Source organism: Rhineura floridana, chromosome 1 (assembly GCF_030035675.1).
Source record: "Rhineura floridana isolate rRhiFlo1 chromosome 1, rRhiFlo1.hap2, whole genome shotgun sequence".
In the NCBI taxonomy this organism is placed as follows: Eukaryota; Metazoa; Chordata; class Lepidosauria; order Squamata; family Rhineuridae; genus Rhineura; species Rhineura floridana.
The window spans coordinates 281,526,118-281,598,206 of NC_084480.1; the positions used below are offsets into that span (position 1 = coordinate 281,526,118).

At 42.1% G+C, this 72,089-nt stretch overlaps 2 long non-coding RNA genes across 2 annotated transcripts; both read left to right on the plus strand.

Moving 5' to 3' along the window:
• Positions 1–3,022: 3,022 nt before the first annotated feature.
• LOC133375547 (uncharacterized) lies at positions 3,023–11,083 on the plus strand. The gene is made up of 3 exons (XR_009760248.1): positions 3,023–3,106; positions 8,468–8,571; positions 11,028–11,083. It is a non-coding gene; the product is annotated as an uncharacterized LOC133375547 (long non-coding RNA).
• Positions 11,084–11,180: 97 nt separating this feature from the next.
• Positions 11,181–14,944, plus strand: LOC133375552 (uncharacterized). Its single transcript, XR_009760249.1, has 2 exons — positions 11,181–11,280; positions 14,300–14,944. It is a non-coding gene; the product is annotated as an uncharacterized LOC133375552 (long non-coding RNA).
• The last annotated feature ends 57,145 nt before the right edge of the window (positions 14,945–72,089 follow it).

The window sequence follows — 72,089 nt, forward strand, 5'->3', positions numbered from 1 at the left end:
GGAAATAGGATTCTGAACCTTTAGGGTAATCCAGCAGGACTCTTATGTTCCTACGTTACAGAGGCAAAGATATGGATGAAGGAAGCAGCCAAACTTATTTTATGACCTAAATAACATGGCTTTAGAGTGTATTTTCCTGCTACTGCAGTTTTTATATTTTGTTATCCGGTTGGTCGATTGCTCACGCAATTGTGGTTTGTCAGTGCATGAGTAAAGCTTGAATGTCCCCTGAGCTCATGCATGTTTTCTTCCAACTCCTTCCCATCACATCCTCCCTAGTTTGAGGCAAACCATAATTTGCCGTTTCTTCCAAACTGATAAACTATGGATTGCATGAACCCAGGATTATAAACCAGGGTAAAAATGCCATTTCTAGAGCAAATAAACAACCCTCCGTGTCACAGAGTGGTAAGCGGCGGTAATGCAGCCAAAGCTCTGCTCACGGCCGGAGTTTGATTCCAACGGAAGGAGGAAGTCGAATCTCTGGTAAAAGGGGTTGAGGTCCTCAGCCTTCCATCCATCCGTGGTCAGTAAAACGAGTACCCGGCATATGCTGGGGGGTAAAGAAAGGCCGGGGAAGGAACTGGCAATCCCACTAAATATATACGGTCTGCCTAGTAAATGTCGCAAGACGTCACCCTAAGAGTTGAAAACGACTCCCCCTGTAAGTGCGGGGACACCTTTACCTTTACCTTTAGAGCAAATAAAACACATTTTGCCTCCAAGGAGCAACCGTTGTAAGGAATCACAGCATGCAAGGCTCATTCACACAGAACTGTATGATAATTTGGCATTACATTTGAACTACCCAGATATGTTTACCTATAAAGAATTGTTTGTCCTGGAGAAAAACACTTTTCAGATCAGAGTTAAAATTAATCAACTTTTTTCATTCCTATTACTGCTGGCAAACAAATCAGATAGAAGTTGTTAAGCTTTTATGTTTGTTTTCAGTATTGCTACCAACAAATACTCACAAATGAAAGGGAAACATAGGACTTTCATATCCTTATAATTAATTTGGGGTTACCTTTGCACCCCCAGGGTAATCTTATCCATGTGGTAAGCATTCCAGCAGTATTAGAGCATTTTCCCTAGCACTCTCACTAGCCCTTTAGTCCAAATTCTTCCCCACTCTTCCAAGAAGCATAAAAAAACCAACTGCTGAAAGTGGATAGTTGCACTGTCTTCAAGTCAATCCTGACTTATGGCTACCCTATGAATAGGGTTTTCATGGTAAGCGGTATTCAGAGGGGGGTTACCATTGCCTCCATCTGAGGCTAGTCTTCCCCAGCTGCCTAGGAACTGCTCAGCTTGCCACAGCTGCACAAGCCAGCCCCTTCCTTGCCCGCAACTGCCAGTGTCTTATTTATATAGGAGCTTATTTAGAGTGAAGCAAAAATGGCCTCCTTGCAATTTATGGGTGACAAAATTGGAGAAGACTTTGCCAAATACTCTGGAGTGGCAGTTAACACGTTCCAGCAGTTTTCCCTCAGAGTTTTGATTCACTTAATGTTGAATGAAACTCTGGGTCATATTAGTGGATGAAGGAAGCAACAGGCTAAAAGGGCACTGGAAGGAGTAGGGATCAAGCCCATGGTTTCCTTCAACAATATTAAAACAATATTAAACAATATTGAAACTGGACCTCAGTTGGAGCCAAAAATCACAGGTTATGAAATTCGGGGGACTTTTCATCAAATATTTTCCAGAGTGGTAGTGGTGAGAAATGACTAAAATTCTCCCAACAATTCAGAAGGAGCTTAAAATTTTCTGAGGAATTTAGGATCAACCCTAGGTTTATTGTGATATTGTGTGATTTTTTGAATGTTATTTGGTTATTTTCTATTATTAGCTAGGGACGGAAGGCTCTGTCAGTTTCACCTCTCTCAGTTTCCCATTTTTCCAGTCTTAAATTCAGTTCTCCACATTTCTGAAGCAGTTTGTAGGTTGTTGTTTTTTAAAAATCCTTACATAAATTCTCTAGCATTTTAGTGTGAATTTCTCCTAATAAACGCCGTTCTATGCAGCTTTGACTAATTTACACATTTTTGCAAGCAATTTCTCCTAATATAATGCAACTTTGTATGTTGTTTTCACAAATATATTCATTTTTATGCACATTTTCCCCTAATATATGCATTTTTGTGAACATTGGTTGGAGAACTACATCATAAAATTCGGATATGTGCAAACTTTGAAGGATGGCTGTGTTTCAGTTCTCATATTGTTTTGGAAAGTGCAAATTTGATAGATTTGGTTTTAAATGCAAACTGAACCAAACTTTCCTCCATACCTACAGAAAGATTAGGTGTAAATGTAATAAGTAAATAAAATAATAAACTTGCTGATAAATTGTTTGTCTTTGTTTAATCTTTTTATTATGCATACATTGTTATGTTATTACTACTGAGTAGGGATGGGATTCGCTGCATGGTTCTGATCTGCTTGCATTCCGACAGTCTGTCGTTTGATCCCAATCTGCCCTTCCCCCCCTTGCTCTCACACTTGCTAGTTCGATCTGTTGTGTGTATTTTTGGGTGATTCGATCTACAGTTTATTTTTTTCAGTGGCCAACATTTCGTAGTTATCAACATAGATACTTATGTAAATGACGACAGTATTTGACGTGGGTTTTTGGCAGTGGGAAAAACGGCATAATTTTTAGGTAGCTTATGTGAATGATCACAGTGTTCCATGTGGTTTTTTGGTGGCAGAAAAAACATTGCATAATTTTTAGGTAGCTTATGTGAATGATCACAGTAAAATGGGGGAGAAGTTAAAAAATTAATTTTTGCCAATTTGCAGCTGTGGCTGTGCTGATTACAGCCACGGCCTGCCACATGAAATTGATGCCGGTCTGAAAGGATGGTGAACTAGTGAATTCAGCTGGAATCTGGTGCCAGTGATTTAGTGGATATTCTCTCCCATCCCTCCTACTGAGGCCAGACCTTCTGAAAGGTCTGTAGCTGGCTCATAATGAAGCACTGAGTCTCCAGTTATGGCAGAATGACAAGATACAATTCTTTCATCACTCTATTTTTCTTTTTGTTTCAGTATGAACAGAACACACTACTCAGTCCGTTATCCAATGGAAACTGTCATGGTGAGTTTACCATTTAAGACATAAATACTAGATGGGCACTCAGATTTTCCATTTCATATTCCAGGAGCAGTATCAGCTGTTAAAGCTTGATCAAGGATATAATCTAACTCCCTGGTCCACATAGCTTCTCTTTGGCATGGTGGTGCATGAAGGGAGTGAAGTGTATGAGTGTATTGGAAGAAAGAAGGATGGAAACTTGCCTTTACTTCATTTAAAGTCTAAAATATGTTTTAAAAGTAATGCGTGGGAAAGTTGCCAAACATAGACGGACTAAATTTCCAGGTGTGCAAAACTTTGGAAATTACAGGAATGCATATATATGGCTCTGAGTAATTTACCTGCAGTTATGACACCTTTGTACTACCCAAGCTCCACATTGTGGCATTCTGCCTTCTTTGAGACCTTCGTGCTCACTCTTCAGCACACCAGTAGCAGAGGGCCACATTGCAGCTGAGGGTGTGTGCTGTGAATACATGACCCAGCATAGAAGTAAGAGCTTCCCATTACATGCAGGGTTTCTCATGACAGCAAGTGGAGATGCTAGATACTCGTGAATGGAGAGATAGTAATGGAAAAGGCAGCATGCTTGTGCCTGATGTGAACACATCCAGGCAAGGAGTTGATGGGATGTCACTTAGAGTCACCCAGAAAGCCAGAGAGGGAAATGCGTGAGTTCTATAGGAGGTACCTAAATCCCTGCCAATGAGGGGATAAAGGAGAAGCTTTCCTTATGCTTAGGTCAGCCACAGTGAACAAGATCAAAGGTGCTTTGACTGAAGCCCCAAATGCGCTAGAATCGACTCGTTTAGTTTGGCAGAACAGGTTGCCTCATAATGCTACCATGTTTGTTTGTACTAGGGATGGATGAATCTGTCAGTTTTTCATTTTTACAGTCTTCAGTTCTCTACATTTCGGCATCAAGTTGCATTTTTTTTTAAAAAAAGGCTCTTGCTAAATTTCATCAGCATTTTACTGCTTGCTTTTCCTGATATAACCATTTTTGCAACCACTTTCTCCTAAAATGGTGTGTTCCTTATGCTGTTTTCACCAGTATGTACATTTTTATGAATATTTATCCTAATACATTTTTGTACGCATTATTTGGCTGGAGAACTGACTTAAGAAGTGTGGAGTTTAAAGCTGTATTTCACTTTGTATATTGTTTTGGGAAGTGCAAATTAGATGGGTTAAAATGCGAACTGAACAGAATTCCCCCCCCCCAACCCTAGTTTGTGGCAACATTAATCTAGTCTATGTCTTCATTTAACTGAGATTCCAAATGTTTTGTTTTGTTGCGTGTGTGTCAGAAACAAAGAGGGGAAAAAGCACCAAGTGGTAGCTGAAACAGAAGGAGACAAGCTCTGGTGCTGTGTGGAAGATTTATTGCATGTTCTACACGTTTTGGAGAATATACCTCCTTCCTCAGGAGCTAAAAACAAACACATTTAATTGGACAGAATTAATATAGACACAACACTGCAGTCATTGCTCTGAACATACTTTTACAACAAACCAAAGATTACCTTTTTTATTACTTTTTTTTTATTACAAATGGTTGCTTCTGCAATCACATAGCATAAAATATTACTATGCCCTGACCTTTAGCTGGGTAAATAATCTAAGAATTGCCATGTTTCACAACTACATAGCCATTAGACACTCCTCCCCCCCCCAAAGAAGCCAAACATCACCCTGTCCTGACCTGTGGAGCTATATGGTTTCTTTACTCTGCCAAATTACCAATCAAAACATTGAAACATGTAGCAATCCTTTGCCAAAGCTCCACACAAAACACAATTATTAGGACATCAGACTCTTATACAAAATGCCAGATCTAAGCAGCTGGTACTTATCTCAGATATCTCCACCGTAGCTCCTGCAGTAGTGAAGTCCACTACTCCTGCTAACAGAGTCAATTACTGACATGTACTGTTATCAGAGACAGTAAGTAAATTCTCATACAATGCCTCATACTCCGTGTATTTATGTATACCGAGAGGAATATAAACCCCAATTTAACCCTGAGGGTGCCAAGCTTTTCAAAGAGATGATCTAAAACAACTCCCTCTTACTCAGCAGTTTGTCATTATCACCAGTCTTTTAATTGGCCCAAAATATGCTATCATTTGATTTGTGTTGTTCTTCTATAAAATGTTGGGGGGGAATTTAAAATATAAAGAATTTCTTAACTCACTAACAAAAGAAGCCATAGACATCCATGTCCAAAGATTGTATTTTGGGACAAACAAATATTGTGAACCCTGTATGATACTGGGTGGAAGGCCTGGATATAAATTTAATAAATATAAAAACCAATAAAAATATTAGGGGCTTTGTGACAACCTAGAGGCCTTGAAATGTCAACAGTGACCCACCCCCCCATTTAAGTAAATCAATTAACTACAAGGAAAAACAAATACCGGATAATTTTCTAAGCTTCTGATGTCCTCTCCCATAATTGCTGGTTTTTCATTATCTCTCTGTGGAAAAGATTTTCTTTTTCTCTTTGACATTTGTGAATTGTCTGTAGAGAGAATTCCATTAAAAAGCCTATCAGTTCTCTTAGGTCTATTTTTACTGCCTGGCTAGAGTTTACTTTCTTTCATATTAATTTCTTTTTGTCCCTTTGCATAACATTATGCATATACAATTAAATAAGCCAATAAGCCTCAAGAGCGGCAAACTTATAAAAGCACTGAATCTTTGACTATTTTTGAGAAAGTTTTAGTGCCAATGTAAACCCATACATTGTCAGCACCTAAGTCCCCTGAAGAATTTAAAATCTCTTTTAAATAGTCAAAATTATTTTGTTTAAACCATTTCATTTTGAATCTCCATCCTTTTATTCAATGCTTTGTAGTTTATAACTTTAAAGGTTAGTTCATATATATGTCCTTGATTTCTGACCTTCCTAAGAAGGCCAAAACCCATGTCTGATAGATCATTTCATAAGTGCACCTTCCAATATTTAACAGTAGAAAGCAAAATATGCTTGTGTTGCATAAGTCCCCATATTGGATTAGAGAGCAGATGCTGTGAATGTTTTTTTTGTTTTTTTTAGGTTTACAGGTTGCTAGCCTCTTCTGTGGAACATTTTTAGAAGCTGTGACTTCAATGTACATTTTTAGAAAACTTAAATTTTTATTAGGACCATCAACTTTTTAATGGTTACCCATCTGCTAATTGAATTGAGCAACTACTCAATTAAGTCTACATATTGGAAAGCATCTATGAAGGCATGTGTGTGTGTGTACACACACGCACAATCCTAGAAGGGATAGTTTCCATTAACAATGCAGTCACTTTCTTTAACTCAGATGGTAAGCGGTGACAGAAATTGAGTCAAAATGGGTCCACTGAGAAAAGGGAAGTATCAGCATGGCCTGGGGAAACCTGAGGTTTTCAGAAGTACTTGTTTGTTAAGGAACCTGCGTGTTGCAGAGGATTCTGAGTCATGCTGTATGCCAAGTGTGGGGTACCTTTGGTCCTCCAGAAGTTGCTGAACTACAACTTCCATCATCCTTGCTTTTGGCCATGTTTGCTGGGGCTGATGGAAATGGTAGTTCTAGAGGGCCAAATGTTCTCCATACCTGCTGTATATATTCAGTTCATGTGTGCCACTGGCCCATTGTCTGGTGAGAACTGAGAGGGAGTCCTAGGGCACATCCAGCATTCTTCTACAGCTGCAGATTGCAGGAGAAGACCAAAGGTGGTGGGCAAGTGGTCTTTTTTGATGTTCTTATTAAGGAACTCCATATAATGTTGGCATTAGAGGCTCCAGCAGCCTTGATGGTGTAGAGTGCCTAGCACCTTTTGGCAGTTTAGACTGGTATCCCAGTTGCAACCTTTTCTGGAGGTAGAAAAACTAGCTGCAGTGATCCATGCTTTGATAATCCTCCAAGCTGCCTTTGAAGATAGACCAGAAATTTCAGCTGGTAGCAAGAGTGTTAGCCAGGTTTTCTGAGCATATCACACTGGTCCTTTCACACATGCACTGGCTTCCTATTCATTTCCAAGCCTAATTTAAGGCAGTGCTATACTGAAGATTTCTCCCACTTTCTTTTTTTAAACCATTCCCTATCAATTAATGAAAGAAAAAAAGTGTATTTCAAATTTATCAAAGGGGAAAGGGAATTTCAATGACATTGTCGTGGGTGGGTGCAGGAGTTCTCCCCCCCATTCTTACCTTATTTTTAAGTTGGTTCAGGAGTGTCTGTGACTGTCTTTATTCTACAAATCATCTGGCCAGTAGTCAGTACTCTGCAGCCTTCCCAGCTGCTTGCACTTCAATTAAAGCCCAGAGGAAGGATCCATCATGAGATTACTCCTCCTATAGGGATTTTTCAGAACAGGAAGTGCAGACAGCCAGGGAGGCTGCAGAGTGCTGGAGAAATGTTTACTGGAAATTTTAAAAATGCACACAACAGCCTTTACCACCAAGCAACAATAATGCAACCTCAAAACCCTGACCGACTGAAATTCTAAAGTACCAAGAAAATAGAAAAATTGAAGGCTCTTTTGCAGAAAAAGAATACTTTGGAGGACAGATTTCAGCACAGCAATAATTCAAGGTGCTGGTTTTGACCTATAAAGCCTGGCACCTTATTACCTAATGTAGCACCTCCTCCTATGTGTACCTACCCTTATCCTAAGATCATACACAGAGGCCCTTCTCCATGTGCTCCCTCATTCAGAAGCTTGGAGAGTGGCCACAAGAGAGAGGGCCTTTTTGGTAATGGCCTCCTGGCTGTGGAATCTTCTCTCTAGAGAAGCCCACTAGGAACCCACATTGCGGTCTTTTTGGTGCCAGATTAAGACCTTTTGGTTCTCCTAGACCTCTAAAGATCTGTTTTTAAATCCTTGTGGTGCAGTTTGTGGTTTTAATGTATGTATCTGATGGTTGCTTGCACTTCAATTGGTTGCTTTAGTTCTGTGTTGTATACACCATTTTATTATACTGTTTTTTATTTAGGGTTTTATACTGGTTGCCTCCAGTTTATTGGTTTCTATTTTAGTATGCGGTTTATTTTTATGCTTGTATTCTCTTTTTATTGTATGGCGTCTAGAGATTTTATTTTATGAAGCATCTCATTAAAAAAAAGCTTCCAAGGATCCTCAGGATCTGCCCCACCCCTCCAAAAAAACCCACAGTTTGAAAACCACTGCAATATAACCAAGTGTGGCACTCATTGTTTGAAGGAAACACCCATCATAGTGATCCCCACTGTAAACATGGTCTGGTCGTATGGAAATTTCCACCTATTTTAGATGGATACTGCATCAGTGCCTGGAGATCTCAGAAGCCCATCTTGCTTTAATGAAAAAAATAATAACAAAACACCTTTTAACTTAACCATATAGGCGAACCATCGTTACAGCAACGGCCCAATGAAAGGCATTCCCTAATATTCGACTGCAGTGGCCTGACTTTCTTTGACTACACTGGCATCTCTATGCTTACTCAGGTATTTATGACTCACCACTTTCATTTTATTTTATCCACCCACCTATGTGTGAGCTCTGTGGATGAAACTCATGCTTGTTTCACAGTAAGTTCTAGCACGGAGACGGTTGGCATAAACAGTCCTTTACTTATCTAGGATAGCAGGTTTCTAGCAACTGGTATTGAGAAGCATACTGCTTCTGACGGTGGAGGCACAACATAACCATCATGGCTAATAGCCATTGATATAGCCTCCATGAATTTGGCTAAACCTCTTTTAAATCCATCCAAGTTGGTGACCATCGTTGACTCTTGTGGGAGCAAATGTGCTCTGTGAAGAAGTACTTTCTTTTGTCTCTCCAGAATCTTCCAACATTCAGCTTCATTGGATGTCCACAAGTTCAAGTGTTATGAGAGAGGGAGAAAAAATTCTGTCTATCTACTGGCTCCATGCTGTGCAGAATTTTATACACTCCTGTCATGTCTCCTCTTACTCACCTTTTCTCTAAAGTAAAAACTCCCAAATGCTGCAACGTTTCCTCATAAGAATCAATATGAATATTTACTGTGGATATTCCATGGACCACCTAAATGAAGCATATGGACCAACAACCGTTTGGGAACCCTGCAATAACTCATTTCGCCTTCCTTTCCAAGATTCATCAGAAGAAAGCAAATATACTGGTTTTGTATTAGATGAGTGAGATCTTTGCAGTGGGATAGGGACTGAACACTCAAACAAGCTGCTTCCTTGGGATCGAGTGGCAAGCAGCCTGTGTTAAAGAATTTTAGAAACGTTAACCTCTAATTCAGGGGTAACTGATGTGGTGTCCTCTAGATGTTGTTGGACTACAATTCTCATCATCTTTCTGTTGATGGTGGTGGTTCTTGCGTGACACAGCATACGTTACTTTGGAGTTAAGTTGAGCAAGAAACTTCTCAGATGCATTAGATCAGGTTAAGAGTCTTTATTAAGACATTAGGGCCAACAAGCTTAAGAGTAAATACATGTACAGTTTCTTCAGTCACCCCCCCCTTCTGGTACATCTCTCTCCAAAGGTAAACACAGAAGACAACCTCTCAGTTCAGAGGCAATATACAGAAGACACCCTCTCAGTTCAGAGGCAAAATACAGAAGACACAACTTACAGACTCTGTTAGAACTTTCCCAGTTGCTATCTAACGTTACCATGACTACCGCTGGCCTTGGATGTCTGCTCTCTCTCAGGCCAGGAGATAACAGTTACTTCTCCAAACTTGCAGGCTTTATGGAAAACAACTAGAGACAGTAATGCCTATGGGTCAACAGCCCAACACTTTCTTCATTGGCTGTGCTGCTGAGGCTGTTGGGAGATGGAGGTCAGCAACATCTGGGGCAGCAACACCTTGGTTGGTCCTGCTCTATCTCAGCCAGTGTGGTGTAGTGGTTATAGTGTTGGACTAGGACCTGGGAGACCAGGGTTCAAATCCTCAATCAGCCATGGTCACTGGGTGACCTTGGGCTCGTCACTGCCTAATTAACCTGACAGGGTTGTTGTGGGGATTAAATGAAGATGGGGAGAACCGTGTACACCACCTTGAGCTCCTTGGAGAAAAGGTGGGATAGAAAGTCAATAAATAAATAATAAATAATCACTTTCTGCTGGTTAGAAAATACACATTTGTATTTGGAAAAAATGCAGAATTTGGCCAATATAAGTTTAATACTTTGAAACCAAATTAATATTTTGACCAGCGTAGATTTAATATCTGAGTTAGCAAAAACTGATTAAGCCTCACGTGAAAACATTGTTAGCATTAAGACCCTTTCTTCACCATGTGACATAGTGAAGTGTATTTGAGCTTGGCTTATGATATATGTGCCACATCCTAAGGACAGAGTACAGGAAACAAATCAAACATATATTCTAGTCCATGTACTATTTGCGTTCGTGTTATTGGCCAAAATAAGTACAGACTAGATGAAGCCACGTAAACACTGAATACCAGTTGCAAGAGCTTCAACAGTTGTGCCTTTGCCTGCTCCCTTCCTGGAGGCATCTGGCTGGCCTTTGAGGGCAACAGGAGGCTGGACTAGATGGACCTTAAGATAAGAAGAACCCGCCTGGATCAGACCAGTGCTCACCCTTATAATGTGGTATTGAGCTTTACCATTCCATACCACAAAACCTTAATAGTGCTCCGCTTTGACGGATGTTTATATTGTGGAACAGTGCCCTCTGCTGGCCTCTTGCAACACAGCATGTACATTTTTTTGCTAAATATTACTTACTGTTTCTTACTGAATGGCATCTTTCCTGAGGTTGGGGGGAGCAATGGCAGTAGGCCTTGATTATTTGGACAGGTTAATTCATGTGAAATAAAAACACCAACAACAACCAGGTGTAAAAATCTAAATGAGAGAAGAGGGTGGGGGAATAGCGAATGTGATCATTCAAGCTCTTTAGTAAGGTATTTTAAACATTTGCACTCTTTTAGATCTACATGGAATCTAAAAAAAGAAATATTGATGTTTTGCTGGCAAATTGCAAAGGCAAGTATCTTTTCAGTGAGTATAACTTTTAAATGCTAACATTTCTAGATGTCATGCTCCCTTTTAAAATGCACACGTGCATGTCTTATTGCAGCTTCTTTGATAAAGGCGTTGAAGCTCAGTGGAAAGCTAGAATCTGAAAGTTCCATCTTTTTTGAGTCGGTGTCTTCAGCTGTTGGTGCCATTCAATTTAACAGGGTGAGTCTCACTGCATGAGGACAGGAGAAGATAAGAGAGCTGTCATTTTTTTTCTGTCTCTCTCCAAAGAGGCCAATCAGATGTCTGAGGGAAATTCACAAACAGGAAGAGATGGTTGTGTCTGTACCTCGTTCTTCAGCATCCAGCAGTCAGGAATTTTACTCAGTCTCAATACAGAGGCCATATTTCTGGCACTTGCTGTTCATCACCTCTGGTGGTTATTCTCTTTCTATGTGTTATAAATGGCCAATCACAATGACCTATAGCAATGAAGTTCATAGGTGAATTATGGGTTATGTGATAAAGTATTTCCTTTTGTTTTTCTTACCTGCTAATTTCACTGGATGACCTGAGATCTTATGTGCTGAGAAAGGTGAGTCATGTTTTTCCTATTCATGCTGTGCATGGCAGTCATAGTCTTATAAACCATACTAGGGGGTAGCCAAGGTGCCCTCCAGATGTTGCTGGACTGCAATTCCCATCATTCCTGACCTTTGGTAATACTGGCTGGGGCTCATGGGAGTTGCAGTCAACAAACATCTACAGGGCACAATGTTGGCTAACCCTACCCTATATCATACAGCCCTTAAAGACATATGGTAAGCGCTTTAGCTCAGTGGTAGAGCATCAGCCTTGCATGCAGAAGGTCCCAGGGTCAATCCCTGGCATCTCCAGGTAGGAATGGGAATGCCCTCTGCCTGAAACCCTGGAGAGCCACTGCTAATCAGTGTAAACAACACTGAGCTAGATGGCCGATGGCCTGACTTGATCTATAAGGCAGCTTCCTAGGTTCTTTCCCCCCCTCTAAGCTAAACAACCCCATGATATGCTTATTTACTTATGGTAGCCATTTTGTTACAAAAATCAGGGCACACATGTGTTTGTGTAATAATAATAGCGGCAACAACAGAAAAAGCCACAACAGTTTGGACATCTGGGCTGATGGGTAGTTGGGAGCAACAATATTCTGCAGCAGTGATGGCCACCTGCTGTGGTGGCATTGTCCATCCCTGCTGCTGTTCATTAATGGCTGCATACACCTGCCTAACATTAAGTCCAGCCTTACCCTTGCAGCCTCTGTTAGGATGGGATTACACAGTACAACTCAGGGGTATTTGGGCAGGAACCAATTTTATTATATAAACTGTGTTTCCACATTCCTACTTTCAAAGGGCACAGACTGCGTTATAATGTAAGGTCCAGTAAGCCTCTTCACTGTAACTGTTATTAAACCCAATATACAGGCAGCTCATGGACTTTGGGCTCTTGATTGTTTTGTGCATGACTACAGCGTTAGCCAGGGCCCAAGACAGAGTCACCTCCATGACATGATAAAGTTAAACTAGTCAATCAGCTGTTGTTTTCTGTTTCTTCCCCCTTCTCCGTTATCATGAACAGGCCCATTCTGCTAATTGAATTCAAACAGAAAAGCCACCTTTTCCACCAAGATTGCTTTAGGCTGATTGACTTGAACTAAGGAAAACTGGTGGTATTAGTTGAGCTAGAATGCCAAATGGAAGAAATACAGTGAATTTATTTATTTACTCACCCTTCATCATAAGATCCTAGAATGGTTTTTCATGGAATACACAATGATAGAAACAGATACAACCAGAACAATTATAAAACATGGAAAACCATTGCAAATGGATCAGATTTACCTACTGGAAACTTAAGGCACTTTGATTCTGTTTTTACGTATTTACAGGACTACCAGGTTTTTGTTGGGGGGGGGGATACCTCACTCCCAGCTGGAGCTGATGGGAGTCCAACAACATCTGAAGGGCCTGTTGGCTACATCAGGCTACTGTGTTTAATGTCGATTTTATGAGATAAATGAAAACATCTCCACAGGCCTGGCACCAGAGGGCACTGGCCAAGGGCCTTTGTGGCCCTAAAGGGGCCCTCCTTAGCTCCTTAGGCTGGGAGGGTGGAGCTCCTGCTCCACAATCCGCGACAGCATCGGGTTGTGAGGCGAATCATAGCTAGTGACCCGACACTGCCACAGACCATAGAGTGGGAGCTCCACCCTCCCAGGCAACACTCCACCAATACAGGTGGTACATAATTAGGCCTGCCTGCCCCACCTACCTCCCACGTTGCTGCATCAGTGTGTTGTATGCACATGCCTCCCATCACCAAAGATGGCAGTGGGGGCATCCCTAAGGACTTGATGTCCCTGACGCCATCTTGGGTGATGGTAGGCATGCACACACAGCATGCTGACACAGCAACATGTGAGGTGGGGCGGTGGGTCTATTTAAGCCCATGTTGCCTGCATCAGGCTGGAGTGCTGTGGAGCATGGCGACTTGGGCCCGGGACAGTCTAGTGCCCGAGAGCCTGTGTGGGCTGCTCCTCTCCTTGTTAACCCTTAACAAGCCCAATCATACTTGGCGCCAGCCCTGCATCTTCTTCACCATGAAGCCCTCTGGGTGACCTTAAAGAAGTTAGTACCTCTCAGCTTAACACTCCCATAAGGTAACTCCAGATGTGCATTGTTACTAGATTGAACTTATAGCATACTTACTACTTCTTGCTTTTATCCAAAAAAGGGGGCATAACACAGAGGTGGAGCACATGTTTTGCATGTGGATGGTTCCAAGTTCAACCCTTAGCATCCCCAGCATGTAGCAAGGCTCAAGATGGCCTTTACCTGAGATCCTTGAGAGCCACAGCCAACCAGAAAGTACAACACTGGACTAGATGGATCAGTGGTTTGGCTCAGGGTACAGCATCTTCATATATGCCCCCTCCTGATTTACCAGAAGTGGTGGTCCTGTGCATTTTGGTGCTTTTGTTATACTATGATAATCTGCTTATTACAGCAGTATATGTGCCTCCATATCATTGTTTTGGATCACGACCAAGGAGCTTTAGTTCTGGATGTCTTCATGGGTCTATTTTTAATGTTAAATGCTTGGGTTTTTGATGACTTGCATGCTAATGCAATTACTCTATGAAACATGTTCTTGAAATAGATACCTGTAAGGTAAAATGCCTTTGTTTCTTCAATTTTAGAATTTCTGCAAGCTTAATGAACTCACTGAGGTCTGATGCTAGCCTGATATGGATATATCGAACTGCGCACCTGCAGAAGGAACTATACCAGTGTTTCTTCAGTTCTTCAAACATGGGATTTTGTCAGCGATAATTTGTATGCCAAATCTATTTAACAAACCCAACAGCAACAGTGCTTACTGTCAATTGTTCCTGAAGGTTTCTCTCTGAGTTGCCATCAATGACAGATTTTTCAAAAAAAATTAACCTGGACTGTTCTTTGATGGCTACATATTTTTGTATGCATTTAGATAAAAAAATATTAGAAAGCAATTTAGGATACTACAGTAATGTATATTGTTTTAACTCATGTCTATTGTAACTTAGTTGTATCATTTTGTGCACAAGAAAGTACAGTGTTACAGAATTTTTGTAGTGTAATTGATGGTATCTAATCCAGGATCTATAGCTTGTTACATGGAACCACAAACTGTGATATAATACAATTTTTGTTAACTATCCAGGGCACCCAGTAGAACAATCATACCATGCCCCCTTCATGTTCTGTCAAAACCACCAAGGTCAATGGTTGTTTCGAGTGGTCCTTATGCTCTGCACTGTCTTATATAGCTTCCTATGAATTTAAAAGATTGTTTCCAGTCATGATCATAGCCTTTTGCTTCCTCTTCCATTATGAAAAGGATTAGCATTTGTTACTAAAATCCTCAGGTTTGACCTAGGCTGATGTGTATGTAAACAGATAGCTCCAATGAATTCAGCTGAATGGTGCTCCTAATGTACAGTGGTCTGGAGGGTCTTGTAAGAGAGCCTTCGTGTCACATTTTACAGGGAAGAACTTGCGTTCACATGCAAATATGACTATATTTGCATAAAGAGAAGCCCAGCGTGCAGCTGCAGATCTACTGTAAGTGTTCAGACACATTCTGCATATACAAAGGAAAGTGTTGACGGTAATGCTAAACCATAATTCTGTTACAAGACCATAATTTAGCATTACGCACACAAGCCTCAGGCTCATGCCCTCCACCATCTTCCTTCAGTGCAACAACAAGAGATCGGAAGCATCCGCATCTGTTTTAAATTAACTGCACTTTATCATTTTGTCCAAATTGGGACAAACTGCAGTTAGTGTAAACTATGGCTTGTCTAAGCAAGCAAGAATCAAACAGTAGTTTCTGATCCTAGCTTCTTTGGATGAACCATAGTTAAAACTAACCACAGTTCATAGTTCAGACAAAGCAACAAACTGTGGATAGTTTTAAACCATTGGTCTTCTCCTCATGGCCATGTTGAAGAGGGAGAAGGGAGATTAATGCAGGTTTCATGTATATAATGCTAAATTATGATTTCACATTACATCAGAACCGTCAAAAGAAGATTCTGCATAGAGAAGCAGATATGCACATTCAAGTGCAGCAGTATAACCATGGCTTAGACCAGACTTCTCCTATCTAGTGCCCTCCAGATGTTCCTGGAATACAACTCCCATCATCCATGACCATTGGCCATGCTGGCTGAGACTGATGTGGGGTGGAGTCCAACAATGTTTGGAAGGCATCAAGTTGAGGAAGGCTGCTTTATACATTTTGACCAATTTCATTATTATAAATACTGGATTTTGATCTACACCGTCACACATAAAACTGAACTTTATTTCTTCATACTAGTAAGGGAGGTGAGAATTAATTAGTAAACCAAAAGTGCGCAATACTATCTCCCCCCTGCCCCTGCTGCCAGGTTTCTTGCATATCTGCTTACATGTTTTCTAATGATACTAGGGGGAGAAAATGCAACATAACATTTTCTGCAACTTTTTTGCCATCACTGAGCAATGATTTAAAAATTGCATCCACTTGTATCTTCATTCAGCCAAATCTGATTGGCTGAATCCTGGCTGAGGGGGATCACTCATGTGACTCTCTGAACAGGAAGAGAGTGGGGGAGAAATGAAAACCAAAGAGGCTGCAGGCACCTAGCAAATTCAATACTTTGAGGATTTTCACCAAAATCGCTAGTTTCACATCTAAAAATCAAAGATGAATATGAGGCACCACCTAAAAGTTGATGTTCAGCAGCAATGTACCTAAAATCTGTATTCCCTGGTTTGGTGGAAATATGATTTGGATGACTCAGTGCTGACCTCTAAACCAAGTCTGGCATTGCAGGCCTGGTTAAAATGTGAAGCCCCCCTCCCATAAAAGCTTAAATCCTCCTTTTCTGGTTCCTCCCATCCACCCTCCTCCCAACTCCTTCACTTACCTTACTCTGGTGGTAGAGGAATGGAGGGTAATCTCTGTCTCTCCCTTCTATGACACCAGCTGCACTGGTATGGCACTGCACCAGGTGCGAGAATACTACACTGGAAATGTAGCTTCCCTAGTAATGTGTCAGCAATGAAGCTAGATGGGTGGGAGACAGGAAGGTAACGTGGGAAACCATGTGGTTCAGTGGAAGGAGGGAGGAGAGGCTGGATGGCTTATTGAAGGGAATGGGGTAATGGGCTGTGAACACACTAGTGTTTTCATTAGCCACACTTGGAGGGGAAATGGGTTGATCCGCCAATCAGTTGTGAAATCTCTTTGAAGCCAAATTTAAACAAAAAACAAGCTGCTCCCACCAGGTTTTACAGCAAAAAGGGGCGGTGTTTGACTAGTGTCATGTGCCCCATTTTCAGAAGACAGCGGTGGGGATGCGCTGGAACTGGCAGAATTGTGAGTGTGTTTCTATGCATGATCTAGCGCTGTAATGCCCCTGATGTGACATAGTGGGTTATGACAGGGTTGAAATAGGGCTCAGAATAAACTGAGCTATATTAAGTTTGAAAACTAATTCGGTTTCCTTCCCATCTCCCGCAATCCAAGTCCAGTTCAAAGGATAGACTTGAGGAGTGCTTCCTATCCCTACTATTTGCGGGTTGTATTCAGTGGTTGCTTTGGACTTCTGGGAAGAGCGTCCACTTGTGCAAATGGAGGCACCCTGATTTTTTTGCCAATCCCCCTACTGCAGCCACCTATGCCATGTCCCGGACAATTCCAACGGTTCCCTCAAGCATCAGGAATAGCATTTTGAAGGGCTGCAATGGATAAGAGGGATCAGCAAAAATGGTGTGCCTTGTCTGGCACAAGCAGAAGTACTTTACACTACCACAGAGTCACCAGTGAATACAGCCTTGTGTCATTAAGTTCAAATGCCAAAATGATTATCTGTAAGTAAGCACACTGAAAACAATTGTGGTTTTCTTCTGAGTGAACATGCATAGGATTAGCAAAGTGATGGTAACTGGAAAGATTGGCACCTTAGTGTTAAAAGATTTTTACCATGTAGCCACTGTAACAGCAGGTTTTGCAGTGGAGCACAAGCATAAGTTTTAGTTTGTCACAATCTCCTAAACCTTAGAATATTGTAACCAACCAAAGCTCCCCCCCCACGCTCCGCTGTAGGACTGCAGTTATTTGAAAACTATTTTTACCCTGGATTTCTTTCCCTGGTGTCACGAAAGGAGAGCAGAATTGCCATTGTTTTGAATACATTTTGATTATTAATGTTTTGCACATCTCTAGTTTGAGCAGAGTTTTTCCAACCAGGTGAATAACAGTTTATTGAAACTGTTTCTAATCCAATGCATGTAAGTCAGACAATTGTTATATTAAGTGGGGTTGCCATCTTTTTAGCTTGCTAATTACAGACAATTGAAACAACAACAAAGTTTTGGCAAAGTAAGGAGATTAAGAAATTTATTGCCACCTAAGGATGGAAGGATCTGTCAGTGTAGGTCCTCTCGGCCTCTCATTTTTCCAATCTTAAACTCACTTTGCATTTCTGCAGCAATTTGCATTTTTTTTAAAAAAAAATCCTCATGAATATTCTTCAGCATTTTAGTGCAAATTGCTCCTACTAAACAAGTTTTATGTAATCTGACTACACCTTTTTGCTAACAATATCTCCTAATATACTACATTTGTGTATGTTATTTTCACTAATATATTCATTTTTATGCACTTTCCCCTCTCATATACGCATTTTTGTAAACGTTGGTTGGTTGGAGAACTGCACTGCAAAATTTGGATATGTGTGAATTTTGAAGGATGGCTGCATTTTGGTTCTAACACTGTTTCGGAAAGTGGAAATTTGACAGATTCGATTTTAAATGCGAACTGAGTGGAATTTTCTTCCATCCCTATTGCCACCATAATATAATTAATATCTAGCCACATTGTTTTAATTACTCCACTTATTAAATATAAAGATACATTTTTCTGTTTGGTACATTGAATTGTAGTGATATGAGGTCAATAGAGATGTAGATTGTACTGTATAGATAGGAGATATATTGAAAGTGTAGGATATTCAAAACCTGACACTCGTTTGTAGTGGATATTTCAACCCTTCTGCATGCTGGCATTGCAAGTCTGGGACATGTATCCACAAAATGGGTATTTTTTTAAATTGCAAAACTGACATAAATCATTGTAGGGCATTGCATTCCCCTCATTATCAGTAGTTGTTTTCTAAGTACTGTACTAAAGATCAGAATAATTCTTGCATGTCACATTTCATAATTTCCTTAACTGTGCATCATCTGCATTCAAAAGCCATATAAAATTAATGCAGATCTGAACCACTATTACACATTGCATGGACAACTGGCTTTTCATAAAACAGATGTGCAGTGGACACTTGTCTGAAACAGCCAATACACAATTTTAGCTTCAAGGGCTGATATTCATAGCATCTCTTTCAAAGTGGTGAATTCAGCACTCATGCAAAATTTATTCCCTCCTCACCCCCAAAAAGGAATGAAATGCATCTATAACAATATTTTTACTCATTATGGATTTAGGTCTCAAAAAAGAAGAAGAAACAATCCATAGCAATTCTGAACGGCTGGCAATCCTTTATTAAAATTACACCGTTCCCAAACTTTTGTAGAATATAAAAACATGTTAGATGGATAATTCTGCAATGTGCAGTGTTGCCATTTTCTGCTGCTTGCACTTATTGTGGTTACGATTTGTTTGTTTGCAAAGAATGCCGGAGACCTGCTCTCTGCCCAGACAGCTCCAAGCAATCACACTTAAATAATTGCCTCATGTTATGTTGGATTATTCCGGTTGTTTACTATGATGTCTGCAGAACATTGGGTTCATTTTCTAAATTGGCGTATCTATGAAGCAATAAGTTTGAAGCAGTCAATTAAATTACACATTTATAATATATATATATTAAAAAACAGGACAATTGTTGGGTCTCAATCTGTGACAACTTTTCTTCTTTGACTCTGTGGAGAAGAGGACCTTAATTGGAGTAGAAGATAACATGTGAAAGGGGCTAAGGCGGGGGGGGCTAACCCGTAGCCCTCCTGATGGTGCTGAACTACAACTCCCACCATCTGTTGCAATTGGCCATGTTGGTTAGGGATGAAGGGAGTTAGAAGTCCAAAAACAACTGAAGGGGCAAAGGGCTAAAGCAAGAATCAAGCCATCCTCTCTGAGACAATCAGGCAACAAAACCAGCTGGCTTTGAGAGATGAGTGTGAATGCATGTGCCCATGTTTGGATGTGCAGGAACCACTTATTGTATGCCATTATGACTTGTGGGAATAAAATACAGCTGTTATGGAGTAAACTAATATGCGATGTTTCACATGAGAATGACAATGGGCATCTCTCTCACACATACACTCACACAGAGGGCAAGTGAGCTTGTAGGAATCCACTTGAAAATAACCACTTTTTAATGTATGATTACCTTTGAATCCATAGAGAACAATGTAGCTGATGTGGGTTCTCTCACCTTATGCATATTTTTACAGTGTTCATTTTTATTAAACATGATATACCAAAAGTTGGTGAACTCAGCAAAGCAATAACTCAGTATTTGGATTTTGGAGGGGTCTGGCACTTTAAAGAAGATAAAGCGGTGTGTCCTACTACCAACAGCAGCAAATGCACAGGAACACCCACAGTTCTATCTAAAGAGAAGAAGAAAAAACCCACCATACACCAGGGGCCTCGTTCATTACTTTTTCTACTGTGTTAAAAAAAACAACCATCTTTAGTTTACATTATTTAGTTTACATTGGCTTTTATGAATCTTGTTATTATGGAACCCATTATTCTAAATCCTATTGGTAATCCTGCAAAGTAGCCACAAAACATATGCTGGTGCCACTTCCTGTTCTTACAAGCTGTGTGCAGGGCCAGCTCAAGGCATTTTGCTGCCAGCCCTGCATTGTACCCAAGGTGCATAGGGTTGTGTCCAGCTACGTTTTACTCAGAGTAGAACTACTGAAATTAATTCATCTAAGTTAGTCATGTTCATTCATTTCAGCGGGTCTGCTCTGAGCAGGAATAGCATTGGATCCAACTCATGGTACTCAAAGCCAGCCATGTTATTTTTGACATAGGAGAATAAGGAGCTGCCTGACACAGAGTCCAAACATGTAGTTCATCTAGCTCAGTATTGTCAATACTGACTGGCAGTAGCATCCCAAATCAGCTTCCTAATGACAGAGCTGACTCTGTGGGCCTGTGTGGACTGACTGGGACAGGCGTGAACTGGGGCACCTCATGCATTTGGGCTGGTGTGTCAAAATCAGGACCTGGTGATGCCCTCAGTTCCAAAGTCTCTTAAAAGGTTATGAAAAACAAGTAGAGAGGAAGAAACTGAGAGCCCACAATCCATCTAATAATCTCTGTGAGAGAAAACTCACTGCCATACATCAAGCACCTCATTCGTTATTGCTCGGGGTCTCATAAATACTTTCAGCAGTTTTGGAAATCAACCACACAGACTGTACAAGCCTGCACAGTTGCAACCCCAGTTCTTACAAGCTCTGCGTGCAGGGCCAGTTCAAACACACACACACACACACACAGCCAATATAGTATTAAAGAAACTTGGTGAAAATGATAAATTAGACATAAATATGTAATAAGAGAGACTGGTTAAGTTCATTGCTATGCAAATTAAATGTCCCTAATGTTCATCCTGTGCCTTTCCTTTTAAAGGTTATTTCCCCCTGAATCCCTGTATTAAGTGTTGAAAAGTCTGGCTGTAGGTACCTTGCTATAATTTATTGAACGCTGGGACCGAGCTGGATGGTATAAATCTACCATGTAAGAGACCTTCCTTGTTTAATGAAAATCTTAATGTGCCAAAAAGCATTTGTGAAGATAGTTTGACATTTACTAGCTAGCAAAATATACTAATGAGTTGTTTTGAAAAGAATGCCCTTCGCAGGAGGGATACTTCCCTCTGTCTACCAATAATAATAAATGTTTCTCAATATGTAAGTGCGATTCCAGACTGGATGTGAAATGATGCTTTCATCCTTCTGATGGGTTTTAGCAAGCATCGGACATTCTGCTCATTTCTGTATGTTTAACAATGCATTTCATTTGTTTTTATTTTGTTATTAGCATATGTAACAATACATTTATATGAAAATAAACTGGAATGTGAGATACTTTCCATGCTGATGGAGGAATTGTTTTCTCTTTCACTGCACTGTGCTAACGTTTTTAATGTTCTCTTCTCACCTGTCCTCACTTTTTCAACCTGAGATGATAAATATTTAGTGGTGTTACAATATAAAAAGAGCCACATTTCGTTAGCCTGTCATATTTTGTTAGGGATTGGGGGAATATTCGCTAAATCAGATTTATTGCCAGATTTTGACATAATCTGACAATCCACATTGTTTTTGGACTGGCACTGATTTCTTGCGGCAAGTCACAGCTGTCATTGGCAGCTTTTTTAAAAATCCACTCCGAATTTTAGGTTATTGTCTTTGTAATCAGCTTTCCTCTAAGCTGTTGCATTCTTAACTCAGTGGAACAAGTGCCTACAGCAAAAACATTTTCATTAGCATTCTCTTTAGCAATTATGTTTATTTTTTTTCTGCTGGGAAACCCCCTCTGCAAATCGACAATTGTTCAAACATTTGGAAACAAAAAATGGTGGATCGGTACTGAAAGCCAGACTGTCAGAATTCAAGAACTGGAACCAGCTACCAAACCCCATCCCTATTTTTTATATAAGCATTTCTTCTACTACTTGTCACCCCCCCAAAAAATATATATATATGCTGAATCTCAGCGTGGTTTTAAGAATATAGTTCACATGGGACGATAGAGGCCTAGTTTTGAGTATAATGCTACACTATGGTTTATTATTATGTATGAACTCTGCCCAGCAGCTTAACTGTGGTTTGTTTACTACCAACAAAACATGGTCCGAAGGCATGATTTGTTGTTGGCTTATGAATTTTGGTTTGTTTTAACTATGGCTTGGCATTATGTGTGAACCCAGCACCCATCCTTAACCATGGTCTATTTGACCATCCCATCCCAGATGTTCACCACACTATAAAGCAATAGCATAGTGGTAAATTTAGAAGTCCAAGGTCCCTTCATGAGCCACCAGGATTGGCCTCACAGGCCAAATTTGACAGGTCACTGGGGCACCCACCTGTCAATCACATGGCATCATTATCCAATCCACTTATCAAAAACCCCTGTAGGGGGTTCCCAAGCCACAATATCCTGCTGGCAATCAGGTGCTTGGAAATTGCTGCACAAGGGGCATTGCTAGCCCTGTGCTCAGTGCTTTCCAAAGCACCAAACATAGAGCTAGCAAGACAACGAAGCTGGTATTTTATAGGCATCGCTGCCTGCAAGAAAGTTACCTCTCACAGCTGATCTGCAAAAAGCAGGTTTCTTCCCCTGCATTTTGCATATCAGCTGAGAGAAGGACTTCTCTCTCGCACATGATGCCTATAAAATACAAGGGGCATTGCTTGGCAAGTGTTTCTCCTTGCACAGACTCACTGCAGCCAAAACATGGTGCATGGGGAGAGAGAGGGCTAAGAAGAGTAGGTGGAGGGTGAGGTGAGGTGGCATTTCCTCACAAAGAAGAGGACAAAGGAAGGCTGCCTGTAAAATACAAGGGGAATTGATTATAAAGCACAATCTGGAAAAAAGGGGGAGTCTCATGGAGGGTGGGGGAAGACAGAAAGAGCAAAGGGCTAAGAAGAATGAGGCTGCCTGTATTTTACAAGGGGAAGAAACCTGCTTTCTGTAGATCAACTGTGAGAAGAAGTTCTGTCTTGGCAAGCAGGGCTGTGGAGTCGGTACGCCAGGCTTCAACTCCGACTCCGACTCCGACTCCTTCATAAATGGCAAATGTATATTAACTAGTAATAACAAATTTACTGTAGTAAAATGGTAGCACAAGGCATTTCATCACCACCACGTGAATCCAGAGCTTGGAAAAGTTACTTTTTTGAACTACAACTCCCACGAGCCCAATCCCAATCCCAAATTGCAAGGAGATTCATACTGCCTGCTGATTAGCTGTATATAGTTTCTCACTCCGCTCTAGCACAGATCTCACTAGATCCCACTGCTAGGCAGCACCACCAGTCACATCCTGTAACCAATACTCCCAGAGACTTTGCCTGAGTCTCTCTATAGCTGGTTACTTTGTGACTGAGTGCTTATGCTGTTCCCAACCCCTTTGTATCTTTATATATAAAACATGCAACTCTGGGTTGCTCTGGATACTTGACTTGTTACAATATCTCCATTCACCGCTGCCACCATTAGATACAGTTTCTGTTCAGCCCTGGTAATTACCTTGCCCTCCCTTCTGGTCTGTATATTCCCCCAGCCAAGGATCAGGCCTTTGGTAAACCAAATAAGTATTCCCTAATAGGCAAAAAACCTTGCGGTTTAAGAATGTATCTATAGCCCACAGATATTTCTACCAAACTTTAAAAAGCAGGGAAATTGGGCAGCTATAGTGAATGCACCAGGGGAGCAGGAGACCTGAACTCCTCTCTGAGATATTGGACTGCCCTACAAAGTTGTCAAAATGCAAACACAATTTGGCTTGATCTTTCACAGTCCAATCCACTTCCTTTGTAGCTTGGATGAATTTGGTAACATGTGCCTCTGAGCATATGGTGAGTGGTGGCAACACCTGCCATCTCCAAAGATGGAGAATTATATTTTTGTATGTTTGTTGGTGTTCTTCTTACTTTGCTTCTTTCCTGTGTTACTAATGTTTCTACAGAGAATCTAAACTAGAAAATTTTATTTCCCTCATTATTCATCCTAGAAATCTGTGTCAAACTTATTTTTATTAATTTCAAAGCCTTTTTATTGGTCAATGTCATATGATGGTGAAGAGAGCCTTTTTTGTTTCAAACTGGAGGTTATGGTCTATTTCTATTTTGGGTGCATTAACAGTTGGACCTGAAACTGCAGTTTAATGTAAAATCAGACTGACTACGATATGCTGCTACTTTCGCAATGACTCTAGCTGTTGGAAAAAAGAGGATGCATGTTTTCAGCCTGCTATGTTTAAACCACTTTATTTAAGGCAAGGTGTTCACGATCAATTAAAAACATAGAGCACACCTAGAATTTTACTAGAATATATTTCACCTCCCACTGTTTTATCTTGTGCAAATTGAAACACTTCTGAGGTCCACTGGAGTCTATTTTGCAGAAGTCAGTGCCATTATCCCACAATTATGTTTGAAGTTTTTTTAGTATAAATTTTGCAAAGTGTTGCAGTACTTCACATATTCATAGAAACGAAAGCAAAAGAAAATGATTTCCTATAGAAAACTTCACTAAAATTGCAAAGTAATATATATTTATATTACATATTTAAAGTGACCATCTGAACTATATCAACTGTCTTAATAATGTAGCTTCCTCCCGGCTAAAACAAGATCAGCACAGGACATATCTTCTTTCTATTATTTGGGCTGATTACAGGTGTTGCCACCACTCACCATATGCTCAGAGGCACATGTTACCAAATTCATCCTATTAGGGAATTTCCCTGCTTTTTAATCCGGGAGGTAAGACATGGGATCCTGTGCAAGTTTGCTGAGAATGGATTGATCATTTGCATGCTTATTGAGTTAAGTGGGATTTACACACACACACCAGGCAATCATGCTTAGGATAGGTGAAACTGACCACAGGGGATGGGGAAGGGAGGAGGGGAGGAGGGAGGGGTGGAAAGGCAGAGGGGAGGACTGAGATGGGAGGAGGCAGGAAGGGGAGGGGAGAAGGATAGATGTGGTCATTTGCATGTTTATTGCATTCAGTGGGATTTACTCCCGTGCAATCATGCTTAGGATAGGTAAAACTGACTAGGGGGGAGGGACGGAGGGCTGGAGTGGGCAGGGAAGGCAGAAGAAGGAAGAGGGGAGGAGAAAGGGAGAGGAAAGGGGAAGGAGGGAAAAGGCAGGTCTGATCATTTGTATGATTATTGAATTGAATCAGATATACTCCTATGCAATCATGATTAGGATAGGTAAAACTGACCAGGCTGGGCCTGCCAACCAAGATGTCTTCTGTATCTTTCACAGTTAGGCAGGGGGAAGGCAGAATTCTACCTTGTGGTTTTTCCCATTACAATGTTGCAAGAACACCGGCACTTGGCTGACTTTCTCTTCTCCTAAAGATACAGGATCAGTCTCAGGCCCTGAACCTGGCAACCCTACCTCCCACCCAAATTTAAAACAAAGCTGTCCCTGGCCACATCCACACCAGGCCTCTATTACACTTTGGACAATCATTATTTATTTATCTATTTATTTAGTGTATTTATATACCGCCCCATAGCCGAAGCTCTCTGGGCGGTTTACAATAACTAAAAACATTAAAAACAAATATACAAATTTAAAAACACATCTTTTAAAAACAATTTAAAACAATTTATCATGGCTTCTCTCAAAGCCATGGCTCCAAGCCAATCGTGGCTTCTCTCAAAGAATCCTGGGAAGTGTAGTTAGTGAAGGGTGCTGAGAGTTGCTAGGAGACGCCCTGTTTCTCTCACAGATCTTTAATCAGAGTGGCTGACTGTTAAACCATTCTCTCAGGGGAATAGGAGTCTCCTCTCAGCACCCTTCACAAAGTACACTTCCCAGGATTCTTTGAGGGAAGCCATGACTCTCAAGTGAAATCAAGTCTGGTGTGGGTGTGGCCCTTTGATTAGCCAAGCCCTGCAGCTGTGAGGCTTTAAGAACACTGACAGTTGGTCCTTACTGAGCATGCTCCGTGTTATAATAGGCTTCCAGCCAAAATTTCTTAAATTAATTAAAAATCAACCAGGCATTTTTTTAACTTTTAAACTGCAGTAGATGAAGGTCAGAGTATGGGGCAAGGTCAGTATTAGGATTACAGGTACTCTGTGAACATGGCTGATTTTTAATGAATTTCAACAGATTATGAGAACTCGCAGAAAAAAGTCCAAAAGGGCTCTGAGTTTTTTTCTCTCTTTTTAGAGTTTGAACTCTTGATTCTCTCTGACTGTTTTGTGTATCGCCATGAAAATTGACAGGGTTGTTAAGCAAGTGTTTCTGAGTTCAGAACTATAAGTTTTGTAAGGTTTTGTTTTGAAATTAGCTTATGGGAAGCCTCAGAATGGCATGGGGGGATATTTTCCATTTAACATTGCGGAATGTGAAAAATCCCCGCTGACATAGTATACAGCCACTCTCGTGGCTGTATAATTTATTTACTAACAACAGGAAATAACAAGATTACTTTAGCAATGTTTCACAAGCGTATGGTTTCATATATGGTCACTCTTTATGTTTCTGTTCATATATATACTCTTTAAATGTCAGCCAAATACAATCCAAACTTCCCTCAGAACTCTGCCAACCAACCCTCACCAAACGACCTCACTCCAACCAGCTAAACAACTTCTCCCCCTTAACCGATTCAACCCTCTTCATCACTCACAAACCTCCATTTATACCTTCAGCCAGCCACTCAGCCAATCATCATCCAGCATACTTCAGCTTCTCACCCATGTACTCCCCCTTTCTCCCTCAGTCAATTACCATACATCACCTAATAGACCCGCACTTACCACATTTACAGATGCTTAACCTACAGGAACATCACACTGACACCTAGTACTATTGTAAAATCCAACCTGAGCCAGCAGAAATCTTGCAGATGGGTGGGTTGTGCTGCCTGGGACAGGTCAGTTGTACCTCTGAACACTTCAGAGAGGAGAAGACACTAGCTGCCACTGTTTTGTTCTGTTTTTTAAAAAAAATATCCTGTAAATCCTTAAATGTTCTATTATATAAGCAAAATCTAATTCCTTAAATGCATCCTGTCACCAGCATAGAGGCCAGATGATTCTATAATTCAGAAGTGCAGGATCCCTTCATAATAGTTACAACAATGCCTCCTCACAGCCACACCCCTCCTTTTAAGATTATAGAATCATCTGGCCAGGCTTGAATACTGCTTTAGAAGTCTCTTCTATGTGGCTAACACACTCTCATGCTGATTGGCTCATAGGGCATTGGAGACATAGGGACCCTGCTGGGACCTGGCTCCCAAACAAGTAAGGGGTCCCCCCAAGACCCTGGACTACATCCCTGCCTGTCACCATGTCACATTAGATTATATTCATGTATATATTCATTACTCTTGGTGGAGTAATGTACCTGCTAGCCCCAGCCTGGCTACAGCACTGAACTCATGCATTCCAAGAGAACAAACGAGTACACTTGCTCCCTACATTCCATGAATAAGGGGCTCATAGAAAAAGGTCACACAAGCAAAATGCATCCATGAGACCTGGATAGCACAGCCTGTCCCAAACACTTTGAAAGGCTGCTTATCACTTCAGATTTTCACATTTAGACAGCAGTGGCCATTGTGGTGGGGGGCTGCCGCTCACTTGACCTCCAGTTGGTCACACTGCTGCTCCTTACAGGGAGGTATTGGGGGAGGGCAAGGTGGCGTCGAGATTGGTGCAATGCAAACACATTAGCAGGAGCACCAGATTGGCTCTGCTGCTGAATTTCTATCATGCTGGCCTCCTTGGCCCTCCCCCTCTTGGTAAGCATCAGCAGCATGCCTGACCAGAGATGCCCACAACACCATCCATGACAGCATTCAGATGTCATAGAACTGTATGCAACTCCAAAACGTTAGGTACAAAATTATCATGTCCTGGTTGCCTAGAGACTCATGGAGACTAAATGATTAACAAATGTATTATGGCATAAGCTTCCCTGGGAAGTTTTTTTGGATTTTATCAGATTCTTTGATGCCAAATAAATTTGTTAGGGACTACAGAAGGACTATTGTTTCTGTTGCAACAGATTAATACAACTTCCTCTCTGTACATTTTTATCACAGTAACCCTGTATAATACACATAGTGCACACAAGCAGTTTTCATCAGGAGCCATAGCACATACTTTGTATGGACAAAGCAAGTTCAGTCCTTGCCATATCTACTCAAAAGTATCTCAAAACCTTGAGATCAATGTTCTTTGAAGTTCTGAGTGTGCAAAGGCACATAACAAATGGTGTTTATTATTGGAACGACAGATTCCATTTTTAAACCTTTTCTCAGGCCTCCTTTGTCAGATCAAATTATTTGAATCAAAGTATTTTAGGGTGTAGTGAGTGGCAGGGCTCCAGTTTTGTCTTCATAATCTTGTGGATAGCTTTATGTTCTATCTGTGCAATGCTTGTCCAGAGTGTTGCCCATGTTGCTGCCCAGTTAGTGCTGAGAGGCAAGGCTTGGGAACTATGTGTATCTGCCCACCATGCACACAGCATCCCAGAGGCCTGGTCAAGTAGCTCTGCACAGACTGCACATGCTCAGAATGCATGAGGAAATCATGACAAAGCCCTGCCTTTTGTGCTCACCATTGCGGGCACTTCAGACTGTTGCTATTTTCAGGTGAGAATTAATCACACACCAGCAAGTTCAGAATGTGCAATTATAGTTGATTGGGAAGGCATGACCAATAAACCCACTTCTCCAAAATATGTTATGTTACGGCTTATTCCATGCTGCCTTTTGGCCAAAAAGACCCCCAAGGTGGCTCACAAAGAATACCCACAAATACAAAATATAAGTAAAAAAACAACAACAATACAATTTACAAAAATTTAACACAACAAAACCTTAACATTTTAAAAAAGCAACAAAACAACGAAAAGCCAAATACTTCAATCTTTCTGGTAAAGGACAGTCCCCAGAAAGATGTCAGAAAGAGGAGGGGTTAGGGGACAAGGAAAAGCTTGCCCCTTGATGGTCCCAGCTAGGGATGGGCGAGAATTTCACTGAATTCAAATTTAGCACCCAATTTTTCAATGGTCTGCATATTCTCCATCGTTGTAGAGCAATCCTGCTTGCTCTGAAATTCAGTGGCTTTCTCCTGACACTGGATTTCCCTCAGGGCCGGCTCCAGGCATGCAGGGGCCTTTGGGCATCAGCTTGCCGTGGCCCCCCAGTGGGTGGGTGTGCGCACATGCGCGCCCCCCCGTGCCCCCTACCTGTCTAGTCTTTACCATTGCCCTTAATGAAGATGGCGGTCACGGTTTCCCTAAGGGAAATGAAGCCTCCGCCACCATCTTTGTTGATGGCACACGTGCGTGCTACGTGCACACATCTCTGCCATCAACTAAGATGGTGGCAGCAGCTTCAGTACCTTAGGGAAGCTGTGGCCGCCATCTTCATTAAGGGCAATGCTAAAAAGCTGGCTGACAGGTAAGTGGGGTGTGTGGGGGGAGTGCGGATCGTGGAAGGGGAGCGGAGGACCCCTAAGGGGGCCCTCAGGGGCTCCTGTAGCTCTGGGCCCCTCAGGCCAGTGCCCAACCTGGCCGCCCTTTAGAACCGGCCCTGATTTCGCTCCCCCCTCAAATATATTAGTCTTTTATTGATTTTACTCACTGCACAGCACAGCAGTACAGCTGTCTCCCTTCCTCTGTCTATCTCTCTGCCACCCCCTGTTGAATAATTCTGGCTCTTAGCAGAAGAAAGCAAGCCAAGTCTCTGCCTCATTAAGGACTCTAGGCTTGCAGGGAGGGGGGGGGGACACAGAAAGCTGCTTTTCTCCTTTCCTTTCCAAAAGGAAAACAGCCGGTCTCTTTCTACTTATTAACGTGGAAACTGACTAGCCTCAGTCAGAGCGAAGGAGAAGGAGGAGGAAAATATTTCCTTTATCAATATTATCTTTCAAATTATCAATATTTTCTTTCAAAATATTGATAATTTGAAAGAAAATATGATATTAAGATCAATATTTTTTATGAGTGGAAAAATGGATTGGTAAAAGCAGCAGCTAGCAGACAAAGTTGAACTGCTTGTCGATTGAATACTTTCATAATGGCACCAGCCAAGTCCCAGCACAGTCTCACCCCTGCAGCAGAACCTCTCAGTCTACAGCTTTTCCTTACAAGACACAGGCAGAGGGGTGGGCAAGGGATTCCACTTTATTAGTTCTTCTGCTATGCTTCCTCAGTGTTACCACATTTTTGCCATCTGAAGGGGTGCTTGCACTATAGCACAACAAAAGCAGAGGACCCCCCCCCAAGAACATTTGTGGTATAAAAAGTTACAGGATTGCAGCAGGAAAGTCTGGGACATGCACTGATTAGAAATGAAGAAGTATGTCCATGCTGGAACTTTTGCAGGTGCAAACAATATCAAAAGCAGGCTTGTGTATAAATGCCCCAACACCGTCATGAGCACCAATAATCATGAATGCACAATAAAAAGGACATCTGGAGGAGCCCCTAGCCTTTACATTTGCACTACAGATTGACTAAAGTAAAAACCTTTTTAAGCCTCATTTATCAAAATGACTTTAGATTCAGTACTGCACAGCTAGCTCACTCATCTTGCCATTACAGGAGATGCATCCTGTAATGTCCCCAAACCACTCCTCTGTTCGAGGCCTTTGCCATATCCTGGGAAAGAAGAGCAATGAAGAGACAGGTGAAGCCATTCATCCAGAACTGCCTGGCTTTTGCAGGTTTAAGAGAAAGTCCCTTAACATTACTTTAACATAGATTTTTATATGCAAATTAGCAGCTAAATTCATTATGTAAACTCATTTACCAAAGGGCTGACACCAGACAATGCCTGAGGCTGCTCTGGAACTCTGGGACATAACATCTGTTCCATAAAATTTAACTCAGCCATTCCAACCATTTGTCTGTTCATTGCTGTTTTATAGTTGCTCAAAACAGCTATTTTTCTCCTCAGGACATAGCACGTTCTGACACAGACCCACAAAGGCCAAATGTCTCTCTTAGTTCTCAAAGGCAGAGCCACTAAGAGCAAGACAGACAGGAAACATGCTGGTTTGACATTTAAAGAAAAGGCCACTTGCCCGTTTGGTTTTTTAAAAAACAAAATCTTAATATTTTGCTTTTTCTACATTCTCCCACCACATGCTGAATTGTGCCGATTTCTTTGTAGGTCTTCTGTCTACACAATGAGCCTAGATGTTTTATGTATGCCAGTTAGCAGTTTAGCTGATGTGTAAATGGCCTCCGTTACTAATTGGGGATGCTGCACTTGGCATTTCAGAAACTAGATTCTGAAAGCAGCATATGCTGCTATTGCCCATGATTGATCAGCCACATCCCAAGGATCCATAGGATGAAATTTCCATTAGTCTAAAGCTTCAAATTATACCGTCTGCCTCAATTAAAACATAAAAAATAGAAGTAGAATCTATTCTGCTTATCTTGAGGCCCTTGTTTCACCATTGCTTCGAGGGCTCTTCCAGTTGGCATTTGCAAGGTAAGGATTTTTTAATTGGAAGTTTAATGTTTATCACTTTGCTGCAAAATGCATCAGGGTAGAAGATGTTGCAATACAAAGCTCTCGTTCCATGTGAGCTATTTTGGTGCAGGGGCAAGCATGTTGGGGTTTTCATGTCAGAAATCCAGAAAAATTCCCCACTCAGCTGTAAAATGGTCTTGGGCAAGTCACTCTTAACCTCAGAGCTGAGCAAAAAGTTGCCTCCTCATATTCTCCACCCTATTTGCAGGCTGAAAAATTAGGGGTACAGTTTTGCCAAATATTCTCTTGGGAGAAAGAAAAATGGTTTCATGGGAGCAGGAGTGCCCAGGGAGCAGTAGTAGTAGAATGGCTTCTTTACTGGCCACCTGGCCACCGTTTCGCACACCCCTTCCCCGTACCCGAGACCTAGCACCACTATAATGTCACAACATGAGAAAATTTCTGTTAACAGACTTCATAGAAGGGGAGGAGAGCTAAATATGTGATTGCCTTAGATGAGCCTGGTCCACTGTACCACTCCCAAACCGCTTGCCCTTTACAGTTCTTCAATCTATGACCCCCACATAAGAGATTGTGGCCACATTCACACCAGACATCGATTCCACTTTAAAAGAGTCATAGCTTCTCCCAAAGAAACCTGGGAAGTGTTGTTTGCGGAAGGTGCTGATAGCAGTTAGGAGACCATTATTCCCCTCACAGAGCTCCAATTCCCAGAATTCTCTGAGAAGAGGGTCTGACTGTTAAACCACTCTAGCCACTGGAGTTCCTCAGTGGAATAGGACCTCCTAATTAAGGACCATCAATACCTTGGCACAGTCATTAACCAAAATGGAGACAATAGTCAAGAAATCAGAAGAAGGCTAGGACTGGGGAGGGCAGCTATGAGAGAACTAGAAAAGGTCATCAAATGCAAAGATCTATCACTGAACACTCAAGTCAGGATCATTCAGAATATGGTATTCCCCATCTCTATGTATAGATGTGAAAGTTGGACAGTGAAAAAAGTGGATAATAGAAAAATCAACTCATTTGAAATGCAGTGTCGGAGGAGAGCTTGCAGGAACAATGGACTGCGAAAAAGACAAATAATTGGGTGTTAGAACAAATTAAACCAGAACTATCACTAGAAGCTAACACGATGAAACTGAGGTTATCATACTTTGGACACATAATGAGAAGACATGATTCACTAGAAAAGACGATAATGCTGGGAAAAACAGAAGGCCCAACAAGAGATGGATTGATTCCATAAAGGAAGCCACAGACCTGAACTTACAAGATCTGAACAGGGTGATTCACGACAGATGCTATTGGAGGTCGCTGATTCATAGGGTTGCCATAAGTCGTAATTGACTTGAAGGCACATAACAACAAAAATAACAAATAACAGTCGGCACCCTTCACAAATTATTCATGCATGCGTGCATGCATGCATTTGATTTATGTCCTTACCTTTCTCCCAGTAGGAGCCCAGGGCGGCAAACAAAAGCACTAAAAACACTTTAAAACTTCACAAAAACAGACTTTAAAATATATTAAAACAAAACAATCATTAAAACATATTAAAACAAAATATCTTAAAAAATTTTTTTAAAGCTTTTAAAAAGCTTTATATTTAAAAAAAGATTTAAAAATATATTAAAAAGTAATTTCAACTCAGACGCAGACTGGGAAAAGGTCTCTACTTAAAAGGCTTGTTGAAAGAAGAAAGTCTTCAATAGGCGCCGAAAAGAGATATACAGCCTCTGTAATATTTAAGGGTAGGGAATTCCACAGGGTAGGTACCGCCACACTAAAGGTTGGTTTCCTATGTTGTGCAGCATAGATCTCCTGATAAGATGGTATCTGCAGAAGGCCCTCACCTGCAGAGCAAAGTGATCAACTGGGTATATAAGGGATAAGATGTTCTTTCAGGTATGATGGTCCCAAATTGTATAGGGCTTTGTACACCAAAAGTAGAACCTTGAACTTGCCAGTCTAATCTTATCTTGTTTTTTGATTGGGTAACCTTCCTGGTAGACTGTGGGAATGCTGTGGACATATCTTGACTTCAGCAAAGCTTTTGACAAAGTGCCCCATGATATTCTGATTAGCAAGCTAGCTAAATGTGGGCTGGATGGAACAACTATAGGTGGATCCACAGTTGGCTACAGAATCGTACCTAAAGAGTGCTTATCAATGGTTCGTTCTCAAACTGGAGAGAAGTAATGAGTAGGGTACTGCAGGGTTCGGTCCTGGACCCAGTGCTCTTCAACATTTTTATTAATGAGTTGGATGACAAGATGCAGGGAATGCTTATCAAATTTGCAGATGATACAGAAATTGGGAGGGATAGCTAATACCTTGGAAGATAGAAACAAATTTCAAAGTGATCTTGATAGGCTGGAGCACTGGGCTGAAAACAACAGAATGAAATTTAACAGGGAGAAATGCAAAGTTCTACACCTAGGAGAATGAAACCAAATGCACAGTTATAAGATGGGGGATACTTGGCTCAGCAATACTACATGCGAGAAGGATCTTGGGATCCTTGCTGATCACAAGCTGACCATGAGTTATGTGGCTGCAAAAAAGGCAAATGCTATTTTAGGCTGCATTTACAGAATTATAGTGGTTCCCCTCTATTCAGCACTGGAAGGCCTCATCTTGAGTATGTGTCAGTTCTGGACACCACACTTCAAGAAGGATGCAGATAAACTGTAATGGGTTCAGAGGAGGGCAACAAGGATGATTAGGGGACTGGAAACAAAGCTCTGTGAGGAGAGACTGAAAGATCTGGGCATGTTTAACCTTGAGAAGAGGGGAGATATGATAGCACTTTTCAAGTACTTGAAAGGTTGCCACACAGAGGAGGGCCAGGATATCTTCTCAATCATCCCAGAGTACAGGACACAGAATAATGGGCTCAAGTTGCAGGAAGCCAGATTTCAGCTGAACATCAGGAAAAACTTCCTGTTAGAGTGGTATGACAATGGAACCAATTGTCTAGGGAGGTGGTGGGCTCTCCAGCAGTGGAGGCCTTCAAGAGGTAGCTGGACGGCCACCTGTCAGGTATGCTTTAATTTGGATTCCTGCATTGAGCTGTGGGTTGGACTTGATGGCCTGATAGCTCCTTCCAACTCTGACTCTATGATTCAGTTCTCAGCCTTTCTAAGAAGACCTGAGAAACATCCCTCTCTGAAATCCTTGAGAGTTGCTATCAGTCAGCACCTGAGGCAATACTGAGGTGATAGATCAATGGCTGGACTCAGTATATTGCAGTAGTTCTTCACACAGCACACAGTTAAAGGATGGAATTCACTCCCACAAGAAGAGTGTTGGCCACCATCACCAAGCCAACTTGGATGGCTTTAAAAGAGGATTAGACAAATTCGTAGAGGGTAAGGCTATTGATGGCTACTAACCATTCTGGCTATGTTCCAGATCTTGGAAAAGTTACTTTTTTGAACTACAACTCCCATCAGCCCCAGCCAGCATGGCACTGGCTGGGGCTGATAGAAGTTGTAGTTCAAAAAAGTAACTTTTCCAAGCTCTGCTATGTTCCACCTCCACTGTCAGAGGCAGTAGGTTTCTGAATACCAGTTGCTGGCAACTGCAGGAGGGGAGAGTGCTATTGCACTCAAATCCTGCTTGCAGGCTTCCCATAGGCATCTGACTGGCCATTGTGAGAAGAGGAAGATGGACTAGATGGGCCATTGGTCTGATCCAGCAGGGCCCTTCTTATGTTATGTTCTTCCCAGCTGTTCATTTAAACTATAATATGGACTAAGGCCATTTCATTCCAACAGACTGTTTCCATATCACCATGTTTGCTGCAATAACCCCTTTTCAAGTTGGCCATCATGTGTCATGATGCCAAGGATTCTGGAAAGTGTTATGAGGCTCACACTAAGTTTGTGTGGGATGCTATTGTGCAGCTCTGCTGGGCAGCCCCGCACCACTCTGAGCAAACTGAGAGTATACCCTAGAGCACACTTAACACTGCCCTGTGGCTGTATTGTTTTAAGATTTGTTTCATTACATCCTGCCCTTCCTCCGAGAAAGCAAAAACACTAAAAGCACTTTAAAACATATTAAGAACAAGACTTTAAAACATATTAAAACAAAACATCTTAAAACATCTTTAAAAGACAGCTTTAAAAACATCTTAAAAAGTAATTCCAGCACATTCGCAGACTGGCATAAGATCTCAACTTTAAACGCTTGTTCAAACAGGAAGGTCTTCAGTAGGTGCCGAAAAGACAACAGAGATGGCGCCTGTCTCGTATTTAAGGGGAGGGAATGCCAAAGGGTAGGTGCCACAACACTAAAGGTCCGTTTCCTATGTTGTGCAGAACAGACCTCCTGATAAGATGGTATCTGCAGGAGGCCCTCACCTGCAGACCGCAGTGATTGACTGGGCATATAGGGGTAAGATGATATTTCATGTATCCTGGTCCCAAGCTGCATAGGGCTTTGTACACCAAAACCAGAACCTTGAACTTGGCCTGGTAGCTAATAGGCAGTAATGTTCACTAATGGTCCTAGGGCATGGCTTGAGAGCACATGATACAGCCAGCTTGCCCTAGCAAAGCAGATCTGAAGCTGGTGAGCAGGAGTTGCTGGGTAGGAAGCCACGAGGGAGCCCCACATATGTTGCCTTCAGTTCCATGACAGAAGAAAAATGGCACATAAATGCACTTAATAAACATAAAGGTAGTAAAGTTATCTTTTAGGAAAGCTTGTCTGACATTACTAGTCTTTTGACTAAGGAACCCCTGAGAACCCTACATTTCCCTGGAATATAGTTTTAAAATCTAATAATTTAGGGGGTTATTCTCCGCTTCCAGTGTTTGTCCATTTCCCATTTGTCACATTATTTTTTCAACTGTGTCCAATCCTTTCATTCCCTTGTGTTTCCAATGAAGCTGAAGCTAATGTTTTCTATTTGTCCTGATTTGCCAGCTTCCGTCTTTGGTTCAACAACGTCACCAGTGATGTCAATAACTCCCCAAGGATAAGGTTTGTTGGCTAATTTCTGTTTTCTCTGCTGTCTGATTGGCTCCAGAGAGCACAAAACGTAATAGATCACAAATAAACAGTGGCTATTGTTTTGTGTTCTTAGTTGGCAGTGCGAGGGGCTTTTCAATTGTCATCTGTCCTCCTGCCAGGTATGTACTGTAGATTGCAGGTTTTCATCACCCTACAAGAACAACTTCAGCATCCACGTTTGAGTCTGCTTAACAGCTGCTCTGTTCAACGTGAGTGAGTTTCAGCTGTGTTTTGTACCACAAACAAAAGGTGAGCCTAAGGATACATTTTGGTCCAATGATCAAAATAAAGTCCCAATCAAAAATGGGACAGTTCAACCTGCAGGCAGGTGGCATATTAAACAGGGAAATGGTGGTTATCACACACACACACACACACACACACACACACACACACACACACACACACACACACACACACACACACACACACACACACACACGAGTCTTAAGCTTGCTCTCAACATTTGAGAGGGCTTGGAAACTTCCATGGATTTCTTCCATCCTGATCCTAAACCCCATCTTATCCTCAGTAGCTATTACCCCGGTGGCTATGTTCTACTTCCACTGTCAGAGGCAATATGTTTCCACATACCAGTTGCTGGAAACAACGGGGGGGGGGGGGGAGAGTGCTCTTGTGCTCAGGTCCTGCTTGCAGGCTTCCCATAGGCATCTGACGGGCCACTGTGAGAAGAGGATGCTGGATTAGATTGGCCACTGGCCTGATCCAAAAGGCTCTTCTTATGTTCTTATCTTGACCGATTGCAAGCCCCATTATAAAAAGTTACTTTCAAATATTTGTCATGCAGGGATATGCTAATAGAGCTGTGTAAAATTGTGCAAGTTGTGGAGAAAATGGACAGAGAGATGTTTTTCTCCCTCCTATAAAACTCAAGCCCAGGGTCATCCAATGAAGCTGAATGTTGGAAGATGCAGGGCAAAGGAAGTATGTCTTTACACTGCCAAATTCACTGCCAAAAGTGTAGCAATTAGGGATGGGGGAGAAATTTAACACAGTTCACATTTAAAGGCAAACCTACCTCATTTGTACTTTCTAAAATAATACGTGACCTGAAACATAACCATCCTTCAAAATTTGCACTTATCAGAATTTTGCAGTGCAATTCTACAGCCCAGGAACACTTACAAATTGCATATACCAGGATAAAATTTGCATTAAATTGTATATATTATTGAAAATCACATAAAAAATGCATTAGGGGAAATTGCTTTGCAAAAAGTGTATATTAGACAAAATTGCCAGTGAACTTCACACTAAAATGCTGATGAATTTTCATCAGGACTTTTTTAAAAAAAATGCAAACTTTTGTAGAAATGTGGAGAAGCGAACTTAAGAGTCAACAAATGAGAAACCTTGAGAAACTGAAATGGACAGATTCTCCCTTCCCTAGCAGTAATGGCCAACAACCTGGATGGCTTTTAGACAAATCCATGGAGGATAAGGCTATCATTTGCTACCAGTTATGTTGGCAGTGTTCTATCTCCAGCGTTGAAGGCAGTATGCGTCTGAACTGCAGTTGTTGGAAAACACGTCGGGAAAATGTTGCTGCAGTCACATTCTGCTTTTGGACTTCCCATAGGATTGCACAACAGTTACACCTCACTACGAAAATTGTGTATAGGGCTGGTTGCCACACATCAAAAGGATACTATAGAGTTGGAAAAATGTGGAAAAGGGCGACAAAAATGATCAAGGGGCTGAAGCAATTCGCCTATGAGGAAAGCACAAAACATTAGAGATTTTGTTCTTTTTAGTTTGGAAAGAAGGTAAGAGGAGACATGATTGAGGTGTATAAAGTTATACATGGTGTGGAGAAAGTGGGTAATTCTAGAAACTAGGGTCATCAAATGAAGCTAAAATGGTTCAGGACAGACAAAAGGAAATACTACTTCACATAACACATAGTTAAACTAAAGAGTTTGCTACCACAAACTGTAGTCATGGCCACCAACTTGGATAGCTTTAGAAGGGAATTAAAGCATTGATGGAGGATAAGGCTATCAATGGCTACTAGTCATGATGGGTATAATATCTCAGTATTTGAGGCAGTACCAGCTCCTAGAGATCATGAGCTAGAGAGTGCTATTGCATGCACATCATGCTTCTGGGCTTCCTGTGGACATCTGGATTGCCATTGTGAGAACAGAATGCTGGACTAGGTAGGCCTTTAGTTTGATGTAGCAGGGCTCCTCTTGCGTTTTTATGCAACCACTCATTGCAAGTAAATATATAAACAAACATTATTAGATTTCAGTGGAGGGATTTTATTCAGATCGTTAGCTCTCTGTTTCCACAACATGGAATGCACATTTATAACAAGTAACTACAGGAGAATTGCTCATGATTCTGATAAGATTTACCTTATGATGAAATTTCCCTGTTCATAAAGGATATGCGGTATTGCTCTACAATTGAAAGAAATCATAAAAATAATGATCAAAGCCTTTTGCCTTCAGGCTGCTATGCTACCTCCAGCCCCAGAGCCATAAACATTTATTAGACTATTTATCTAATCAAACCATACAATTCATTATTTGAAATAAAAACCAGCACACAAAGTATTGTTGAAGCAAAAAATAGAAAGGTTTTTTTTGGGGGGGGGGATGAAAGGGAAGAATTTGAAGAAACATCCCAAGGCATAACATACAAAAATCATTTTGTCTAATCAAAGAAGCATGGTGAACTTGGCTAGCAGTTGATTGCATGAAAGGCCTTCATGGTAGTCCAGCTCCTAAAGAGAATTCAAAATTATGTGCTGTGTTCATCAGTTCCAAGCTATCTTCTCTTCTGCACTGAAAGACAGGAACCATGTTTGCCAACACAAAACCCAAAGGTATATACCAGCCTTTCCCCAACTTTGTGCCCTCCAATTATTTTGGACTACAACTCCCATCAGTCCCAGCCAGAATGTTGGAATTAGGAAAAGCTGGTATATATAAATCAGTTTTTTTCCCCATACTTGGGAAACTGTACAGCTCAGCTAGCTGATCTCTCACTGTTTACATCTGTTAAATTGTCAACTTAATGCAATCAATCAAAATGAAAAGAGAATTTTTTTTGTTCTATGAATAATACAAAATTCCTCTGCAGAAATGCATGGAATCAACTCAGTCATACTGACCTCTGTATGCATATCATTTGCTGAGAAGGTTTTAAACATGTAGGCAGTTGTTCAGTCTACAGTTTGCAGGTACTGCAGTAATTCTATTGGCTCTGGAATTTTGGAATTGGCAACTACTAAAATTTAGTGGGTGAGGGGGAATCTACATTTTGGTAATGTATTGTAAACCATGATCATTATATTTTATATAACTATTGCTGGGGAATTTAAAATGTAAACAATTTATATTGATAAGTAGAAATGTGGGGTTCAGTGTCCTTTGTGTCAGGGGTGTCTAGAACTGTTAATTTGATCTTCAGTGTGCAAGATATGGATATGAACAGGAAGTGGGCTGCTAGCTAATAGTTGATGTAGTCACTAACTCACTGATATCCAACTACATTTGAAAATGAGTTCTAGCTTACAGTGGTACATGAGCAGCAACTGCCAGATTTATTTATTTATTAATTAAAGTTAGTACGTTATTTACACACCTCCCTCTCACGAAACATCAGCGTGCTATACAGCAACATAAAAATATTTAAAATAACACAAAACAATCATTGAAATGACTGGCTTCTCAAAAACATTTTGAACATCTGCATAGGTCTGTTGGCACAAAAAAGGCTTCAAGAAATGTCTGAAAGTCAAAATGAGGATGTCTGCTAGATCTATGCAGGAAGAGTGTTCCACAGCATGGGAACAGCGACACTAAATGCCCAACTTCTGGTTCTAAATGCCCAACTTCTGCCCCCATGGGGCAACTACCAGTATTCCTCTGCAGGGCAGGTTCTAAAGGGCGGCCAGGTTGGACACTGGCCCGAGGGCCCCGGAGATACAGGAGCCCCTGAGGGGCCCTCCGCTCCCCTTCCATGATCCGTGCCCCCCCATGCCCCCCACTTACCTGTCAGCTGGCTTTTTAGCATTGCCCTTAATGAAGATGGCGGCTGCAGCTTCCCTAAGGTACTGAAGCCGCTGCCTCCATCTTAGATGATGGCAGAGATGTGTGCGCGTAGCACGCACGTGTGCCATCAACAAAGATGGTGGCGGAGGCTTCATTCCCCTTAGGGAAACCGTGGCCGCCATCTTCATTAAGGGCAATGGTAAAGACTAGACAGGTAGGGGGCCATGGGGGGCACATGGGGGGGCTACATGTGAGTGCGTATGCACACACACGTACACCCACCCACCCACTGGAGGGCCAGGGCAAGCTGATGCCCAAGGGCCCCCGCATGCCTGGAGCCAGCCCTGCTCCTCTGGATGATCTCAATGATGAAGCTGGGATATAAGGGCTCAGGCAGTCTGAAAGGTATTCTGGACCCAAGTTGTTCAGGGCTTTGTATATCAACACAAGAATCCTGAACTTGGCCCGGTAGCATATGAGCAGTCAGTGCAGATGTTTTAACAGGGGTGTCGCAGACTGTTGGCTGTCTGCCCCACCAGCAGTCTAGCCACTGCAGTCTGTACCAGTTAAGAGTCTGAAACAGGCCCAGCAGCAGCCCCATGCAGAGCATGTTACAGTAATCCAGTGTCAGGGTTAGCACTGCATGGACTATAGTGGCAAAGTTATCTCGATCCAGATAAGGTAACAGAATTTTAGAATTTGAAGATATCACTGAGATCACCTAGTCCAACCCCTTGCTGAATACAATTAGCAACTAAATGATCCCTGAAATATCTCCATCCAATATTTGTTTAAATACCTGCAGCTAAGGAAAGTCTACCACCACTTCCTGAGGCAGTCTCTTCTACTACTGAACATTTTGTATGAAGTTTCTCATAATGCTAAGCCAAAATCTGCTTCCTTCCCATTTCCACCCATCTATTCCCAACCGTCCTCACTGGACCATTTTCAAGATCCAGAATGGCTTTGTGCCCCCAACTTTGGAAAAGTTGCTGTTTCCCCCACTTTGAACAGCCACCCCACTCATGCCACGTAACAAATTACTTCTGAAGTTTCAAAATGGGCATGTGAATATGCGGTGATGTTGCTGTTCTAGAAACATAAAGCCAAAGTTCTGTGGGACACATGGCACTTGCTGGATCCTGGTCATTGAAAGCTGTGCCCATTCAATAAGCTTCTCTCCTTCCAGTATATTCACATGTGTTAGCTTCGTTAACAGCATATTTTCATTCAATTTGTAATCTAGCAGAAGTGATTTTGTGCAACAGGAGCAGGGGGCAACCAAAACCATTCATTTGCTGATTCTGATTGCAATAGTGTGGTTCAAAAATATTCCCAATAGACATCTATGACCATCTGGTTTCAATCTGCTATTTAGAGTGAGAGTCTTTAGATCAATAAACTGTGCCATCATTCCATTGGGGAGCTGAAAATCTTTTGAGGATAGTTTCTAAAGATTAGTAGCGGTTTACCAAAGATGACTTCTCCCCTTCCTAGTCTTGCCACTTATCTGGGACTCAACATTTTCATAAGAGAAACTGTCTCACAGCTACAAACTACTAACAACTGGTCCTGCCAAGATGCATTAGTGCCATCTAGTTAAACAGCTGCATTCGTATATTTGAGGTCTTACCTACATGCTTCTACTGCCCAAAGGTGATTCGGTGAAAAACAAGTGCAATATATAATCCATCCACTGTGTACAATAAGAGCACAAATGGAGCAGTTTAAATCCCATTCCCAAAAAGATGCTTTAGCATTTTCATCAAGAGAATCTTTAGCAGAATATATAAAAAAAGTTAAAATGGAACAAGGGTTCTTTGTGACAGGTTGGAAAGAAATGGAGCTGTGAGTCATTTGATTCAGTTAATGTACAACAGACATGCCAAAACTACATGGAGAGGCAACAGACAGTTGCATGGGCCAAACTCACAGCTGGCATTAGCAAGTTTTAAATTCACTGCCTGCGATACTAAAAAGCAGCATGTAAACAGGAAGTAAATATGACTTCTTGTTGCATTTGGTACCTATTGACTCAGCATCTGACACCAATCAAAGAAAATAAATATAACCGCACATATGCATATTGTCTAACCTTCGAAAGTAAAACAAATCCCCACCATCAGGACCCAATGATCATTCACATCTCTGTGGGACATGTTGCTTGCAGCCAAGGAAATGCCTAGCTAGCACAAACATGTCCTACGCATGATGAAAGATGATCAAAGAAGGTTCTGAAGAATTTTCAAGCAAACAAACAAACACCATTCATAGTGAGCAACTCAGGAGCTGGTAGAATCTCTCCACTGATTACTGGTTCCATGTGCATACCTGGTGCCAGACCTGGAATAGGGAATGGACAATTCTGTCAATTTTGGTTTCTCTTCATTTTTCATTGTTTCAGTCTTAAGTTCAGTTCTCCACATTTCTACATCAGTTGTCAAATGTCCCCATGAAAATTTATCAGTGATTTTCTCCTAATATACCAATTTTTATATGCAAATTTGCCTTATACACATTTTTGCAAAGCAATTTCCCCTAATACAATGCATTTTTCTTTGTTATTTTCACTAATATATATGCATTTTTATGAAAACTTTATGCACTAGTATATGTATTTTTGTACACATTACCTGGCAGCAAAACTGCATTGCAAAATTCAGAGAAGTGAGAATTTCAAAGGATGGTTGTGCTTTGGTTTGCATTCTGTTTCAGAAAGTGCGAATTAGATAGGTTCAACTTGAAAAGTGAAGTCAATCAAATGTGTCCCCCCATCCCTAGCCTGGAGATAAGTTGCTGGAATTTACTAAGTCCTTGCCACCTAGCTGGCACAGGTCATTCTTCCCTATTCTTGCAACCTGCAGGGCTTATTGGAGTGAAACTTATTGATTAAACCCTAGTGCTGGCTTTCAGTTCCCTGCTTTGAAGTGTCCAACATATTTTTAAAACCTTTCCCCCCTATGCATAGTTCAGAAATCCCAAATATTATGCAACCCACGCCCTTCATCAAGCTACCGTATATTCCGGCGTATAAGACGACTGGGCGTATAAGACGACCTCCAACTTTTGAGAAGATTTTCCTGGGTTAAAAAGTCATCTTATACGCCGGAATAACAGCCCCCCAACCACAGCCACAACTCTTCAACCTGCTTGCCCCCATAGCAACCCGCCCCCAGCCGCAAGAAAGACCCTGATCCCCGTTTAAAAAGCCAGCGTCCCTCTCCCCTTTCTTCCCTGCGTGGCCAGCGCCCCCTCGCCCCATAGTCCGCACCGACCTTTGCCCACCAAGAAGTGGATGTCGCTCAGCACCTCGTTCTTGAAGAGGAAGGCGAAGCGCTCCTGCACCGTGGGCTTCGTCGCCTGCCAGTTGTAGGCCGGCTCCCGTGGCGCCAGCAGGCCGGAGGCGGCGGCGGCGGGAGCCGAGGAGGAGGCCGCAGGGGCAGCTGTCGGCAGCGGGTTCCCGCCTCCGCCGCCTCCCGCTGCTGCTGCTGCTGCCGCCGCCCGGTGGTTGTGCGTTAGCGGAGGCGCCGGCGCGGCCTGCGGCGGCAAGAGCAGCGATAGCGGCCCGCCGTTGGCCGCCCGAGGAGGAGCAGCCGCCGCTGCCGCGGCCCCGTCGCTCACCTGAGCAGCCGCAGGCAGAGGAGCAGCAGCAGCGGCGGGAGGCGGCGCAGGCGAGGCCGCCACAGAGGAGAAGGACGCGGGGAGGCTGCTGCTGCTGCTGCTCCCCACCCCGGCCGCCATTTTGCAGCGGAGGAGGCCGCGCAGGAGATGGCGGGGACAGAGGAGCAATGGGGATTCCCCTCAGGGGAGGGGACGTCGGGCCAGGCTGCAAGCAGGAGAAATACTATATTCCAGCGTATAAGACGACACCCGGCGTATAAGATGACCCCCAACTTTTGTGAAGATTTTCCTGGGTTAAAAAGTCGTCTTATACGCCGGAATATACAGTAGTTCTTAATGAGAATATCCCGAAGCAATAGGCACCTCTGCAACTGACTCCTATGGTCTTAGTATTTTTTGAAAAACCATGAAATTGCATCGAGCTACTGCATTTTAACCACACAGAATGCTAAATTCTACCCTTCAATATATGAATGCAACTCCCAGTGAAATCAATTAGAGCTGTTCTGATGTCAGGCAGTACTCCATGTCCGAGGGCAGGTTTGGGGTTTTTAATTCAAAGCTTTGCAGTTCCTCTAAGCTCCCCACAGACCCAACGCTTCAGTACAATACCATCCAGCTACATTTTATGCTCATCCCTTGCTTGCTTCTTTTAGATGTGAAAAAGGTTGATGGGAAGAAGGGGATTATGAACAAGTTCTTTTGTTATTTTCTTTTAAAAACTTTTATCTTTTTCATCTTGGTGCAATGTGATGCCTTTGAAAATAGACATTTGTGCGAAGAAAAAAGTGATTTTACTGTTTAAAGCTGTAATGGACATTAGAACAGAGCTGCAAATTCATTCTCAGGCAACATTACAGCCTCATCTTAATGCCAGTATTGAGCGTCTGACAACAATTGACAGTTGATGACCGATGTGGTGAAGACTCCACGAGGTGATTTTTTTTTGATGAAGCATCCCTACTGTCTGAACAGTTGCAATGTCAATGCTTTATCTGATTTTTTAGGAAGCTGCTTCATTTCAAGTCCATGAACCTGGAACATTTTGCAGGCAAAACATGTGCTCTGCCACTGAGCCACAGCCCTCCCCTTTGCAAGAATATATACCCTGAAAGGTGGTGTAAAAACCTAGAAAACAAAATAAATGAAATGTTTTTTCTGTCACCGGCATGCCATTCAACAGATGAAGATCTTGCTGACTGGGAAAGGAGTGAGCAGTGAATCCACAGCAAAGTAGTTGTCTGGTGTACAATGCAGCCAGATCATAGCATAATATGTAATTGCAGAACATCTGGAAAGGGACTTGAGCAATGAGCCAAACAATGGAAAGCACTAGAAGAGCCAGGATCCTTTCAATATTCACTATGAAGCTGGTAACCCACTGCCACAGACTCAGGCGGATATGGCAAAGGCGTCTTCTCTACTTTGCAAGAGGCTCTGCCTGTTTGATTGGTTGTGTTAGTGGACCAGCATCTTGCAATTCTGGGATCAGGTACCTTTTCCTGTGACTGTCATTGACCTGTCATGTGTAATGGCATGCTGATAGAGTTATGTGAAACTGCCCTTTATTCTTCTGGATCATCCTTCCCCATCCTGGTGCCCTGGACAACAACTTCCATCAGCCCCAACCTGCATAGCCATTACCTGTTTTCTCTGTCCCTAGAGAATGGGAAGCCCATTCAGGTCCCCCTCCTTTCCACTCCCCCCTTGCATTTCTGGATGCATTGCAAGCTCCAGCTGCTTTTTGCACTGCTGGGATAATAATTAGCTACACCTGGGGCTTGTTCCCTCTGTGCCTGGCAGCTTTGTCATACTCAGTTGGTTTACAGCCTCCCCAGCTCTTTGTTCCACGATATGATGGGAAGGAGTATTGCCCAGCTCAGTGTGGGGCATATGCACTGCCTGGCTCTGGTTTTCCCCAAGCACATTTATATACAAGGTTGCAATTCCTTTCTTGTTTGTTGTTGAATCTTCCAGTTCAGCCTCCACAAACACCTCTTGACAGATTCTCTTTCAGAGGACGGGTTCTCTAGCCTTCATTTGAATAAAAGGGCCATCAAAAAGCATTCATTTGAGTCAGCCATTAACTTACTTAATTCTGAGCTGTATCCATGGGCAACTTAGAAAGGGCAATTAAAAAAACAAGCTAATGTGCTCTTGCTCTCTCCTTTTTAATTGAGAAATGCCATCAGTTCACAGTTATTGTATGCCATCAGCCTTGCTAATAACCGACACAGTGCACAAATCAACTATAGCTTACTCACACACCCCTGAACGGTGCAAAAAGGCTTATAAATTACTCTTGCCATTAAATTGCACAGCAGAGGCTACATTTGAAATGTGTGTTTGTATATGATTGTGTGTGTGTGTGTGTGTTGCTCTATTCCATTGGTCACATTAAATTTTCTGCTTCTATGTCCTCAACCGAGAGTCAGTGTGGCGCAAAGGTTAGAGTGTTGGACTACCAGGGTTCAAATCCCCACACAACCATAAAGTTCACTGGGCGACCTTGGGCTAGTCACTGCCTCTCAGCCTCAGAGGAAGGCAATGGTAAACCACCTCTGAATACCGCTTACCATGAAAACCCTATTCATAGTGTCGCCATAAGTTGGTCAGGCAGCTGACCAAGAGAGGAGGAGGAGCTCTGGTGAGGCTCGGCGGCACTCTCTGCGAGGGAGAAGGGACTCAGGATTCCTGACCCTGGAAGACCTGAGAGACTTGGGAGGCAGCTGACCAAGAGAGGAGGAGGAGCTCTGGTGAGGCTCAGCGGCGCTCTCTGCGAGGGAGAAGGGAGTCGGGATTCCTGACCCTGAAAGACCTGAGAGACTTGGGAGGCAGCTGACCAAGAGAGGAGGAGGAGCTCTGGTGAGGCTCGGTGGCGCTTTCTGTGAGGGAGAAGGGACTCGGGATTCCTGACCCTGAAAGACCTGAGAGACTTGGGAGGCAGCTGACCAAGAGAGGAGGAGGAGCTCTGGTGAGGTAATCAGCTCATCTGCATACCAAAAACCAAAAAAGCCAAACCAAAATCCATTCAACTAACTCCTGGCACTCACAAGAGAAACATCAAGACTGCCACTGACAACCGAAATAGGAAACAACAAACATAAAATGGAGGGGGATCAAGCAGTTGTTGTCACCTGCAACGTGTGTGCTATGTTCATCTTCTTAACGGAAACCAGATGCGATTACACTTGCAGCAAGTGCAGATTGGTGGCGCTCCTAGAAGAAAAGGTTAGGGGGCTGCAGCAACGCATAGACACCCTGCGACTTATCAGAGAAGATGAGGACTTCCTCAATAGAACACAAGAGGAATTAAGGGAGCGACACAAAGTACAGGAAGAAAGTGACAAGGAAGAACAGGACTGCAACAGCTACAAATCCCCGTGGAGGACTGTCACTGTAAGGGCAAGGAAAACAGGAGGGATTCAGAACTGATGCAACTAACAAATCGCTTTCAGTGTCTCTCGGCAGACAGCACCTATGAAGAGCCTCAACAAACTCACCTGCATCAACAGACACTGACTGCAAAGGAAGACTCAACACCTCGGAAGAAGGAAGCTGATGCAACCACTGCTCGCGGCAAAAAAAGGAGGGTGCTGGTGGTTGGAGACTCGTTGCTCAGGGGGGTACAGGCACCGGTATGCCAGCCGGACAAAATGAATCAAGAAGTCTGTTGTCTCCCTGGGGCGCGCACCCGGGACATCGCTGACAACCTGCCGAGGCTCATTGGAAAACAAGATAAGTACCCCTTTCTCCTCATCCATGTGGGCACGAACGACATGGCCAGAAACACCTTGGAACAGATCACCTCGGACTATGAGGCTCTGGGTAGGAAGGTCAAGCATTTGGGGGCGCAGGTGGTCTTTTCATCAATTCTTCCCGTGAAGGATAGAGGACTACAAAGGGAAAGGAAGATACTGCAGGTCAACGACTGGTTACGCAGATGGTGTCGACGGGAGAGGATTCTGGGACCATGGTCTAAGCTTCTTGGAGGGGGGAGTGTTGGCAAGAGATGGGCTGCACCTCACGAGGACTGGGAAGAATCTCTTTGGCAGAAGTATGGCAAAACTCATCAAGAGGGCTTTAAACTAAAGCCTCTGGGGGATGGAGATGATAGCTTAAAGACCGGTCCAAAGACAGCGGGTTCTAAACGCAGCGATTTGAAGGGTACAGGAGACACTGGGAGAGAGAAAGGGATGCACAGCAAAGCTCACGGTATATTAACGGAGGAATCCAATCGGGACAAAAGAGACTTCTGGGTCTATATACCAACGCGCGGAGCTTGGGAAACAAGCAAGGGGAGCTTGAAGTCTTAGTGCATCAAGGCAAATATGACTTCATAGGGATAACAGAAACTTGGTGGGATGACTCCCATGATTGGAATATAGCCATTCAAGGATATAAACTCTACAGAAAGAATAGAAGCAACAGAAAAGGAGGGGGAGTAGCATTATACGTCAAAGACAAATACACCTCTATGGAAATCTAAGAGAGCGAACAAAGTGGTCCGATAGAGACCATTTGGGTAAAAATAAATGGAGAAACAAATAAAACCGACATGGTAGTAGGTGTCTACTACAGATCCCCTGGCCAAGAAGAGGTGGTAGACGAGGCCTTTCTCAAACAAATCTCTGAAATCTCAAGAAGGCAAGAAGTAGTAGTGATGGGGGACTTCAACTATCCGGATATCTGCTGGGAGACAAACTCTGCGAAGCACAAAGCCTCCAACAAATTCCTGATGGGCCTTGCTGATAATTTCCTCTTTCAAAAAGTAGAAGAAGGAACAAGGGGATCAGCAATCCTGGACCTGATCTTAACTAACACGGACGAATTGGTCACGGGAATTAAAGCGGTCGGTACCTTGGGGGAAAGTGACCACGTAATGCTGGAATTTAGGATTCTGGGGAAAGCCAAAGAAGAATATAGTCAAATATGGACCTTGGATTTCAGGAAAGCCGATTTTAGCAAGCTCAGGGAAATGATGGGTAGGATCCCGTGGCTAGATAGACTAAAGAAAAAAGGAGCCCAAGAAGCGTGGGAGTTCATGAAGAACGTATTACAAAATGCGCAATTGCAAACAATTCCAAAGAGGAAGAAAAATGGAAGACATCGGAAAAAGCCAATGTGGCTACACGGAAGACTGGTGGAGGAGGTAAAAGTAAAAAAGAGCATGTATAAAGAATGGAAGGAAGGACGCATCACCAAGGAAGAGTACTGACGAGCGGCTCGGGCTTGCAGGAATAGCGTAAGGAAAGCTAAAACCCAGAATGAGCTGAGGCTGGCGAGGGAAGCGAGGAACAACAAAAAGGGGTTTTTCAGATATGTTCGAAGCAAGAGAAAGACCAAGCAAACGGTGGGACTGCTGCTCAATGAGGATGGCAAAATGTTGACAGATAACGAGGAAAAAGCAGAACTGCTCAACACCTATTTTGCCTCCGTTTTCTCCCAAAAAGGGAACAGTGTGCAACCTTGCATCGGTAGCGATCTCAGTAAGGGGTCGGGACTGCAGTTCAAGATTGATAAGGAGATAGTCAGGAAATATCTAGTTAACCTAAATGAGTTCAAATCTCCAGGGCCTGATGAACTGCATCCCAGGGTATTGAAGGAACTTGCGGATGTACTCTCGGAACCTCTTGCCATCATCTTTGAGAAATCCTGGAGAACGGGAGAGGTGCCGGAGGATTGGAGACGGGCAAACGTCGTCCCGCTCTTTAAAAAGGGTAAAAAAGAAGATCTGGGGAATTACAGGCCGGTCAGTCTGACTTCAATACCAGGAAAGATATTAGAACGGATAATAAAAGAGTCCATTGGCAACTATCTAGATGACAATGCTGTGATTAGAAGGAGCCAGCATGGGTTTGTCAAGAAAAAATCCTGTCAAACTAATCTCATCTCTTTTTTTGATCGGGTCACTAGCTTAGTAGATGGTGGAAATGCTGTAGATGTCATCTATCTAGATTTCAGCAAGGCGTTTGACAAAATCCCCCACGACCTTTTGATTAGCAAACTAGTCAAATGCGGACATGGAAATACTGTCAGGTGGATTCACAACTGGTTGGAAAACCGTACTCAAAGAGTGGTCGTCGGTGGCTCTGCTTCGGACTGGAAGGAGGTCTCGAGTGGAGTGCCACACAGGGTTCTGTCCTGGGGCCGATACTCTTCAACATTTTTATCAATGACTTAGATGATGGGGTGGAGGGAAGCCTTATGAAGTTTGCGGATGATACGAAACTGGGAGGGATAGCTAACACAATGGAAGACAGGAATAAAATCCAAAGGGACCTGGATAGACTAGAAAATTGGGCTGAAATTAATAAAATTACATTCAATAAAGACAAATGCAGGATTCTGCATTTAGGCCACAAAAACAAAATGCACGGGTACAGGATGGGAAATACCCGGCTTAGCAGTAGTGCGTGTGAGAAGGACCTTGGAATTGTAGTGGATCGCAAGTTGAACATGACCCAGCAGTGTGATGCTGTGGCAAAAAAGGCAAACACGGTTTTGGGCTGCATAAACAGAGCTATAGTTTCCAGGTCGAGGGAAGTAATAGTCCCACTATATTCTGCATTGGTCAGGCCTCATCTTGGATACTGCATTCAGTTCTGGGCGCCTCATTTTAAGAAAGATATAGACAAGTTAGAGCGGGTTCAGAAGAGGGCGACAAGGATGATAGCCGGTATGGAGAACAAGTCTTATGAGGAAAGGTTGAAGGAACTTGGCATGTTCAGTCTGGTGAAGAGAAGGCTGAGGGGTGATATGATTGCACTCTTTAAGTACCTGAAGGGCTGTCACATAGAGGAGGGTACAGATTTGTTCTCTGCTGCCCCAGAGGGTAGGACTAGGTCTAATGGTTTTAAGTTGCAGGAGCGTAGATTCAGATTGGACATTAGAAGGAACTTCTTGACAGTAAGGGCGGTTCGGCAATGGAACCGACTGCCTAGGGAGGTGGTGGGATCCCCTTCGCTGGATGTCTTCAAGCAGAGGCTGGACAGCTATCTGCGGGAGATGCTCTGGCTGTGGATTTCCTGCTGTGAGCAGGGGGTTGGACTCGATGGCCTACAAGGCCCCTTCCAACTCTATGATTCTATGATTCTATGAAACCACCTCTGAATACCGCTTACCATGAAAACCCTATTCATAGTGTCGCCATAAGTTGGAATTGACTTGAAGACAGTTCATTTCATTTCATGTCCTCAAATTAAAATTAGAAACTCCTGCTACATCTTTAATTTTTTGTTCTCTGGGGGCACCTATCCTTATTGTTGATACATAGTGTGATGTTCTAGAGAGAAATTTAAAGAATAATAGAGTTTAAGGGATTATTCAGTGTTGACTGAGTGCAATCCTATTTCATAAAACATAAGAAGAGCCTTTTGGATCAGGTCAGTGGCCCATCTAGTCCAGCATCCTATTCACACAGTGGCCGACCAGATTCCCATGAGCAGCCTGCAAGGAGGACCAGTTTGCTAAGAGCACTCTCCCCTCCTCTAGTTTCCAGCAACTGGTATTCAAAAGCATACTCCCTCCAAATATGGAGGCACAGCATGGCCATCATAGCTAGTAGCCACTGATAGCCTTTATCCTCCATGAATTTGTCTAATCCTCTTTTAGAGCCATCCAAGTTGGTGGCCATCACTGTCTCCTGCAGGAGCTAATTCCATCATTTAATAGTTGAATGCATTGCATGAAGGAGTATTTTCTGTTGCCTGTCCTAAATCTTCCAACTGTCAGCTTAATTGGATGTCCAGGATTTAGTGTTATGTGGGGGGGGGGGAGTTTCTCTACTTTCTCCATGTCATGCATAATTTTACACGCTTCTATCATACCTCTTACTCACTTTTCTCTAAACCAAAAAGTCCCAAACTTTCCCTCATAGGCAAGTTGCTCCACCGCCCCCCCCCAATAATTTTGGTTGCTCTTTTCTGAACCTTTTCCAACTCTACAATATCCTTTTAAAGGTGAGATGACCAGAACTGTACACGGTATTCCATATATGGCTGCATAATGGCACAATATAATCTTATAATGTTTTATTTTCAGTTCCTTTCCTAATGTTCCCTAGAATGGAATTTGCTCTTTTCACAACTGCCAAACATTGGGTCAACATCTTCATCAAGCTATCCACTATGACCCCAAGGTCTTGTTCCTGGTCAGTCACTGCCAGTTCAGACCCCATGAAAATATATGTGAAATTAAGATTTTTTTGCCCCGATGAGCATTACTTTACACTTCTTTACACTGAATTACATTTGGCATTTTATTGCTCATTCACTCAGTTTGGAGAGGTCTTTCTGGGGTGATTCACAACCCTTTTTGTTTTAGCAACCCTGAACAATTTAGTATCATCAACAAATTTGGCCACCTTCCTGCTGACCCCAAACTCTAGATCATTTAGGAACAAATTAAGAAGCACAGATTCCTATACTGATCCTTGGGGGACTACACTTTCTACAGCCCTCTGTTAGGAGAACTGTCCATTTATTCCTACTCTCTGTTGTTTCCTAACCAGTTCCTGATCCACAAGAGGCCCTCTGTCTTATTAACCTTCTTGAGAGTCAGTCAAATTGCATACAATGAATTTGTCTTTTACTCATTATACTTTAATTGTGTATAAGAGAGTAAATATCTAATAAGGAGGGCAAGAGGATCATCAGGAAAGTAGAAACAAAGCCCTATGAGGAGAGGCTGAAAGGACTGGGCATGTTTAGCCTTGAGAAGAGAAGACTGAGGGGAGATATGATAGCACTTTTCAAATACTTGAAAGGTTGCCACACAGAGGAAGGCCAGGATCGTCCCAGAGTGCAGGACATGGAATAATGGACTCAAGTTGCAGGAAGCCAGATGTGAACGGAACATCAGGAAAATTTCCTGTTAGAGTGGTACAACAGTGGAACCAATTACCTGGGGAAGGGCTGGGCTCTCCAACACTAGAGGCATTCAAGAGACAGCTGGACAGCCACCTATCAAATATGCTTTAATTTGGATTCCTGCACTGAGCAGGGGGTTGGACTCCATGGCTATATAGGCCTCTTCCAACTCTACGATTCTATGATTCTATAACTCATGCCATTCAGTTAGTGAGTGATCTATGGCAAATGTGGGCAGACATCAGGCTTATTGAATCTACTTTCTTTTTACTGGAACCCCAAGATCTACCAATCAGAGCCAGAGCCATGTTCAAAAGACATACAGTATAGTGGTGGCTGGTGCCCTCTAAAACTGGTGGGGCTGCTACGCAGTCACGGGGTGTGGCCAATAAGGTCACAGGGGCATGGCCAAGGTCTGGTTTTCTTCCCATCTTCCCATCTTGCATTGAAAGATCCTGTGGATGCTTAAACATTGCAGTTTTACAAATGGAACCTAAAGAAACTGAAAAGTGCCTTACTTTAGTTTCGATGGGGTCCACAAAAGACAATAAAATTATTGATAAAACAAAATTAGCATTGTATGAACACAATGGTTAGAGCATTAGACTAGGATCTGGAATAACCCCACTCAGCCATGAACTCTTTTAAATAACACTCTCCTGTCTACACAGACAACACAGTGGCTACTCTTTTCTTGCAAGCTACATCTGGTAAGACACAAGACATCAACCACCCCCACTACCCCACACAGAGTGATGCATTTGGGTATTGCTTTTTGCTCTTCCTCCTCTCTCTCCCCCTCCAATAGTCAGCACAAGTCCCATCAGCGCCAAGGCCTACCCCCCGCCACTGTCATCCTCCTCCTCCTCCTCTCCCTCCCTCTCCAACAGCCAGCAAAAGGCCTGCTAGGGCCAGGGCTTACCCTCCCCCCATCATTGCCATCCTCTTCCTCCACTTCCCCTTCCAACCATCAATAAAAGGCCCATCAGGACCAAAGCACACCCACCCACATGCCACTCTGTGGTTTTTTCCATTGCTCCCCATGCAGCAACATACACCCACCCACCTACTCTGCAAAATCAAATACTGAACTGAACTCACATAGAAATTGTGCAGCTGCTTTCAAAGGCTGGCTGCAGAGAAGCAATTGTGCTTCCTGCTGCTTTAGCCTGCATGCTTTAGCTGGCTGCTTGCAAAAGCGAGGGAACAGCAATGCAAATTTAGAGGAGCCAATTCAGATTGCAAATGGATGCACCAGATTGGCTCACCCTGAAATGCACTGGGGAGGCTCTTCCTAATCCTGCCCTAATGCTATGGAACTTCCAATGTATTTCTGAGGGGGGACTTCTGATTGGGTAGAGTTTATTATATGGGAAATAAAATAAAAATGAAGGTCCTGAAGGTGCTGAGGGGACCCCTGCCGTCCCTAAGCCACTCCTACTAGAATTTTACCCCTGGAGATGGGGGTGGTACCTTAGTAATGATTGTGATTGGCTGTGCCATCCAGAGAAGATTGGCCAGAACAGAAGACAGACAGAAACAAGTCCAGAGTTTCTCTAAATGTGAGGTATGATATTGATTATGAATGTAAGGAAGAGAGGAGGGACTGGGCTATAGGTTTGGAGGTTAGGGTGGTTAGGGTTGGCAGTGCCTTTAATAAGGGGCCTCCACTGATACAATGTAAAGTACAAGTTGCCTCTGAACACATGCTATTTATATATTTATTGCAATTATTTCAGGATTTAAATCCTACCAAGGTGGCTTACAATAATATTCAGTTATATATTTTAAAAATACAAAACAATTAACATATCAGAAACACACCAGGATCCTTCCCTCATCATGGTTGGTGGTAGATCACCCTGTGGTAGTGGGTGGGGAGGAGACCGTTCATCTGGAACAGACCCTGGAGTGGTCTTTATCTGCCATTCCCACAAAGCAGTTGATGGTAGAGTTCACTCTGTGTTTTGCAAGAAGCACGGAAGATGCTGTTCCTCCTAAATCTCAATCCCGGTAAAGAAACATCAATATTGGATGAAGATAGAGATGAGGTGGAAGAAGATGAACTGAATGAGTCCTGTGGGTGGTCCCTTCAGGCATCAAGCTTGAACCATCTTTCCCACTGACATTTCAAAACCCTCCCACTCCTCTTAGCCTCTGTCCCACAGATGTGCAAGCAATTAATCCTGCACTGTCTCTGTGGCCAGTTACGCAAGAAGGAGGTACACTAATAGGGAAGCCTCAAGGGAGATCTTCATGGTGGGCATACTATGAGTTCCCTCATCAGGTAGCTGAACCAAAGCCTAGGAATTTTTTTCAGTTGCAGAACTGAACTGAGCTCAGTCGTTTCACAGAAAAAATCTACTCCTTGAGGTTAGCTTTCATCATTTCAATAGTGTTATTCAGATGAGAAAAGTCATTTTGTTGTTGCTTTTGTTAAACAATTGGGAGTCAGAAACCCTTGCCAATCTACTGCAAATCAACCAGAGATCTACCAGTAGATCCTGATCAACTTTCTTCCCACTCCTGGTCTATAGGTATGAAACCAGCAAAAGGCCGCTGCCATGCTGGGCCTTCTAATTTCCCTCAGAATTCCTCAGGCATTCTGTCTGGGTGGTACTTTCCACATTCATCTTCAGTTACTTCCGTTTATAGACACTTTTGAGTAATTTTAGAGAAGTAAATGCAAATAAATAATAAACCCAGTCACACCTACTCATATGTAAAGTAAAATCTCCTTCTCAATGCCACAAGGAATTTGCTCAGTTTACAGGAAACTCTTTGAGATTCCCTCATAATCCCTCCAGTGTTTTGCTGGAGCAGAACTGGAACCTAGAGCCAGCCTCAAGTTTTACTAAGTGAAATTTGGTAGCAACTCTTGCCTCTATGACTAGCCAGAAAGACCATGCCACTAAGCCAAAGAGCCCCTTAAGCAAGCAGAAGGCACTTCTGCTCACACAAAGCAGTGTGTAGGGTTTCTCCAATTTCCATTGATTCCTCTTGCCAGGCTGCTAGGTGTAGCTTCCTCCACCACATCCAACTTATGCATGAGGTTTCAGAAAGTACAAGGGGCCACAGCAGGGGTGGGAACCCTTTTAAGCCCAAAGACCACAGTTCATTGTGGACCACCTTCCGGGCACTACACTCTAGTGGCAGACATGGTGAGAGGTAAAAGTGGCTGGAGCAATGGATGTGACCTTTGTAAGCAAGCTACATTACAACTATGCAAAATTCAGGGGTACACACAAACACACACACACACACTTCTCTCCAGGCAACCAAGAGCTCACAGCTCAAGGACACATTTCAGCCAGGCAAAAGTACTCAAGGAAACCATGAAGAAGAACCAGTGAGTGGTAAAGCCTGGGATCCACTCCACCAACTCCACCAACAGTTCTTTGGATCAAAAGCTCTTCGTTCTGTTTCCTGCATTATATTGCATGCAGGTAAGAGCCATTGATTTCACTGTAATGTGTGTGACACACTCAGCTCAGAATTGCTACGCTCCCCTTATAATCCTGAGATTTGTCAGTCCTTGGATCTCTCTGCATTTCCACCCAAAAGGACAAAAAACAATGGATTTAGTGTCCTATCACCTCTTCAGAGTCCACAGGTTGACCATCTGTGCACTAAAGAATGGATGTCAAAGAGTATCCTCACAGTTAGTGACAAGAGAGGTAGGCTATTTATGGGCATTTGCCTAGGAATTTGGGCCCATATGATAAAATTATCCTCCACCAAATATCTTACTAAAGATTGGTTTTTAGGTACATCATGAGCAGCTGCTTCCAGTGGTCTTCACAATGCCTGACCCAAGCTGAGTCCCTGCATAGGTGTGTGCTTGGGCTCCAAGATTTGCCTATCTGTATCTGTGTTTTTAAACATTCTGATCTGTTTCTGGGTCACTCTCTGCACTCCCTCTCCATCTGTGTTTCGGGTTTCAATCTGCTCTATGTACAACAAAGGTCTGTAATTCCCCATTCATTATAGTTGGAAATCTAAAAACAGCTATAACTTTTTCTTCTGTTGGCCAAAGTAGATGAAATTTAGAGGCACAAGAGACCCTCTAAAGTGGATTTAGCCTGCCAAATTGCAGTCAAATAAATCCAGAGAGTTTTTTTTGTGGGGAAAGCAAAAGGGATTCTTTCTTTTTTTTCATATTCCACATTAGTTTCATATTGGGGGCAGGGGGTTGTCACTTGCTCTTTCCTATCTTAAAATAATTAAGAGGTGGCCAAGATGTGTACATTCTTGCTTAAATATTTTAAAACACTTCGTAGCTTCACACCAGGCTTTCTGGTAATAGGCTTTACAAGGCCTCCAATAAGCCTTACAACATGAGGCTATCTAGAATGCTGCCAGAAGCTCTGAATTGATTTGTGTGTGTGTGTGTGTTAAAGCAAAATAAGATTAAAAAAAACTTAAATGAAGCCTTTAACTTCTCTGCTGTTCTGCTTTAACAAAACAACAATTCTGAGCTCTTCAGTGCTTCAAAGGCAACATTTTGTACAGCCTCACTTCTTATAAAGCCCATGGACCTGGAGAAACAGAGATATATAGGAAAACATAGAGTTATGAAAGACAGAAACAGAGTGACAAGGCCTTGATCCAACATGGGGGAGGATATTGACATCACATATTGACTTGGGAGGGGGAATAGACCACAAATTGCCCAAATTTGCCTCATTATTCAGCCCACACACAGAGCTAATGCACATCCCTAGCAATTTGAAATATAAATTCAGCAAGTGCAGATTTTCCAGTTATAAACTTGGAAATGATAGGAGAAGTCACTCCTGCATAACCTCTCTGTGTCATGCAACATTTGTAACCTTTGGCTTTCCAGTTGGGTAAAGCGGAGCAATCTTTCTCACCAAGGCCAAAATAAGTAATAGACAGGCTGAAGCCCCATGCTGACTGTCTACACAAAACCCCTTATGTCCAATCCTCAGTAACAATCAGAGCTTGGAAGATTACTTTTAAAACGTAATAAATTACAGTTACAGTTACATGGCCCAAAAAGTAGTAATTACCATTACAATTACAATTGCTCTGAAAGTAACTGATTACTTTACTTTTACTCAACAGTAATCATTACAATTACATTTTAATTACTTTTTAAAAAAAATTGCCTATGAGGTGCTGGCCTTGGCTGCTGCACATCTAAGTAGCCTAAAACAACATTAAAAATAAGCACACACACACAGAGGGTAGTAGAATTTTTTTTTTATCTGTAAGATTAACAGAATGGCATAACAGAATCTCACAACCCCACCCCACCCCCAGTAATGATGATACCCCAGCACACATATAGTTCACTTGAAATCAAATTTTACACTTGAAATGCTGCTTTTACAATACATTTATGTTATGTCTCAAAAGAACAGGATGCTCAAAGAGCACGTCAGACAAGGAATGTCTTTTACAGATTACGTTGCCACCAGTACTGAATAGGCGTTCTACTGCGGTGCTTGAAGACGTGCCTGTGTTGTGCTGTAAAAAAAAATGCAGCACCCCTTTCAACTAAAACACATTTTGATGAATATGGCAATCCCCTATCATCAAAGAAAAATGCAAACTTTAGTACTTTACTAGTTGCCTATGTAATTTTTTTGTCAACAGTATAATTTAGGGGTAACTTAATCCTGTATATACTTACCAGGAAGTAAGTCCCACTGAACTCATTGGGTAGACATGTATGCACAACTGAACTGTCAGAAGCAGAACTTAAGAGACATAATGTAGGTAAACAAAAATTGCACATATCAAAAGTAGTCCACCAGCATAAATGTTATCCCTTCTCCTGCAATTAAAAATGCGGTCCTGCCTAGCATATAGTGAAACTATGGAATTTACTACCACAAGAAGCAGTGATGGACACCAACTTGGTGTATGAGTTGTCCTGGCCCAGAACAGATTGTGGGGTGGGCACACCCAGTTACTTATTTTCTATGATTTTATGACATCATTATACATTTATGAGCATTTCAGAAGCCTGATAATTTTCACTGAATAAATCTTTTGTTATTTTTGATGGGGAGAGTCCCCAGATCACAACGATATATGATACGGGATACCCCAACATATATTTTGGGGTTCAGAGACATGTTAACTTTGGCCTGGAGTTACTATAGCTGTGAACTTTTCTTTTTTAGTGTTTTTAGCTGATCAATTTCTTCCTGTACTTTTGCGTAAAATCTCTCCAATTCCTCTTCTTCTGCATTTGCTGTTGGAGCATAGACTTGAATGATGGTTGTGTTAGTAGGTTTCCCATTTAATCTCATTGATATCACTCGCTCAGACCTTGCGTTGTAGCTCCTAATTGCTTATGCTACATCACTTCTCACTATTAAAGCAACTCCATTTCTTCTTAATTTCTCATGTCCTGCATAAAATATTTTGTAGTTGCCTGATTGAAACTATCCCATTCCCGTTGCAATGTTGATACATTCCATTTCTTGCTTAACAATTTCTTTGTGTGTGGGTTTTTATGTCTACTGTCTCATAACTTCTTTTTGCCTGAGAATGTCATATTTCCTACTGTTACAGATGTTCTTTTTTAAAAAAGAAATTGCCCAAATTCTGTGGTTTTTTTTTTACTTGAGTTCTTTGCATGGTTTAAGAGTGGCATTGCAGGAGATCAGGCTCTTATGGACAGCTGTGGAGCAGGTAGAAATTAAATGGAGTAAGCCTTTTTTGTATGAAAATACAATTATGGGGAAAGCTTCACCTGTTAACATTCTATCTGTCAGACATCTTATTACAAGTAATTAGTTATTTGTAACTAGTTACTTCCAAGCTCTGGTAACAATACACTGTTCCAGGCAGCAGCCAAGCTAATACCATTTATTGCACAGCAATAAATGAGTGCATCCACCCCTCCCTCACCCAGTTTCAGCTGTATATTTACCCAGTGGCCTGCCTTTTCCTATTTCCAGACCACAGACTTTATGTCTGCAACAGCCCTCTGCATTGGGATTACAGGTGTTACCCATGCCCTAATGCCATACAATATTTTTCAAACACACTTTCCTCGCAGAGGGATTTATCAACACACTTTCTTCCAAATGCTCCTGCTCCATATGTGGAACAGAATGCAGGAGAATAGATGGGTCAAAGTCAGCTGGAGGCAGCATATGCTTTCTTGCATTAACGGCAGGACTGTCAACAAGCACCGCAAGAGGCTGATTGACTTTCAGGCCTTGCAAGCGGGCAAACTGCGGCACCTCTTCTTCCAGCCTTTCCCTTACCGGCCCTGTGTTTTTGCTTTCAATCTTTATAACAAAGCTCTGGTGAAAAATCCTAGCGATGCTTTAAAATCTGTTGCAAGTGTTGCTAGAAACCAGAAATCCCCTGAACACCGTTTCATCCAGCCACAAGCTTCCCCCTGTGTAGGTTTTCATTGCTTCCAGGATTGACTATTTTAATTTGTTCCTGGTGACATTCCAGATTGTTTGCTAAACTGGCTGCAGATGGTTTCAAATGTTGCTGCTGCCAGAATTGTTACCATGATTTGATCTGCAAGATCATATTTCTCCAGTCTCATATTCCCTTGATGCGGTTTTCCTGTTAAGCAGCATATGGCTTGAAAATCCCTCTTTACTGACCTATAAAATTTGCAAGGGTCCTGGTTCTCTTTGCCTTTCTGACCTTATCACCTCTTTTAAAACAACAGTCGAGACTTGTCAGGAATCTAATATCAGGCACCTAGCCTGGCACCAGAACAGAGTAACAAGTTTAGCCACATAAGCTTTGTACACACGAGCTGTTCACCCTGGGCCAATGCTGTCAGGAGACACCTGTAATTCACTCGTGATTCATCAGGCACCCTCTGGGAATTGGTGCTGGCACAATATTACTGAAATAAAAATTGCTCCACTATAATGAGGTGAAAGTCTTCCCATTTCATTTCTCCTGGCAACAAAACCCACAATCCAATGCCAGGCACCTTGTACTCCAACACAGGTGATTAGAAAGACCAAAAACTTAAGACAAGGGAAGGATAGATCAGTTTGTTTCCACTCTGTGCCAATTTCACATGTGTTCATTCATAAGTATATTTTGTTCTCTTTTTCCATTTTTTTTAAAAACTGCACAAAACATGTATTGTTTCTGTACACATTTTTTCATAAAATATTGTTCTTGTATGTATTTTATCCCCAGATCCACATTTTAGTATGTTTCTGATCTGTATATTTGTTCAGGAAGTGCAAATTAGGTCAGCCTGCTTTAAAATGTGGGCCAAATTAAATCTTTGAGCATCCCTGACTAAGAAATGGACAAAACACTAGTCTGGCTGCTATGGAAAAGGAGGAGGGAGAGAGGCTTTCCCCCAGCTCTGCTCATTTTTTTGTTCAGTGGCTTTGCTCTGCCCCAGGTTCCACTCCTCTAGTTCAACCAGGATAAATTAATTCCAGAATTGGAACACATGCTGTTTGCTGAAGCTTTTAGTTCTGTTAGGGTAGGGTTTGTTTGTTTGTTTGCATCTTCCCAGCCCCATTGCATGTTACTGATCTTGATTGTATCGCAGTAAGATTTTGTGTGTATGTAAGGTGTGTACTGATGCACTCATGGGCTCCTCTGCATTGGGAACATCCAGATTCTTTCCCACAAAGCAGATCTTCAGACTGCACAAATTCCCTATGAGACACCTCACACTTGAAAAATGAAAAAAAGCCAAACGCACACAAAGAGTGCTTTGTTCCTTGCTTACACCCTGTATCAGTGGTGATTTCTCCAAAGGAGTCAGTAGTTCTTATTTTCATTTATGAATCTTCTGTAGTTCAATAACAAATGGGCACAAACAAAAAAGGAGCTCTTTATGGGTAGTTACAAGGATGTGATGAAGCGTTACCTGCCCAAAGATGAAGGCGAAGAAGAGGAGGTTCCGGCCCAAAAGAAAAAGGTGTTTTAATATGGTTTGGGCAGTCTGGTTTAAGTATGGAAACAGAGCACATTCTACCCTTATATAGTCTGTGTATATAGTTTGCCTGTCATTGTAGTGCTTAGAAAACACATATGCCTGTGTTATTTCACCCCCATCCCCACACACATTTTTTAAACTGCACATTATTAGCTTTCCAATTGCACATTCCCCCTCAACTCCACATTTTGTGTTCAAATGTGCACACGCACATATATACACACTTTGGTAACAACCTATTCACAAAAATATTTGATGTACAACAAAGGATACAATTGCAACTTCTAGATAGCAATAGGGTGCAAAGTTGAGGCAGAGTGAAGTGAATGGCCGAGGCAGGAGATGCTGTGGGGCAACAGCTGAAGCCCCCTGGCTGTTCCCCTGCACTGGAAGACAGAGAACTGTGTATAATTCATGCCCTGCCAGGCAGGCCCCAACAACAGTTTGCTTCCCTCAGGTATGAAATGTTGGAAGGCACAATCCGGTCAGATTCTGTACATGGAATGGGGGGAGGAAGAGCCATCTTGTTCTTTCCTTCAGGAGATAAAATGTTGTGGGCCTGCCCTGTAGGGCTTTCATGTCATCAGACACTTATGACTGATTATTCCAACGTCCCATTTAACATTCTTGAAATCTGTTCCCAGACTTTATCCAGAGCTCAACAATTCCCCCCTCCCCCGTAATTATGTGAAAATATAGTTTCAAATAAAACCTTACAAGTTGCCTGCATGGCACAAATCCAGATCTAAACCTACATTCTCTGCGTGCCCCTAGAGATTGCATAGGGGTTTTTTTGTACCCTAAAGGAAAACACATTAATTAGGCTGAGTAAATTCTGAAACCAAACATCATAACCGCAAATGTCTTAACTATTAACTATTCTGGAAATGGTTAGGTCATATGTAAAATAACCAAGTCCACCATCTGGAAATTTTTGTTCCAGTCACTAAAGCCCATAAACTCTGCATTATAAAAACATACTTAGAGAAGGTAAGGACCGTGTGACAGAATCATCTGTCCTCCATAATGAGTACACAGATACCCTTGCTAATGTTTGTGAGTATAACTGGAGGATGTGGAAGGGCATCAAGCACAAGACAAAAAGGAAGGAGGAGGCAGAAAAGAGAAGGTAGAAAAGAGAGAGTGCTCTATGTTTATTTTTACTAATTCACTGAACTTTTATGTCAACATTCCCATAACAAAATGTTTTACTTTGAAAAGAACTGTGGTAAAGTTCTCTTAGATCCTGCTGGAGTTAAAATGTCGAGAGCCTAAGATATTCTGGAATTTGCTAGCCTTCATCCTTGTGGTTGCCATCTGTCCAAGATTGCCCTGGAGGACTTGGAAATGATGCAATGTGGTTTAACACACTTTAAAACGCTGCTCTGGGTGCCCAGCATCCAGACTTTTATACATCATTGTAACTGGAAATATGCTTTTGCCTCCTCTTTCTATAGCTATTTATTTGACTGTGTTGATTTGTTTATTACATAGGAGCTCAAGGCAATGTACACCATTCTCTATGTCCCCATCATTTTATCTTCACAATGTAGAGTAGGATAGACTAAGAGATAGTGACAGGCCATTGGTTGCCAGTAAGCTGTATGCCTGAGTGGTGATTCGAACCTGGGTCTCTTCAGTCCTAGTCTGATATGCTAATTGTTATACCACATTTGCTGTTTCATAACAAGCTGGAAAAAGGTATATAAATATTTAAATAAATATAATAGAGGGTTGTATTCAAAGTCGAAATCGACTTGAAGGCACATAACAACAAAATTCAAAGTAGCTCTAAGTAGCTCCTTGTGTGGCAAACAACTTCTTGCACAATGGGACTTTCCTGCCTTCTTCCCCCTCCATATGCAATATCCTTTTTGAGGTGAGGTGACCAGAACTGTACACAGTACACCAAGTGTGGTCACATCATATGTTTGCACAACAGCATTATACTGCTGGCAGTTTTATTTTCAGTTCCTTTCCTAATGTTTCACAGAATGGAATTTGTTGTTTTCACAACTGCCAAACATTGGGTCAACATCTTCCTTGAGCTATCCACTATGATCCCAAGGTCTTGTTCCTGGTCAGTCACTGCCAGTTCAGACCCCATGAGAGTAGATGTGAAATTAAGATTTTTTTGCCCTGATGTGCATTTACATTGAATTGCATTTGGCATTTTGTTGCTCATTCACTCAGTTTGGAGAGGTCTTTCTGGGGCGATTCACAATCCTTTTTTGTTTTAGCAACCCTGAACATTTTAGTATCATCAGCAAATTTGGCCACCTCCCTGCTGACCCCTAACTCTAGATCATTTAGGAACAAATTAAGAAGCACAGGTCCCAATACTGATCCTTGGGGGACTACACTTTCTACAGCCCTCTGTTAGGAGAACTGTCCATTTATTCCTACTCTGTGTTGTTTCCTAGCCAATTCCTGATCCATAAGAGGACATCTCATTCGTTGAATGCTAAACTTACTCAAGGGTCTTTAGTGGGGTACTTTGTCAAACGTTTTTGAAAGTGGAAGTACATGGTGTGGAGTTTTGAATTTTGTAGTTATATTTTGAACTGTTATAGGATGGCAATGTAATTTAAAAAAACATTTTTTAGTGAGAGTTTCAAAAAATTACGATGATGGGAATAATACGAACACAAATGATATTAAAAACAAAGAAGCAAACCTAAACATCAATCCTATTGGTCATTCATTGCTTTGGCACAATCTCTGAGCCAATGGAATGTGGAGAATAAGACATCAAGATGAAGGGGAACTGTACATTTTTTGGATCGTGAACTACCTTGAGTACAGTAATGTAGAAAGGCAGTATACAATGAATGGTGTCAAGAATACAGAACTATATATATAATAATTTACAAGGAACTATAAATTAACTGCCTACCATGAGTTTCATCTGTCATCAGAAAAGCACAAATGTAAAAAGAAAATGGGGGGGTGGAAAAGGGGATATTTGGAGGGTTGGACTTTCCCCCAGGGTAGGAATTTTATTTTATCAGGATTTTTAATTAGGTACTAGAATCCTACAAACTTCATAAATTTAAACTTCTTATCTTTGGTAACTTGGTCACCCACTGGACTTGAACTGGCACAGCCAAGACACTGAATTAAAAGGTTTAATAAAAGCTTTATTGAAAAACACATGCTCTTAGTCTCATACAGGCACTGTGACAAGTCACAAAAGAGATAGTAGATGTAACAGTGGTGACCTATCAGACTGGATCCCAATGCAACCCAACCAATAATCCAGCACAGAACCAGAATAATTCCTACTGGGAGGAAGAGTGGGATATACATCTAATAAACAAATAAAATAATTCTTCAAATGCCCGCCCAAGTCCAGGTCAAGAAACTCATCCCAAACTTATCTCTCTATCCCTTTTTTTATATAGCTCTTGTACATTAAATCTGGACCTGTTATTCCCCAAGTGGTGCTCCACATGTCCCCTTTCCCCTTAGTTATGACCTTTTACTCAGGTTACTGCCCCCCCCCGGTATCCTCCATATGGAAGGGTAATTGAGTCAAATGTTCCAGCAAGTCTTAGGAAGTCCTGCCAAAAAAAGTAGTAGTAGTAAAAATATTTATATACTGCTTTTTAACAAAACGTTCCCAAAGTGGTTCACATAGCAAAATATATAATGTTTGGCTGTATAAAAGAAGATGGTTATAAAGCAATGATTTTCATTTCAAATTTTAAATAAAGGAAATTCTCCCCAGTCCTTGCAACAACAAGAATTTGGCTTTGAATATGTGAAATAGTAATAAAGAAAATGAATCTTCTAAATATGTGCTGAGTGCATTCTACAGCATTAAATTCGAAGCTTGCCTCTATTAATTTGGCATTAGGGATTTCAGCCACTGCCAGGGGGCAGACATGTAGCACCAAGAGCAAAATATACCACATAGTAACCAAATAACTTTTCCCACACTGGTGAGTGTGGGGTGTTGTTCCATTCCTATTGGTCTTAAGGGGGGGAAAGGTTTCATCCCCCAGTGCACTGAATTATATATTCAGAGTCTGTGTGTGAAGTAGGGTGATTTTTGGTGGGGAGGAGCCTGCCAGTCATTTTGAAGAAGGAAATGTATTAAAAAAATACTTTATAACCTTTTCTGAATTGCTGAACAGAGGTTCTGCCTAGCAACAGGATGAATGAGGCTACATTCCAACGCAACTTTACTTGGGAGTAAGCACCAATGAACAGGGTGGGGACAGGACCAAAAAATGCAAATGCTAATACTTCAGCCTTTTCTGCAGAGAGGCTTGCTTTTATATCTTGTATTTGTTCAGGGGAGGAAGCATTTGCTGGATTCAACCCCTTTATTCTATCCTCCATGATGGCAGGCAGACCCTCCCATTGCATGCACCACTTAAGACACACACCCTGAGACAAAGAGGAAATTGAAATGAAGGCTGCTTCTCCTTGTTGATACAACCAGGAAGTCTATGGGTAAGGGGTGGAGTTACATGTGCTGATCAAGTGAGAATATGCAGTTTTCTAAACTGCTAGATTCTGCATATGCAGCAGTCTGGCAGGCTAAAATTCTTGATTTTCCCAGGACAGCTGTGGTGTCCCTTATTGGCTAACAACAATGGAAGGTGGGGATAGGCTGGTTTCTCACATAATGGGCAGAAAACCGCCTCCACATTTTGCCATGTGTCTCTGGATCAAGGGCTAGAGACTTGCTTTATTTTAAAAAATGAAAGCTGGGAATCTGGGCCACTTAATGGGCTAAGTGGGTACCAGGTAGCATGGGTAGAATATGGGTAAAACCCAGCTAACTGGGCAATATGACAACCCTAATCTCAGGAGCAGCAAAGCCTGGACTGCAGGAGAGTCCTATTGGTTTAAGTTTTGAAAAGCAGTAGTTCACTTCATCTAAGTTCCCTCCATAACAATAGGCTCTCTGGCAACTGCTCCAAACCACTTTCTCTTCAATAAATCCATGTACTCACAAGACCCACTGAGAAGGTAGAGGTGTGCAAAGCACCATAACAAAGCACTGACCTATTAGGCCTTGTTTACACTCCACAGGAGGTGGGATTTGAAACAGTCATCAAGACCTGAGCCCAGGATATCAAGGTTCATTTGAGCTCTGTAGCTTGTTAGCAGAACCTATCTGTTCCCCATTGTCTGGTGGAGGTGCTTCCAACTCACATTTTGTCTTTTCTACCTGGTCATTAGAAATTGGCTACTTGTCTTTACCAGTTACCACTTATTCTCCTTCCATATACTTCCAGCCATTTTTTAATGGAGCACCTGTGGAACCCAGCAGGCCACCACAGGGCAGCTGCTGATTTATTTATTTATTTTATTATACTTGTATACCACCCCATAGCCAAAGCTTTCTGGGTGGTTTACAGTAACTAAAAACATTAAAACAAATACAGATCTTATAAAAACAATTTAAAACACAATTAAAAAATTTAAACAGTATAAAACACATGCTAAAATGCCTGGGAGAAGAGGAAAGTCTTAACCTGGCGCCAAGAAGGTAACAGTGTTGGCGCCAGGCGCACCTCGTCATTTAGATCATTCCATAATTTGGGGGCCACCACTGAGAAGGCCCTCTCCCTTGTTGCCATCTGATTCAGAGCCCTTTCTAAACAGAGACAAAAATCCTTGATCTTGGGGCTTCATTCACATAAAACAAATATTCTTCCATTGAGCTAAGGCTCTTCCTCATGCTGAATATGAAGGCAAAGCAATGGAAATGTCACACATTTACATTTGCAATTAGTTCCATCCCAAGTGATAATTTTCTCCTCCCCCCCCCCGGGAAAGAATTGGCCCTGAGGCTGAAACATCTTTTTGTACCTCACTACAGAATGAGAGGAAAAATGAGTAATTCGTGTGATTCAGGAACACAGGTTCCAGCACAAAGGTCCAAACTGAGAAGTGAAGCCAGCTGAGGCAATGCAACATAGCACCCTAGTCGCGTAAAAATTCAGAATAAAGCTCAGCAGTGCTCAGAAAGTGACCCACTTTCATAAAACACAGCATGATGTATAATAACTGCCTCTCTGATAAGCTTTTGCAAAGTATCCTGAAGACAAAATGTTGCTACTATAACATTTACAGAAAGAAAGGATTGTATTATTAATACTTGGACAAGTACATCCTGGTGAGTAAAGACAGTACAAGCATGTATGCAAATTGAGGGTACAAGCAATTTCTCCAAGCATAACAAGCACATATGACATTCATGGAACATCCTAGTTCCATTCAGGTCCCTTGATATGTCAGAGTAATCTTGTCTCTAGAGTTATGCAAATTCAGCTTCCTTTAAAAAAAACACAAAAAACCTGATTCTGAAGATTTCAGTTTCCTGTTTAATTTTTACAGACATTTTGCCCGAGTAGGAACTTCTAATTCAAATCAAAGTTTGTTTTAGGCAAAAGTTGTTGGCAACTCTAGAATTTATAACCAGCATGGGACACTTTGCCAGCCCCACTTTTATTACGCTTTACTCACTAATATCCTAAAAGTTCCTTTTTATGATGGCCATAACACATATCATTTGCAATAACACAAGGGCAGTTGATTAGGAACTTGGACCTTTGCTCCAGTTGCCAATGACTCAGGTTTTGCTGTCTTTGGGATGTGGGGGACTAACAAAACCACAGTTGGCTCCAGCTATGAAACCACAAATGATCCTTAGACACAAATATGTTAGGGAGTGTGATGCTTCAGTTAATTTGAGAAATTAATGAGAGAACAAAGCAGATCCAGTTTCAACTCACTGATGAGAAGACAATCCTCCTTTAATTGAATAAATCATCCAATGTGCTTAAATTATCCAGAGCCCTGAGATATCAATGCCTATTTTGTCTACTTAGGTATGCTGAAAATAGTGTAATTTATCTTAAGCGTGACTTGGGAAGAAAACCAAAACCTTTACCTGTGTCAGATTACTTTTGTTCCTGATGCTTCCTTTCTGCAGACTGCTTCAGTGCAATGTCTAAGTACCATAAAATGACACACAGATTCATCCTGACATGTCACATGCTTGCGCACTCAACAAGCACCCTCTTCCCCTGGGCAGTAGCGTAATGCAAACACCTGATGCCTCCTGGGAATTCATCTGTGGGTGTCAGGCAGCTGCTGTTGCCCATCAGCACCTCCAGGTGTGGCTTAGTCAGCTGAGAGGTGACTGCAGCTGTAGATGTAGGCGCAGCAGGGGACGCAGGCAAGCAGGAAGCAGAAAAGTTACGCTTGGCTTCTGCTGCTTTCGTTCTTTTATTAATGCTTGGCCTGGCTTTGGTTTGGTTTGTCCTGATTTGAAACACCTGGCCTGATGTGGGATGCAGATGTTTGCTCTGTTGCCCAAGAACCAGCACTTCATTCTCTTTTATAACATGCGTTGTGACCTTGGGGGATTTTTAAAGCCCTTGTTTAACAGAGTCTTGATTTTCCTCTCTTGGTTTCTCAGCTCACAATCTGACAGATTTAGTGGCAGGGGTAAATAGAAATGAAAATCTTAATTTTCAGATTCCCTCTGAGTCAAACCCAATTGTCAAAAACGTGGCCTGTGGTTTTGCAATGCACTGTATCTCAGTTTCAATTTTCTGAAGGAATCTCTGTTATAGACATTTTCAAAAATACCTCTCCATCCATTTAACTTTTTCAGCACATTACAGTAACAATGCAATGATTTCTAATGTGTGCGATAGTTTTTGTTCCATCGCAATAATTAGATGGGGGAGCAAGATCTTTTCCCTCTCTAGTTTAGTAGACTAGATTATAATTTACTTAGGTCAGAAACATAAGTGGATTTCTTTAAAATGGAATGATAACCCAACATTTATATATTAGCAGCAAGATTATGGATCTCCACATGCCAACCACACATAATGAAATAAAGGCAAAAATGTCTTAGGGCAAATTATTTTTCTCGAAAATCTCACAAATTGGGAATATAGTCTCAGTCTGAAATATAGAAGCAACCCATTTTATTTTACTTTATAAATGTGCTTCTCCACGTGTGCATCAGATCCTATGGGGCAAAATTAAGCATGAGGTTGGAGGCTCTGATGTCAGTGGGGTAGTGAATGTGTTCTGGGTTTTAGTCCGAATTCAGCACCTTGGACAGCTCCTTGAAAATTCAGACTAAAATCCAGAGTGGATTTACTGCCCCACTGACATCGAAGCCACCAGTCTCCACTATGTAAATCTGTAAATGCAATTAACATGCATTGTTTTGTCATATAAACAGTAGCGGCCAGTAAGGCAGTGTAGGTGGGGCACCACTGGTCTCCTGGCTTCCAAGCACAGTGGGTCACTGCTGCTGACTGAGAAGGAGAGGCAGAGGAGCGAGCTGCAGGTAGTGTGGTGCACAAAAGCAGTGCCAGTCTGATACTTCTGCTGCTGTTGCTGCACCACACCGTGCCCCCAGCAACCTAATTCATTCGGAAACCGAGAAAGCAGTGGTGCCCCACCTGCACTGCCTCACTGGCCACAGCTTGAGCAGCCAAGGGAGTGGGGTGGGGAGTTTAACTCCTTTTCTTCCTGTCATTGCCTGGACAAAATTGACTCTCTTAAGCTGCTATTTGCCTTTTAAGGAAAGCTTCAATGTGGACAGCTGATCCTTCTTCACTATTTGTAGATCTCAGTTTAGCCACTGTGTGAGAAGGTACTACGCTGAGCGGACTTTTGTACCATGCTGAGGTCAGGTATGAATCGACCATCAGCTTATTTTTGATGAGGTGCTAACTTTTTTTATGAATGAAAACAATACCAGTCAGTGACAGTTCATGGGATATGATGTGGGACTGCACGAGCAGAGAGGATGAAATTGAAATGGAGCAGGCATGCTAAATGTGCTTTCATGCATTTGAGTACATAAAAAGCATAAAGCACATGTGCAAGACAGCAGTTACATGGTTAGGGTCTGGCTCAATTAGTGTAAGGTGGGGATGATTCTACAGGGGCTACCAATTAACTGAGAACAATGCATCAGGAATAAATTCAGTGTCCTGCCAAAATTAATGGGAGCTGTAAAATGGCATGTTTTTCATCTTGCCTTTTATATCCTTGCCAGGAGACACAAATCATATTAGCGGAAACTCTGCTTTCTGTGACTGTAGCTACTGAAGAAACAGTACAAGAGGAAGTGATAAAGGACTGCAAATGGGATGTACATATTCTTCATATTCTTCAAATCAGGAATTATGTGTTGCCTAATCATATTAAGGGTTCTATGGCATGATAGCACCTATGTCATATTGGTCAAGCACTATTATTTATTTATTTAGCTATTTATTTACTAATTTATATCCTGCCCTTCCTCCCAGTAGGAGCTCAAGGCGGCAAACAACAACACTAAAAATACTCTAAAACTTAATAAAAACAGACTTTAAAATATATTAAAACAAAACATCTTTAAAAACATGTTAAAACAAATCTTTAAAAACATATTTTTGAAAAAGCTTTAAAAACAGCTTAAAAAGCAATTCCAACACAGACACAGATTGGGATAAGGTCTCTTCTTAAAAGGCTTGTTGAAAGAGGAAGGTCTTCAGTAGGCGCCGAAAATATAAAAGAGATGGTGCCAGTCTAATATTTAAAGGGAGAGAATTTCAAAGGGTAGGTGCCACTACACTAAAGGTCTGCTTCCTAAGTTGTATGGAACGGACCTCCTGATAAGATGGTATCTGCAGGAGGCCCTCACCTGCAGAGCGCAGTGATCGTCTGGGCATATAA